Source organism: Camellia sinensis, chromosome 12 (genome assembly GCF_055761805.1).
Source record: "Camellia sinensis isolate YWXY chromosome 12, ASM5576180v1, whole genome shotgun sequence".
NCBI classification, from domain to species: Eukaryota; Viridiplantae; Streptophyta; class Magnoliopsida; order Ericales; family Theaceae; genus Camellia; species Camellia sinensis.
In genome coordinates, this window is record NC_138972.1 from 48,897,806 (window position 1) to 48,969,894 (window position 72,089).

At 35.1% G+C, this 72,089-nt stretch overlaps 2 long non-coding RNA genes across 4 annotated transcripts; both read right to left on the reverse strand.

Moving 5' to 3' along the window:
* Positions 1-20,825: 20,825 nt before the first annotated feature.
* On the reverse strand, positions 20,826-25,636 carry LOC114271825 (uncharacterized). 3 transcript variants are annotated; one of them, XR_014346287.1, is made up of 3 exons: positions 25,459-25,636; positions 25,063-25,347; positions 20,826-21,216 (listed from the first exon to the last, which is right to left on the reverse strand). It is a non-coding gene; the product is annotated as an uncharacterized LOC114271825 (long non-coding RNA). The 3 variants fall into 3 exon arrangements; XR_003632459.2 differs by having other exon boundaries at positions 20,826-21,186; positions 25,459-25,625; XR_014346288.1 differs by lacking the exon at positions 20,826-21,216 and adding an exon at positions 24,211-24,665 and having other exon boundaries at positions 25,459-25,610.
* Positions 25,637-54,887: 29,251 nt separating this feature from the next.
* Positions 54,888-58,799, reverse strand: LOC114271826 (uncharacterized). Its single transcript, XR_014346289.1, has 2 exons — positions 58,581-58,799; positions 54,888-55,373 (listed from the first exon to the last, which is right to left on the reverse strand). It is a non-coding gene; the product is annotated as an uncharacterized LOC114271826 (long non-coding RNA).
* Positions 58,800-72,089: the final 13,290 nt, after the last annotated feature.

Here is a 72,089-nt window from a genome sequence, read left to right on the forward strand (position 1 = left end):
GCAAGAAACTAGAATTGAGAGTGTATGTAGGTGTGGGTGTGCTGAGAAATTCTGTGGGTGTACTGAGCAATTCTATGTGTGTTGACAAGTGTGTGTGTGTGTGTGTGTGTGCACGTGTCCTTGTGTGGGTCAAGAGATGAGGTGTGTATATGTGTAATTTTTTGAGGGATGGTTTCAACTCTTTTGCTGGAAGGAACAAAAAAAAAAAAAGGAAAGGAGAGGGAAGAAAACCGAGAGAGAGAGAGTTCAATCAAACATTCCGAGACAAAGAAGTGAAAGGGAGAAGAACTCAAGATAAACAACTAAGAAAGCAAAGGAAATTACTTAATGTAACGCCCTCAAAAAAAAAAAAAAACATAAAACCCATCATTCTTGACATGCAACAATATAAGAGAAATAAACATCTTTCTATTTATCAGAGTAGTTCTTACAAAAGTATTACATGTTGACAACAAAAGTAAAGGCCCTATAGGCTTACAACTTTCCAAGCCAACACTGGGTTACAAGAAATGAGTACTAACTCATATACATATTAAGCCCTTGGCTTGAATTTACATGTAATACATCAAAGGAAAACAAAACAACCAAAAAGTCTGACTGCCTCTAGCCTCCCAAGCTAAGTCCTTGGAGGTGGCATGCTACCTGTACCTGAAAATGATGCCCCATATAGGGTGAGCCACAGCCTAGTAGAAATATACTAAACCAACTATAAACAATGACTAAAATAACAACATTCGATAGATGGTCCACACTTATATTCCCACTTATAACACATTACAGTTTCATGACATTCAAGTCCATGTTACATTTCATTTCCCACTTCTTTTTCAACTTTGAGTTTGAAAACAAGGCTTAAAACCTAGCCAAATAACTTAATGAGATTATGACTCATCTTTAAAACACTTTTGAAATTCAAAATGGATACACATTTTGGTGCTGTATCAATAACACGTAAACCACTTTCATACTTCACGAAGGATACACATTTTGGTGTTGTATCAATATAACATAAAAATACTTCTATACTTCACAATTGATAACGATATACATTTTAGTGCTATATCAAATCAATTCAAACACTTCCATAATCCACACTTGATACACGTTGTAGTGCTGTATCAATGTCAAACAAAATCCGGTTTAGAGGTCCATCCCCTATCTTCCCCTAAACCGTGGAGTACATCCCCTATCTCCTCCCACACACACAATGTATATAAACGTAGATCATATACATAATCAACCAATACATAAAGTTAATGTATTATTCCAACCGCTATATTTGTTAACATACTCAATCGATTAGTTTTAGTTTGCCTAATCATCATGTATTGTCTACAACAATCAAGACTATCCTCCACCGATAGCCCAAAGCAGTTATTTCTAAACAGAAAATAAATGCACGAAATGGATAAATATCAATATTTCAACTAGGTGAGTGATAAATGATCCAACTACACCCTTTAATCCCTTACATTCTCAATTTCAACATTCTCAATTCAATTTCTCATTTCTCAAAATTAATTTTTACAAATTAATTTATCAATGTAATTAGGGCATTTCTCATAATTAACAAAACAACCCTAAGGTTCCATTTCTATCAATAACCCAACATTTACCTCATTTCTCCATGTTAAACATGCATATAGGTTTATATAAGTAAAACCCCTTCTTTTGTAAAATTACATAAAGGCCCAAACTTTCTCAAAATTACCCAATAACCCCCAACTTATCAAAATGCTAAAACTTAAAGACAAAGCTCATAAGGAGGAGTAGGATATCCCTACCTCGAAGTTTGAGCTCAAACGGAGATGAAGATCAAAAACCAACGTGCTCCAAATCCCAAGTTTTTCAGATTAAAACGAAGCCCTCAACCCACTCTATCTTTTTAACAAAGGACTAAGGGTAGAAACTCACTCTAGATAGATCAAACCTTAGAGAGAAGACAAGTATAGAGAGAGAGAGAGTCGGATCTAGGGTTTGCAAAATGAAAGAAGATGAAAAAGTGATGTTTTTCCTGCTGCTGCATGCTGATATACAACAGGCTCGCTCGAGCGAAGAATTGGTCGCTCGAGCGACCAGACACAAGAAACCTAACTCGTTCTAGCGAAGGACGCCTCGCTCGAGCCAACAATTCAAACCCTCAGGTCTGTAACCAGACGCACGCTCGAGCGACAGAACGCTCGCTCGAGCGAAGAATAACCAGCTCGCTCGAGCGAAGAAAAGCTCGCTCGAGCCAAGAAATGCAACTCTCAGGTCCAGAACCAGATGCAGTTTCACGCTCGAGCGAAGAAACTCTGGCTCGAGCCACCAGACACAAAACTCAACACTCGCTCGAGCGAAGAAACCCTGGCTCGAGCGAAGTACCAAAAGCAAAGAGCTCGCTCGAGCGACAAATTTCTCGCTCGAGCGAAGGACCAAAATTCTGGGCAGCAACCATTTGCTCCCAAACACAACCAACCTGTAACAAACCTGCCCAACACATCCTATAACTCAAATACAAAGTATGAAAGGATGTAGACAAGATATAAACAACTGCTAACATCCACGGAACCAAGTCCGGATCACTGTACAACAAGGGGTAAAACCCGGGATCGCTATACTTAACAACTAAAAATTTTGGAGAGAGACTATGGAAATTTTGAAGGGCTTCACCAAATTCAAGAGTTTAGGTAAGAAATTCAAGCTTAATCCTTATAGATTAATTACTTAACAGCTAAAATCAAAATGTAAATGGGTTTAATTTCATGGAAATAGAAAGAATTAGGAAAAAAATGACGAAAATTTGAGTTAGGTTTGATAATTAAGAAGTTGATGTTGTAATTTAATATTTGAGTTTGATCTTTGTCATCCTTCATAAATTTGAAGGTTATCCTTACATGCATTGTGGATTTTCAAGATTTTAAAATTTAATTCATATTTTAAAGTTTATGAGTTTGGGATTGCGTTGTGAAATAAATTAAGAAGTCAAATTATAGTTTGAGCTTGATAATGTAGAATTGGTGGGATTTTGATAAGTGTTTTATACATGCATCATGGATTTTGAAGAATTTAAGACAATCAATTTCATGTTTTGAAGAGAAGAATGAAGAAATTTTATAAAAATCAAGTTTATGAAAATTTGGAGTTAATCCTAAAGTTAGAAAAGGTTTTGATTTTATTATGAAAGATAGGAATTGGTTTAATTTTAATTTTGAATGCATGCATGTAATTCAATTTAAAAGTTTTATTCAAATTGAACATAGTTTGAAACATCTGTAATTAAGTTTGGGTTAAAAAGTATGAGTTTTAATTTTATATTAAAGGAGTTTTGATATCAATGGTTTAAAATTGATCAAGTTTTCTTAATTATTTAAGAGTTTGTATATTTTTAAACAAGCCATGTTTAAACCTAAGTTTTGGAATTATATTTTGAAAGCCTAATTCATATTTTAGAACTTATGACTTTGAAGTTGGGTTTGATATGGATGAAATGATTCATTCAAATTTGGACAAATTAAGAAGGTTTTTGTATTGAGATTTGGAAATTAGTCATGTGTTCATTTTTATTAATGACATTACATGTTTAAATTGAGTCATGCATGAATCTAAATTTGAAATGAAATTTGGAAGCTAAATCTTCAGTTTTGGAACTTAGAAAATTTAGAGACCGCTCGAACGACCAATTGGTGGCTCGAGCGAACATTACGAGAAATCATGCATGACTCAAGCGACCAAGTGGTGGCTCGAGCTGTCAGGCTATTTTCAGTATGTTTTGAAAAATCATACTTTGTTTATATTTTCATGTCATCTCCTCCCAAACATTTCTAAGCAAGAATTATAACTCATTGAGGATTAATAAGCTAGCAATCAACATAATTAGTTGGTTAAAGAATAAGTCATTGACTTAGTAGTAATTAATTAAGAAGCCAAGTAAGAAATTGGTTTATTTAGAAAGGAATGATTTAGTAATGAAAGAATATGTGAAATGAGAACCTGATTCATTTGAATAAAGAAAGAATAAGCGTAGTAGAACTTCGGATTACTTAACCAGAAAAAGAAAAGAGAAGTCAAGTTTGATCAAGGAAATGATATTGTGTTTCAATGTGTATATGTTATGTGTTTGTGTAGGTCACACGCCACTGTCTGTCTGATCTGTTTCTGGAGCTATCTGCGAGTAACAACTCTGTAAAGCTATGTTTGACTATAAGTATTTTTGACTGAAATGATATGATCTATTTTCTAAAATGTATTTGTAGCATCCTTAGTTCACGTGGCCCTCGCCCGGGGGAAACAATACCATGGCCAATATGCACATGGCCTTCGCTTGGGGGAAACAATAACATGGCTTATGATCATATGGCCCTTGCTCGGAGGAAACAATACCGTTGCCTATGTTCACATGGCCCTCACCTGGGGAATACAATACCATGGCTCCTTGTGCATAAGATATTGACCTTTATGGTCGTCGGTACCGACTATGCATGTGGGTGTCATGACTAATTTGATTTGATAGCTAATGGATATACCACATATAACTGCTTATGACTTCTGGATAAGTATATGAATCTGAATCTGAATCTGAATTTGTTTCTAATTTGAAATCTGAATATGTATAAGAATTTGTTTCTGATATAATCTCTGATTTATGAATCTGTGATGGACATCATTCATAAACCCTTTACCTCATTGTTATTCTCTAGGCTCCAGCTCACTGTTTATATTTATGTATATAAGTGATCAAGCGCGTGATCAGGCCTAGAGCTTCAGCTTGGAATTTATCTTTGTCAGCCAACCTATGTGCCTCCCATGGAGGTTCCGAAAACGTCAAGTGGTCAAGGATATGCGATTGAAGTTTATAAGTTTTTGTTTATTCTATAATTAGGGTTAAGTTCTTTTTTGTCTAATATGTATATATATATATATATGATGATGTAAGGATGATGTGTATATAGATGTATATAAAGTTTAAAATTTTTCTATCTCATATATGTCTATGCAGCTTAATAGACATTGTATATTTGTTATTTGCTTCTACTAGGCCCTAATAATTTAATTGTTGTTTAAGAGGCCTTTGGTAATCTACGGATTACTGGTCGGTTACGATGCTAAACCTATAGGGGCGGGTTTGGGTCGTGACACTTGGCCAGTTCACAATGGCTTCAACTTTCTGCAGGTCAACTGATATGCCATCCTTGTTGATTATATGTCCCAGAAATGTCACACTATTTAGCCAGAACTCACATTTGGACAATTTGGCATGCAATTTCTTTTCTCTTAGAATTTGTAGCACAATTCTTAAATGATCGTCATGTCTTCCCTGCTTTGAGAATAGATCAAAATATCGTCAATAAACACAACAACAAACACATCAAGGAATTGTTTGAACACCCTGTTCATTAGGTCTATGAATGCTGCAGGTGCATTAGTTACCCTAAATGGCATCACTAGAAACTCATAGTGCCCATATCTTGTTCGAAAGGTTGTTTTCTCAATGTCTTCTGTCTTAACTTTCAATTGATGATAACCGAATCTAAGGTCAATCTTAGAAAAGACTTAGGCTCCCTGAAGTTGGTCAAACAAATCATTTATTCGGGGCAGTGGATATTTGTTTTTAACAATCACTTTGTTTAATTTTCGGTAATCTATGCACAATTTCAAGGTTCTATATTTCTTCTTAACAAACAAAACTAGAGCACCCCAAGGTAAAGTGCTCGGTCAGATAAACTTTTTATCTAACAGTTCTTGAAGTTGGACTTTCAATTCTTTCAGTTCAGAAGTTGACATTCTATATGAGGTTTTAGAAATAGGTTGTGTTTCAGGTAATACCTCAATGGTAAATTCAATTTCTCTATCAATCAAATCACCGAGTAGTTCATTCGGAAACACATCAGGAAATTCATTAACTACAAGGATGTTTTCTACATTAGTGCTATCTATTGAAACAGTCAATACACAACACAAATAACCCCGATACCCCTTTCTCAACAGTTTATTAGCTTTCATTGCAGAGATCAAATATGAAGGAGGAACTACTCCATTCCCAATAAACACAAACTCAGGTAACCCAAGTGGCCGGAACACAATTTATTCACACAATCTATAGTGGCATGATACTTGGTCAACCAATCCATTCCCAATATACAGTCGAAATGATCAAGACTCACAGGCAGTAGGTCAACATACAAGCACCAGTTAACCAATCACAATATCACATGCTAGATAAATATAAGCACATACCATAGAACCTCCAGATGGTGTAAAAACAGATAATAAATAATCCATAGCTTCTAAAGGTCTAGTCAACTTCTGTGAGAAAGCATGTGATACAAAGGAATGCGTAGAACCAAAATCTATCAACACATAGGCATTCTGAGCACAGATAGGAAATATAGCTGACACCACTGAGTCAGTGTTCTGCACATCACCAGGCACAAGTGCAAATACTCGACCTTGCCTTAAAGTTTCTCTCCCAATATTGGTTCTCACATTTGACCTTGGTGTAGAAGCGGATCCAGCTGAACTTGCTGGAGGACGGTTGGCATTGTTGGACCTGAACAGACAATCTTTTACTATATGGCCAGTATTACCACACCAGAAACAAGCACCAGTTACATGATAACAGACACCCTTATGTTTTCTTCCACATTCAGACCAAACAGGTGTAGATCCACTACTTTGGCTTGAGCTACTAGTAGACCTCGTGTTTTGCTTCTTATTCATTGCAAATGAGTGGCCCTTTTTGAAATTGTACCCAGATCTTTTGCTTCTCCATTCAGTTGCCGGAGCTTTAGTTTGTTTCATAGCAGCCAAGTTATCTTCTATCATCAAAGCTCGGTCAAGTACATCCACATATTTAGGCAATTTCAATACACCGACCTAATCAAACACATCCAGATTCAACCCTCCTTCGAATTTTTTAGTTTTCTTATAATCTATGTCAACCATGTGTAGGGAAAACTAGGCTAACTCAATAAATTTGGCTTCATATTCAACCACAAACATGCTGCCTTGCTTTAATTGTTCAAACTTGGACACCTTTCGGTCTTGGAAACGCTGAGCGACGTATTTTTCATAGAAGATTTTTTTGAATTGATTCCAATTTAAAGCCCCATTATTATCTCAGAAAAACATCCACCAATGTCGGGCTTCGTCTTTCAGAGTGTATGTGGCCAATAGAACTTTTTGAGTTTCAGAACATGGAAACTTCAAACAATTTCTCAATTTCAAACATACAAGTCTCAGCCTTTAGCGGTTCAATTCCCCCCAAAAACGTTGGCGGTTTCATTTTGTTGAACTTTTGAGTCAAACTGATGATGTCATTGTTCATCAGTTTGAATTGTACCGGGGAAGGCGGAGGAGGTAACGGTTGTTGTCTTTGTTATTGTCGCATGGATTCGGTTAAGGCCTTGAGCATTCTTTCCCTTCGAGTCATTCGGGTCTCAAAGGATTTAGTTACGTCGTCACTTTTTGTATTTTCCATTTCCTATAGGTAAATAGGACAATAATAAACGTGGGCAAATAATCTTCACAGTTTCACAATGGTCATATTCAATTAAGATATGTTCATATCATTTCACTTTAGTTCAGATATGTTCAAATAATTCACACACACACTCACACATGCAAATGTTATGTCCCTAATTCTTTTCTAAGACATCCTACAGCTCATATGGACTTGTGTGTACGGTATAACTCGTGCTCTGATACCACTCTGTCACGACCCAAACCTGCCTCTATTGGTTTAGCACTGTAACCGGCCAATAACCCTGGGATTACCGAAGGCCTCTGAACAGATTAAACAAAATTAAGGGGCTAGTGAAAGCAAATATCAGAATATAATGTTCATAGAGCTGTGTAGACATACATGGGACAGAAAATTTAAAACTTAATTTACATCATTATGATGTTATTCTCGCATCACCACACATACATAGATAAACAAAAAGACATGTTCGAACTTAAACAAAAGAAAACATAGTTCACAAAACTTGACCACTTCTCAAAACGAGAACCTCCTTAGGAGGCACAGTGGTTAGCTAACAGGATAGATCTCCAAGCAATCATCACTGAACCTGGTCACACGTCTGATCACCTACATACATAATAATATGATGAGCTGAAACCCAGCAAATAATAACAGAGTAAAGGTTTTAATAAATAATGTTTGTAACAGATTCAGAAATCAGAGTTCAAAGTCAGAAACATTTGTTTGGTTTTGGATTTCAGAAAAAAGTTTTCAGAAAATTCTACTTTTTTTATTTTTCGTATTTTAATGTTTTCAATTAATTGTTTTAATATTTTAAGCAATTTTGTTTTTAATTTTTAGACACACCTAACATAAATACACTTAAAAAGTATAATATTTGTGAAAAAAAAATATTTAAAAAATACACTAAATACCAAAAAAATACAATAAAAAAACGAAAACGAAAACTCAGTACATTTTTCATATTTTTGTGTATTTATTAATTTTTTAAAATATTTTTTCACAAATATTTTACTATTTAGATACATCTAAGTAAGGTGCATCTAAAAAAGCAAAAAAAAATTGCTTAAAATTTTAAAAATATTCACTAAAAACAAAAAAATACGAAAAACAAAATACTTAATTTTCAAAAAACTGAATTTAGAAAACTGAAACCAAACACAGATATTCATATTCATATTCAAAATTCACAAATAGTCATACACGGTACATCCATTAGTGCTAACAGAATAGATGACCCATAATTATATGGGACGCACAGATGACCCATGATCACATGAGACGGTCAGATACAGAGCAGATAATGGTTATGCTTAACCAGTTCCATGATAGAACCTCTAGTACCAGGTAACAGATAACAGATATCACATGATGCTAAGGATGCCACGATTATATTTCAGAAATTCAGACAATTATTCATTCATACAGAATATACCATATCAGAAAACTGATCATATCATATCATTCAAAAAATATTTAAAGATGAACATAACTTTACAAAGTTATTACTCACAGATAGCTCCAATAGCAAAATAGATAGACCAGATAGTCTATAGCGCGTGACCTACACAAACATATAATGGATACACATTGAAACCCACGATCGAAAAATACATAACTTATTTCTTTTCTATCTTGGTGTGTCTCTAATCCTTATCATCATTATTATGTCTTAATTAAGGCTTAGGAATGCCTAAGATGCAATGAGGATGTCAAAAATGCAATTTGAAACACTTAGTCAAAGTTTCCAAAACAAGGCAGTTCGCTTAAGCGCAACTTTCTTTGCTTAAACGGACCCCTTGGTCTGCAAAACTTCTGAGAGCTCTCATTTTATGCTTGAGCACAACTTCTGGTTGCTCGAGCCAAGGTTCAAAAATAAAGGTGGCCGCTTGAGCACAAATTATGTCGCTCGAGCCAAGGCTCATGTCTGCAAAAGTACTGAGAGCTTGAATTTTACACTCAAGCCAGCTTTTAGTCGCTCAAGCCAAGATTCAAAATAAATGGTGGTCGCTCGAGCGCAACTTTTTCCTCATGAGCCAACCCCCAAACTCTGTAAAACTTCTGGGAGTTTGCATTCTTCGCTCGAGTGCAACTTTCACTGCTCGAGCAAAGAATATGACTTCTGGAATTTCCAGATTGCTCTCTAAGCTCCAAAACTCAATTCCAATGCATCAAAAGGCCAAAACTTGACAAAACACTTGTAAACTTATAAAACATCCTGAATTAAAGACCATTTCACAAAATCAAGGCCCATAAGCAAGCTATTTGTTCAAAAGCAAACTTGAATTGTATGTATATATAACATGCATGTAATGTTATAAACTCAAACCATCCAAAGCATGATCAATTGAGGTCAAATCGTATGAAATGTGATGAATTCTTAAAACCAAACTAGAATTACTACATACATGTGAAAATCCTTGGTGATTAAGCTCAAAATGTAAGGAAATATGCATGCATGAATGATATGATCTTATTTTCTACTTCCTTAGCTTAATTCTTGCATTCATTATCTTAATTCTTGCATTCATTATCTTAATTCTCTTGAATTCTCATGGAAAATAACTTGATGTCTCAAATTCAAGGTTAAATTCTTACCTTAGATGCTCAATTGTGTTCTAGATGTTCAATTGATGGAGTTTCCAAGTCAAATCCTTCAATTCTCAACAATCTTCAAGCTTGAACTCAATTTTCCTAAGCTTCTCTCTGTCTCTCTCTCTCTCTCTCTCTCTCTCTCTCGTTTTCCTTACTCAAGAATGAAGATGAAGTGTTTGAATGACATAATCTAGGATCAATTAACCTTATATAGGCTTGTTAGTGGAGTTTCATTAAGCCTTGATTAAGCTAATCAACTACACTTATTTTATTCTAATTATTTGGTTCTGAATCGAATTCTAATTAAACCTACCATAATATTCCAAAAATTCTAAACAACACAAAAACGTAGTCAATTTCATGTTCAAATGCCGATAAGGTCTTCAATTCGCATACCGAAACAGAAACACAGACAGATATTCCTACTATGGACAAATATAAACACAATTAACACATAACACATGCAATTAACTCAGAATTTCATCTTAATTATTGATTAAGCATTCTTAAGTAAGGTTTATTAGTTAATCACAGGTCGGGATTGTTACAATATCGTATGACAAAAAATAAAAAATATTATATACCAAACCGTCGTTTAAGAAGATGAAGTTTTAGTCAAAACAATCAAAAGTTATTTTTAAAAATTAAATAATTGAAAAGTCAAAAAAAAATTCTCTTTAATTTTTGTATGCTTTTTTCATAAAAAAATAAAAAAATACTTTCAGACACTTTATATTTTAGCTAAAAAAATACTTTAAAAGTCACTTTCCAAACCAATCATGTGATTATTATTTTGATTATGATCAAAGAGTTTTTGGGTTATATGTCAATTGATGTTTAGTTATGACATTTTTATGTTGCATATGATTTGTTATAACTCAATGTGATTTTCGTTATGACCTATTGTGGTTATTATTTTAATTATACCTCAAGTGATATTTAGTTATGAATAAAAGTAATTTAGCTATGAAATTTATGGTATTTACACCACAAATTCTCATAACTTGCATATGATTTACATTCCAAAAAAAGAGTGTGTATTGTAGAAGAATCATTTTATATTTCACATATTTATAAGCTCTAATAAAAATATCATTTACTTATTAACTAACATTAAAAATCTCTAAAGTACTAATATTAAGAGCTCATTTGAAATGACTATTTTAGTTATTTTTTGACTTTTTACGAAAAGAGGTGCAAAAAAATAGAGAGAGTGATATGATTGGGTGTTTTGACTTTTTGTGTAACACCCCGAAATAATTACAAGAAGATCATATCACGACGGATATTAAATAACAATAGATGCCCGAATATAATGTTCTCCTATTTATAAGGTTTCATCTCTTTACAAAAGTGTAACACATGTAATAATACATTCACAAATCCTAACCCTGAATCTATAGCATGCGTCGTAGCAAAAGATATGAAATAAGAATTAAACAAATATAGTAATGCCCTATTGGTTACAACTTTCCAAGACGGTACTTGGTTACCACAAAAGTAAGTTTAAACTCAATACAAATAAAACCCTAGGCTTATACAAAAACAAATACAACATTAATTCACAATAGAAGCTCTTGCTCCAAATCCTCCCAAGATATTGCCTTGGTAAAAGCATATCATCAACATCTGAAAATGATTTTTCACATAGGGTGAGCCAAACCCCAGTAAAGATATTCTAACACAGTGTATGAATCTTAACAAAGTTATAAGGTGAATGCATATGCAATGCTTGTGTCAAAACATTTTATATCTCTTTCCAAAACCACACTAGGCCAAGTTTATATCACAGTTCATGTAATCAATTCCTTTTTGATAGAAAACAGGGCAGTGGATACGACAATAGGAATCTTTAGGATGTGTTTGCAAGTAGGCTACAAGCACTACTAATTTGTCATTTTTACAAGTATTAACCGAAAGGCTCAACACCTAACCACACGGATTTCTAAACTTTCACCAAGGACACTCAAGTCAACATAATACCACAATTACACTCCTACCCAGATTCACCAAGGTATTCACCCCTTTTTCTCAAAACAACATTTTCAATGTATTATACATGTTACAATGCTCAATGCACATGGATGGGAAAATAATTTCAATCCACCTAATTCTCATGTAATTTCTACAACAATCATAGCTATCCCCCACTAATAGCCCAAAACAGATATCTCCAAACAGATAATTAATTTTCAACACAGATATACTTTCCAATATTTCCAAATAGGAGTGATAATTCATATCCAACTCCACCATCAGCATCATCATTATTCCAATTCCGTAAAACCAACATCAATTCCATATTCTCTTTACAAAATCAAATTCTCACTATTTAGGGCAAAAACCCCTTCTCTTTAAATATCAATCTCCATGGATAAAAGCCACCATCCATCACAACCCAACCATTTTTACAAAGCCACAATCATATACAAGAACCCATTTTGAAACCCCTCTTTTGATTTCAAAACCAAAACCTTAGATTTTATCCAAAAAGTCCTAAATCACAATCTTGTTTAGAAAGACAAATGACTAAGTTAAAAATCATAAAAAGAGTCAAAGTAATCCCTACCTCAAAGAAGAAGACGCAAATAAAAGATGGGTAGATCTCGACAGAGCCGAAAACACGAATTTCTCCGATTAGAACGAAGCCCTCAACGAGCTCTACCTTTTTATCAAAGAGACTAAGGTATAGAAATGGATGGATGGATGAATGTGTATTTGGGCCAAATATTCAAGAACTAGAGAGAGAGTGAGAGAAGATCTAAGATTTAGAAAGAGAGAGAGAGAGAGAGGAGTGAAAAAATGATCTTTAAAACCTGATATACGCGCACACCGCTCGAGCGCAGGAATGGTTGCTCAAGCGACCAAACACAACAAGAAGGATCGCTCGAGTGAACAAAGTAACCGCTCGAGTGAAGAATACCACCTCCTAGTACTTTTGCAGGCCTGCAAAAGTACTAAGAGTTCACAAAGACCGTTGGAGTGAAAAGGCCAAAATCTAGGCAGACTTTCCTTTGAAAAACAAGCTACCAACCTGTTCCAAACCCGATAATGACACTCCAATAGCCAAACTCAATGAAGTACAAGATAAATAATGACATGAACAGACATTCAAGACAAGATATCCCAAATCTAAAGCAATAAATGGGTCGGGTCTAAACCGGAATCGTTATATTTTGGCTATTTTAGCCAAAAAGTCAACACCCCAAACAGGGCCTAAAGGGGTATTTAAGAATTATTTTTAGGTTAAATTACCAATAGGTCCTACTTTTGCGACTTATTACTCATTAAATCCTATTGATAAATTTATCAAGTGATAAATGTATCAGTCTCTTTTTTTTTATTACTAAATTTACAGTGATAAATTTATCAGTAAAGATCTATAGGTAAATAAGTGTAATTAATAGGACTGATCGATAAGTGCTCTTTATTTTTAGGACATTTAGTCCAACAGTCTAAATTCGAATTTCTTTTGCCCAAAGGCCTAGGCACAAAATTATTATGTCCATTAGGACATACTTTTGCACAATGACTTAGCTACCCCCATGTATTTAAAACCATGCATGTCCGTTCTACCTCAAACCCCTCTCTATCTCTCTCTCTCTAAATCACATCTATCTCTCTCTCTCTCTCTATCTGTTCGAAGCCTACTACTAAAAACCCTTAGATTTCACCATTAGAAATCCACCAAACTCATTCCTTCTCTACTTTACCATACTCTTCATTGTCCCAACAACAAACCCAAAACCAGTTTACTCTGGCACCTCCACTGAAGCCACCGCCATATCCTTTCTTCAAATTCTCATTGTCTCCAAACCCTAGCTCTCTTCTCTCTTCTCCTTTTTCCTCTCTAGACCCTAACCCTAGCCGCAACATCATCATTCCTAACCATGTCCACCATCGTCATAGACTAGTCGCCAACGATCTCAGATATGAGACATGAAAAAAAGAAGAGTAAAAACCTCATATTTCTAGAAATCAATTGGAATTTCATCTCTGGTGAGATTTTGGAAAGTCTTAGTCAAATTTAAGATTAGGGTTTGGCTCTCTCTCTCTCTCTCTCTCCCCCTCCCTCCCTTGCTCTCTAATTTGAGGAAATTTCCATTACTCAAACCCTAGCCCCAACTTCACATTCTCAACCATGTCCATCGCTGCTGTCAGCTTCCATCCGTGGCTGTGAGAAGAAAGTCAGCCATCATTGTCTCAATTTCTCCCTCTGATCTCCGATCTTTAAATCTATTCAAATCGACAGAGTTTTTTTGTTTTGGTCATGAAGAATGTGAAGATAAATCCAACCTTCAACATGCAAACACACGTACATACAAAAGAGAGAATGTGAGAAAATGAGGGTTGTTGATTTTGAAGGTGAAATCATTGGCTATAATGATCTTTGATCTGTGAGAGAGATAGAGATAGATTATCTTTTGTTGTAGAGAGGGGCAACCAATCTTAGAAACTTCCCAATATCTCTGCTAAAAAGCCTTATTTATCCTTAGAGCCTGAGTTTTTTTGTTCAGATCGATCATTGATAAAGAGGGAGAAAGGGAGTTTGGGTATAGAGGGGTCCAAGAGAGCTCCGGTGAATCTCTAGACCACAAATATGTTCAAACTTCTTCGTTTTCGTCATCACCATTTTCTTCTTTTTTGATTTCAGATAGGACCTCTATACATATATATATATATATATATATATATATATCTTTATATATATATATATAGAAATTGAACAGATATTGACTTGTTCTTCTTTCTTTTTTCTTTTTCTTTTTTTGTAGTTGTTGATCGATGTTGTTGTTGTTCTTTTTTTTTTCTTTTCTTTTTTTAAACGAATTGTTGTTGTTGTTGTTTATAATGATGATGATGAAGCAAAAAATGTAACTAATTAAAAAAAAAATTGACACATTGAATAGATATGTTCAGAATTTGAATAGATAATAAAAGTTGGACAAATCTAGAAAAAAATTGATCAGATAATAAAATTTGGACATATAGATTTAAATAGATAAGCGAAAAAATTAACAAGATAATAAATTTTGGGTAGATATTTGAACAGATATGGGGAACAACGAACAGATAGTCAAAAAATTTGAATAGATAGATATAAATTTGAACATATAGAAAATAATTTGAACAGATAAATAAAAATTTGAACAGATAGTCAAAAAATTCAACCAATAAAAAGTCAATAAATAAATTAAGGGATAAAATTGAAAACAAAATATCCTTCAAAACAGCAAAAGAACTTCTCACCAAACTATTTCACAAATGGCGAACCTCTCACTAACAAAAAATATTCACTGGATCTAATGTCTTATACCCTCCTTAGGCCTCGTTTGGGAACAGGCTAATTTAGTAACTTTTTGACTATTTGGCTAAAATATGAGCTAAAAAAAACTAGTATGTTTGGGATGACTTTTTGACTTTTTACGAAAAGATGTACAAAAAGTAGAGAGAAGAGAATCTTTGAATTTTCGGTGTGAGTTGTTGGTTTTTTGACTTTTTTAGTAACTTTTTGACTTTTTGGCTAAACCGGTCGCTTCCCAAATGAGGCCTTAGATTGGATTTTTCAACAATTTTCTCTTATATTTATCGTATTTTATATATTTTCAAGAAAAGACGTGTAAAGGAGTAAAGAGAATGAGTTGACTTTTTATAGTGATTTTTGATTTATTTATTTATTTTGTGTTCCGAAAACCACCTAAATTTATCTATTTTGATGTGGTAAGGAGATTTTTTTTTTATTTTTCTGTTCACCAAATTAACAACTGACATGCAATAATACACGTTAATAAGAATCAATTAAGAGTTATATTTTAAGGCACCAAACCGTAAGTCCAATTTCAAATCTAAGCTCTATTCTTTTACAGTCAAAAGAAAAAAAAAATAATTGAAAAGATCATATTACCCCTATTTATCTCTCTATGTATCTATTATCCATCTATTTATTCACATGTCATCTATTTATCTACCTAATTTATCTATATGTCCATATCACCACCACAATCAATAACCACTGCCAGTTGTCGCCAGTGAGTTTTTGGTGTCAATATTGGGCAGACAATGATCTAGTGGCAATAGGAAGAAGAAAAAAAAAATGATACAAAATAATAATTTATTTTTCTTACTAAACAATTTTATTAATCATGTACTTATGTCCATAAAATACCAATCCTTAGACTTAATGTCACCAATAAACCATATATTTTAGAGGTTAAAATTACAATGCCACATTAACATCTAAACCTTCACATCTCTAAATTTAAAGAAATAGTTGGAAATGCACTTATATCAATTTCTAAAAGAAGATTAAAAAAAAAAAAAAAATTATTTTTCTAACACCACTTGCATAAATGGAAAATGTTTGAGATTTTTAAAAAAATTATACTTTGATCCACAATAATGTAATATAATAAGTTTTAACTTTTGATTTTTTACACGTTTATTTATATAGGATCCAACGTGACAATTTGTAGGTGGACAATGCCACTAACAGTATTAAAACAAATTTCAAAATTTCCTTACAGCATAGAAAATAAGGGTGGTAATATACTTCATGTTTTAGTTTACGAGAATAATTTTGAAAAACAATTATTCCTTATATATTTATTTAGAATGAATAATGCCATAATAATTGATAATTATTTTTTTATTTTATAAAATGGACTGGATTGTTTAGTCCAAAGAGAAGCCAAACCATTTGATACTATGCGCTATAATAGTAGGTTTCATTACTTTGAAATGTCTAGGCTCAAAAAGGCTGCATCCTTTGTATGAAATTCATTTTATACAAATTTGTTTGCTTGGATTAGGAAATTCAGTATAAAATGAATAAATTGAAAAAAAAAAAAATGATTTTTGCACTCGTTTGTTTTAGTCCTTCACATTCCTCCTAACTATTGCCACCAATTTCGCCCCTTATATCAAAACAAGTGTTATAAATTAAGCTTAATGCGACATTGGCAGAAATACTATCTAAATGTTGGATCTTATATTTGGGACTTTGATTGAAAATTTAGAGTTTCACCCCAAATATAGGGTTTGGGTGTAGGCGATTTGATTCAAAAATCATACTCCAAATAAAACAATTCTTGTTCTCAAAAAGTCATTTTCTATGGAAAACAAATATAAAAAATCAAGACATACTAATATGGTTTTGGTATGCATATCAGCTTAAAAGAATACTAGCTTTAAACTTCTTGCTTTTGAAAATATATGAGTTTTAAACTTCATGTTGCAATGACTTTTATTTGGTCTATAATTAGATTTGAAGTTTCACTATCATGAGTAGGGAATATGTCCGATTTGTCGAGCCGAATTTCAAATTTTAACTCAACCATCGTTCCTTTCTTCCAAATACCATCCTTCAACTATCATTTTTTTCAGCCACTATTCTTTAAACTATCATTTGGTCATCTCCCGACCATTATTTTAACTACTATTCTTTGATAACAAATTATAAATAATTGAATCTTGAATGATACACAACCAAGTAATGTAAATTGTCACATTTTCATCATGAGTGTATGATTTTCTCTTCTTTGTTTTTTGGTGAGAAACTTCAATATTTTCTATGTAAATGAAAGTGTCAGAATAGATAAATCATGTTTGCAATTTGCCAATAAAATAATACTAGGTGTATAGAATTAAAACACAAAAAATGTACAAAAATACATCGAGTAATTAAAATTGATATTAACTATAACTCCCTTCACATTCATAATGAATTTGAGATACACAATATATAAACTCGCACTTTTTATATATACACAAGTAAATATTGAATATAACGATGATACCACGTGATGGTATCATAGTCTAATGAACAATTTCAATTTATAGTAGAAATCACAACATTGTTGGGTCAGTGATAGACGAAACTTTCCACTTAATCTCATTTACAATTTTTTATTGGCCTGTAACACGATGTAAGATGGTATAATCATTACACAATATCTTCTCCATGTACATATAGCATTATTGATCTCCCAAACTATGTTTTTAAATGCTAGCCATTGGTCTATGTGGTAAGATTTATGTTTTAGTAGCTCTATCAGTGTTGTTCCAATGAAATGCAAAAAGACCTACCAAATGACAAAAACCCTTCTATCTCTCTCCTTGTAAAACTTCCAAATATCATGTTGAGACTGAACATTTTCCCAAAACTCACTTTGATTATTCAATTTGACAAATTAGCATTGAAGATGTTGGAATACATTTATTTTGAAATGATCTTAATGTGATAGGTAAATCATTTTTTTAAAACACTCAACAGAGGAGGAATAGAGGGAAAAAAGGTTGCATAGCACAGAATACTCAAACGACACATTTGATAAGGAAACCTCTCATCTCCTAAGCCAACCACTTGGTCTTATCCAGTAGGCAAACTGAGGGCTTGTTTGCGGTGTCCTAAATAAGTGTAATTTATGTCTTTTTAAACTAAAAAGTTGAAAAAAAAAATATAAATGTTTGAGTTAATTTTGTCTTTTTACGAAAAAATGTATAGTAAAAAATTATATAAATAAAGTGTATAGAGAAAAAAAGTTGAGTAGGTTGTACAGCTGTCCTATTGGGTAGTGTGTCTTACACAGCAAATTATTGTCTCCTTCGGGGCAAAGTGTTTGGACAGTGATTGTCAGTCCGTGGGGGTCACCACGGGTCCCATTTTAATAATCTGAACCGTTCAATATGTACAACTTTTTGAGTATTATATTCCTGTAAAAAATTACGTTGATCGGATATTGATAGTTATATGATCGGATTACTTTTTGTTCAACAGTTAACTATCACACCATATGTTTTGTTTATACAAAACTGATTTGATCATATAGTTAACACTATCCGATCAACGTGATTTTTTACAGGCATATAGCACTCGACGAGTTCTACATATTAACGGTTCGGATTATCAAAACGGAACCCTTAGTGGGCCCCCAAGGATCCAACATTACCATCAAACTTTGTGACTTTACATATATAATTTTTGTTTTTTTGCCCAAAAAGTGTATGGCCTGCCTTCCTGCTGGGGCAGTACAATTGACAGTGTAATTCAAACTTTTGTATCACAAAAATATATTAAATATTTTTTAATATTTTTTATTTGTGAACAATAATAACTTTTTTACTTTTTGTGTAACTTTTTGACTTTTTGAATTTTTTGAGTCTTGCCAAACCAGGCCTCATTCTGGATAAAATTAAAGTTTTCAGGATTTTGAAGGGTTTGGGTGTTGCATATGAAAACAATGGACAAATAAACTTTAAAAAGAAATGATATGTACCTAATTTTTTACCTAATATTTTACACACACACTCAAGGGAACCCACAACCAGATGACTGTGTGTAAATTATTAAATAGAAAATTAAGTACTTCTAGCATTGCTTGCTAAGGGTGATGAATATTTAGACCTTTAAACAAAAGAGACAAGTCAATCAACAAGGAAATGCTGCAATGTGCACCTCAAAAGGGTGCATATAGTATGCACTTCATAACTCTTTTTATAAATTTTTATAACATAAACCATAAAATGTCACAACTTTTCTCATTACAAAATATCATAACAAAAACTACAAAGTGTTATAACAAAAATTATAAGTGTCATAAGTTCACCATTCATAATTTTTGGATGCACACCGTAAGTTCACTATCCGTAACTTCATCACAAAGTATGATAGCACACATCACAAACATTTGTAACTTTCATTATAGAAAATCATAACTTCTATATTATGTACATTTTTTTTGGGTGCACATTATAGATTTCTCCCAATCAGTGAGATCTAAATTTTGGAACAAACAAAACCACTTTGGTATTTTCCTTCAAAAAAAAAAAAAAAAAAAAAAACCCAAGATCTTATTTGGTACAGATAATCGTAAGTTAGGGTTGATAATCAAAACAGAAAAGGTAAAAACATCCCTTCCCCTACTAATAATCAGTTTTTTCTCAACTTACTGAAATTACAAACACTCTAACACAAACCCCAAAATTAATTTAAAAAAATAAAATAAAATAAAAAAGAAGGTCAAGACCTGAAAGTGAGTACTCTCTTATTTATCCCAAGCTCAAACTTAAATAAACAAAAACTGAAGAAAAAGACATCTAGAAATAATAAAAACAGTGACCCCATAATCAAAACACAACAAAGAGTGGAGAGTTTTAGAAAAGAACCAATCATACATGACAATACTTCTTCACTTTCTTAAAATTGGAAAATAATACAGAAACTGTGAGTTAGCTAACAACTTATTTCTAGGTAATTATGATGGGCAAAAGATCAACTTTTACTGATTATCTGACTTTTCTGTACAAAATCTATTTAAATTATGCAGAAATCACATTTACATGATAATAATTTAAGAAAGAGAGCAACTCTATATATAGAAATAATGAAATTGAATACCTACAAAATACACAAGCTCTGTAATGGGTAATAAATCATACAATCTAGAATTTTCAAGCAATACAAAAAGATCAATCTGCATCTCAATATGAGAGGAATGATAAAGTAGACACCTCACTAGTATGTTCCAATCAAAATTATGAGAATAAACAAGAGAAACTTAAAGACTTGAAAACTACATCAATTTATGAAGTCAATTATGAAGTTTGAATTTAATTTTCTAAAGCCATGAACATACAACCCAGAATTTGACCTAGTTTGTACATAAAATTGCCATCACCACATAAACAGGATACTAACTAAGGAAACAGATATATGGGTTCAACAGATTGTTAGGAAATACTATAGTAGCCAGATCATCCCCATTGATTGGATCTAAAACAACCATATGGAATATATTTATATATATATATATATATGGGTTTAACATATTTTTACAGGATTTTAGTTCAGTGAAAAAATCAAAACATCGTCCAGCAGCTATTCCAGCCACTAAAAATGAAAATCACAAAGGCACAAAAAAAGGTCAAGCCATTGAATCACAATATTACCAGAAAATCGTTACACAATGCTGAGAAATATGATAGCAGAACAGTATATCCCAACATGTAAAAGTATTGGCCAATTCACTGTTTGAAACCATTGAAAAGGAAAATTTGGGATGCTCTCTTGGACAGTGCTTGCCACCTTTGTCAATCAACCTATATTGTGAGGAAAACCTGGACTTGAACTGCATGCGATGAACAAATTTCACCATATTCTTTTCCGCAAATAAGTATGCAAAAAAATAAAAAATAAAAAATAGAAAAACACACAAAGAGCCACAATATGTTGTCTTCTTATATCCTGACGCAAGACAAATGAAATCAAAAAGACAAAAATGATTGCATATATCAACAATTAAAAAAGTCATTTTTTTCCCGAACTTTTTTGTCTTTTACTTTCTTTCCTTTTTTTTTTTTTATTAATTTGTGTAAAAAGTTTTTACTTTTCATGTCTGGCTAGTCTAAAAGAATTTTTTTTTAAAAAAAATTCAAAAAATGGTTCACTATAGACACACCAAATAAATTTTTATTAAAAAGTCAACCTTTTTAGCTTTTCTTGTCTTCAATGTACTTTTTAAAATATATACATATTTATATTTTTAAGGTCCGTCTAGTCTAGTAGAAATTAAAGTTCAATTACTTGAAAGAAAAGGATGAAAAGGAAATCTATACCACGAATTCAGAAGAATGAGAGTTATGTTAAATTATGTTGCTAAACGTACAGAAAGAATTGGTTTCCCACTATTTCAGCATGCCTTTGGAAGCTGATTGTAGGGAAAAAACCTAAGCAATTTCATAGACAACACAAAGCCGAGTAAAGAATTACAATCTCTCTATCTTTCTGTTTTTCCTCTTTGATGTGCATGTTCAACACTTCATCAATGGCATCACAGGACAGAGACACATTTGAGTAGATCTATTGCATAATCAATAGCTTAAACATGCAATTAACAAATGATCTTCCTTGAAGAAAATTAACCTCATCAAATTTCTTTTCCCCTCACCTCTTAAAGTTTGAATGGTATCTTACTACAATACAAAAGAGCTACCAGGAACCATATATACATACATCTCTTTGTTTGTTTCTCCAATATCTGCTTACTTGTGTTGCATCACTCTCTTTTTCATCTAATTCGTCCTTTGTTGTTCTCATCATCTAATAAAATGCATGATAACTCTTTTCTCCTCACCAGGCAGACAGGTCGGATTTCAATATTTGATCTTTCACAACAATTAGACAAATATTTAATTTCAAAGAAACCAATTGAATGTGCTTAGGAGTTAGGACATCTAACATGTATACCAATTGAAGTTTCTACAATCAACAACAAAACTTTTCCAAAAAGAACACAAAAACAAGTTCCATCCTTGTTAACTTTTCCCACATAATAATATTTCATAAGGTCAGGAGCGTTTGCAAAGTTTGATAAGTTCAAAAACTCTTTGGCCAGCCTTACCAAGAGAGGCTTGTGAATATCTGAACATTTTTGGTCCATACAAATATCTAGAACTGAGTTTGCTTATGGCCATACAAACATTAATTTGCAAGGAATGCTAAAACTCGGAAATTTGAAAAGACCTGTACTAGAACCATACGTGACAGTTTCAGCAGATCTATCAAATTCAATCTGTTGATTACTGAAGAGATGAATTCCCTTAGCTCTTTCATATGCAAGCAACAAATTACTTACAAGATGATGAGTTAGGATGAATAAACGATTAGCCATTCATGGAAAAGGATTGAGCTTTAAATGATGGGGACATGGAAGAGGGAATGTATTTGTTTATAGAATTAACAATGATGAGAAGGAGGAGACAGTGATTGTGGTAGTGGTGGTGGTGGTGTGATATCATGATCCAATGAACTAAGCCATCAAAGGTAATGATTCAACAAAAATATCACCCTTCTCAAAAAGTGGATGGATGTTAAGTAACTAACATTCACTAGAAATGTCATCTTTGTTCTATTAATTTAAAAGCCAATCTAATTGGCCAATAGACAATTCCTCAGTAATTCATAGAATGTCTAGAATAATTTGAAGAACCAAAAAAGTGGACCAATTTATTTTATCAAAAGCAGCTCATATTCTATGGGCTTTCTATTCTATGAAACTCATGACGAAAGAATCGTAATAACTTTAAGTTACAACGATTGAGTTTGTTGTGTGTACTCTAAATCAAGTATATTTGGGTTTCAAATTGCTCAAGTTGCCACCTTGGCAAAAGGAAAGAACGATGAAGAACATGTGGTAGAGGAAGTTGGATCAACAAAAGTCAAAGAAAATGCCATTTTGATGACCAGGAGCAGAAAAATAATTTTGGCTGATGAGCCTGGAGTTGCTTCAAATTTGGTAGACTGGTTGGAAATGGACCACAGAGCAAAACTCGGCTGCACCATGACCAAAGCCACTGACTGCGCCATGAGTCATGACCAAAGCTGCATTTCAGCAGGTTCCAACATTTTGAGTCTCAGAATTCGTATTCTACTATTTTAAAAAGGTCTTGTTTTGCTAATAACTTTGTATAAAAATGTCTGTTTTCATGCTGCTTGTGTTTCTAATACTTTATAGTATCCAAATTTGGCCTTAACTCCAATTTGTTGGTTTTAGTAACTTTATGTTTCCTTTTATCATTTCATGTTTTGCAAGGAATTAGCCTAGTTGGTTATTTCCTAGTCAAATAGGATTATTTTTGGTTAGAAATAAGGATGTAAGCCTTAGGGCAATAGAGCTTTGATCAATAATATTCAGTCTTTCACTTGGAGAGTTTTTCCCCTTCTGGATTCAAGGTTCTCTCTTGGATTGAGACTCTTCATCGAGTGGAACGATATCTAGTTTCTGCGTATATTCCTCTGCATCAAGGAGTTACTTAAGTCCTCTTCAATAAGGTTCATGAACAAAAACTATACTTGACTTCATTGTAAGCAATATACATAAACTGGAATTAATATCAACTTTTACAAAGATTGACCGAAGAGTTAACTCCCATGTACCTTAAAACTGGAAGAGAAAGAGAGATTTTGAATAAGAAGCCAAGAAGAACTAACACATTTTAGTAATAATACACATATATAGTTCCTGCATAACATTGTCAACATTGAATCACATTTATAAGTTCAAGCTAATTTATAGGGTTCTGGCAAGATTTGATGTCAATGTGAACACTTAAATACTCGAACAGCAGTATTATTTTTTCATTGTACTAAAATATATAATCCGGTATGAACATCAACTGAGTTGCAAACACCAGACATGAACCAAGGCACTCCAAATCAAGGTTTACAGGAACCTTGGCTTAAGGTTAAAATTCAATTACTTATAAATATGAGTCATACGAACATTGCTGATTAGATTTAGGCTCATCAAAAGGTTCAGTGATTATCACAAATTTGTCATAATTCACCAGTAGAGTCTGTGTTCAGGTTCATATAAAATCTGTTCTTCCAAATGAAATAGAAGCATGCGCAATAAAGCAATAGGTCATGGGAACTTAACAGTGCAAAACCTCAAGGGGTTAGCCTAGTGAGCAAAACTTGGGGCTTGGGGTGCTCCCTCCAAGTCTCAGGTTCCCATTAGTAGCAATAAGCTCATTGGGGCCATGTCGATACTGGTGTTTGCCCTAACTTTAAATGGGGCCCCCTCAAGTAGGCGGTGGGATTGGTCTCCTGAGATTATTCGAGGTGGGCGTGAGCCGACCCGGACATCCGATTATAAAAAATAAAAAACTTAACAGTGCAACTAGAAAATTAGTCTGCATCAATTATTCTTCCTAATAGTAATTCAATCAACCATGCAAGTACATGACAACATCAAACAAACATCAAACAGAAAATGAACAATTGTAATAAAATAAATAAATAAACTGCACTAAATGTTTACACCAAACATCAAACTATACCCAGTTGAAAAATCCTCAAGTCAACAGAAGGAATCATTTATGCATCAACACTCAGCATATCGCCAATATTCATCCGGATAATTGAAATTCAAATCATTAAGCACACAACTATTTAGATGAGATAAATACATTAAAGGGGGAAAAAAAAAAGATCAAACACTAACCAGCAAATTCACAAGGACAAACCAGAGAATTGGCTTAATTTCACTGTACAATTCTTGAATCACCCAATATGAGAAGGACCCATATCACCAGTTCGAAGAGATCCAGCGATCTCATCAGCAACAGTCAAGCATGATGTGATCCAACCACTCAGGGCCAACCACACCATCCTTGCCATCCAAAGGGTCATCCCCCATGGCACTGCCATGGTCTCTACCTTTTCTTCACCAAATCTTGAAATTTCTTGCTCAGACTGAACAAGTAATCAAGACCCAGTACCCCTTTTCCTGATTCAAACAAAACCCATTTCAGGAATTTTTAAAATATATGGGAATACAGACGCATACATATGTATATTTTCTTGAAGAAATCGGATGTGATTGGGGATTTTGAGATACCTTGTTTTAGTGAATCTTCTAGGAAGATGATCGAGCAGAAGGGATAGATAAGTTTTTTCTCTCCGTAGTTTTCAAGGTATTAGCTCTGAAGTCGGACGTGATGTAACTGCAAAGTACAACCATCAAGTATCAAATGTGTAATTTCCTTTCGTATCGAAAAATCAAAAAGACAAAAAGAAAGAAGAATATTTTTTCTTTGCATACAAATAAGGGGTAAGAATAATGTTTGAGACCCCTTTTGGGGGTCACCCCTCATCCCCTTTTGTCATGTGGCAGGTGGTGATTGGAGGAGCAGGAAAAAAAAGAAAAAAAAAAAAATGTAACCAATGAGAGAGAGAGAGGGGGTCAAAGGGGGTGGGAGGAAAAGGGGGGATGAATCATTGTTGTAAGGGGTAATTGCAGCGGAAAATGTTTGAGAATCATAATTTTTGTAGTTATAATGGCTCAAAATTATTAAAATGATGTCGTTTTAACATGTTTTATAATGTCGTTTTGATAGTTTTGAACCATTGTGGTCACAAAAATTATGACCCTCTAGCATTGTTGAACTCCAGCCCACTGTAATGATGAAAAAAAAATAATTATATTCATGAATAGATTTATAATTTTAATTATTAATATTTATAAAAAAAAATATTTCTTTGTAATTATTTTTTTAAATTCCACTGATTTGACATTTCTCTTAGAAATAATAACGCAAATTATAAACATACTCTCTAAAATTTAATTAAAATATATATTATTCTGTATAATTTTGAAAATTATAAATACCCTTTTGTTAAAAAAATTCATTTAACATAATTAATATAAAAATTAAAATTTCTAATTACCCTCATGTACAATCATAAAATTATCAGAATTATTAATTAAAATATATTTTTGCCATCGTTAAAAACTATTAATTGACTTAATAATTGATTAATCAAATGGGTCATTTGTTATGAAATTAGAAATTTGAAAAAGTAAGTTGTAATTTCGAAAATGACAGGAGCAATTTGTATTTTTGAAAAATCTCAAGGGATGCATTTATAATTTAACCAAAACAATACGAGTAATAAGACTAAAAACAAGTCGAGTCAAATTGAGTAATAGGTCGTTCAAGTTTTTTTTGATAACTTAACAACTTTAAAATTATGTTAAACAATAAGACGATCTCGAATGAGCTCTTAATGAGCTGAACACGAGTCGAATTCAAATAGTTTGATTTTTCTTATAGTGTATATAAGCTTTATCGAGCTGAATAATAAGTTGTTCAAGTTTGAATTAAAAACTTAACATGTTGAAAATTGTATTTAAATTTAATTTATTTACATAACAAGTCAATCTCGAATAAATTTTTAACGAGCAGAAAATGAATCGAACGTGAGTAGCTTGATTTGTTTGATAGACCAATAATCAATTCAGTCTTTATTACAGCCATCTAATTTGTGTAATAGTTACTAATTTATAATTTTTTACAATACTAATTTGTATAATAGTTACAATGGTATATTTGGTAATGTCTATTTTTATGATACATTTATAATTTTTATTTATATTTATAAAACTTATAAATAAAAAATTGTTTGATATTTATTTTTATTTACAAAAATTTGTAAACAATTTATTAAATTATTATAATTACAAAAAATTAATTTCGAAAAAAAATCATTTCTTCATTACCACTACTTGCGGCCACATCTAACGACCCGCAACTCTAACCACTATCGCTAATGACATCCTCAGACAATTAGTTTCGGCCATCATCTCTCACTAATGATAAACCACTTTTGGTTTCCAACAAACACCTCCCACCGACAACAACACCATTCCCCACCATTTCTTACTAGAAATTACTTGTTTTCAAAATAAGTACATATATACCAAACATATTTTTTATTTTTTTTTATTAAAAATAAAAATGAGTATGGTTAATATTTTGTGTAAATTAAAAATGATAAGATATAAGCATTACTGAATAATACCTAACCTTCCAAAGCACTAAATCCAAGAAGTGAAGTTACTTGGGGAATTAAAAACTAGATTGTTGACTAATAAAAATAAGCTTATAAAATATTACAAAAATGCTATATTTACCATATTTTATTATATAAAATGTACACTTCATTTAGTATGAATGTTGTCACATTTTTTTTTTCAAAAATGAACTTCACATCCATTAATTATTATGGGGACGTATTTTTAAGGTCACGCCATGTGGCTAAGGTGTTGGTCGAGGTGCCATGTGGGCAAGCCATGGTACCGAGGTTGCTGTGATATTGCCGAGATATGATGCGGTAATATCGGAACCGGACATATTTGGATAGAGGACAAGAGTCCTAAATAAGTTGAGGCGCTTAGTACGGATAGAGACGAGACTCTTGATTGGGATCATTCTTATCTAACTGAGAGTCTGAGATAAATGTTATACTTGAGTCCTGTGAAGTAAGACTTCTAGGGGACGAGGGCACTAATCATTATAAAAGTAAGGCACCCCCTTATGTCTAAGGTATGCATTTTACTTGTGCAATATTACTTGAGTTGATATCTTGTGAGATAAGTTACTGACTTGATCATCGGAGTGCCCCCGGGTGCACAAGCTACTGGGGTATTTCTTATCTTCTTGTGCGTAGTTGCTGGCTTAATCTATTTTCCATGTGCTCTCCAGCTGAGTTCCTTAGATCTCAACAAGGAGATCTGTTTGGTTGTGAGGTCAAAAATTAACACCCATAATTTGACGCCGTCTGTGGGAACTTAGTAAGAATAGATGGCCAACGCCAGACAAAAGAGGAGAGTCAGGGATGACATGCATGGTGAGGATGAGGAATACATCGATCTAAACGTCGAAGGAGAAAAAAATGAAGAAGAAGTACAAAAAGTGAATCCAGAAGCGAACCATGTCGCCAAGGGCTGAAATGGCCCAAGGAAAGGGAACCGAGAAGAGTACTACAATGAGAGCAATCTCCAGGTCTGGAAGGACCAATGCATATGGAGGGATGACGAGATGAAGGACTTAGCAACCCAGTTCACAGACTTGCAAACCGTGGTGAAATTCATGATGCAGAACAAGGTAATGCATCCAACGTTGCCATTACCAGCAACACCGACACCAGTTGCAAACCCCAACGCCTAGAAGGGAGAACAGACAATGGTGCTGACCATCCTGCAGCACAGAAAGAGACTTAAAACTTCAAATCGATGACCGCAGAACACTGGATGGACAGAATCATGGTGGGGAGATTCTCAGAGAACCAAAGGGACGCAGATCAGGGGATCTCAACAAATCAACGGACAAGGCCTTTGCCTTGACGAGATAGTGAACGTAGAGAAATACAAAAGGAAGCATCCTAACACGGGGAATAACGCGCCAAAAAGGTTAAAGTCGATCGACAGTCGAGCCTCGGGGTAGACGAAGGAGGACTTGCGGGATTACCTTTACAGAAAGAGAAACGGTGCTGAGGTAGTGTCCACAGCGCAACCAAGGTCGTCGTTGTAACATGCCTGCAGGGTACCCATGTGTGTTAAACAGTTCGGACCCTCGATTTCTTTGATCTAGTCTCACCAGTGCAATGTAAAACATAGATGAGAGTCCAGATTTGGCAATTTTTATAGAAAATCCATTTTATTACAAAATCTTTGCCAAAAATGGACTGCATCATCAGATTTTAAAGTCACCACCTAATATTTTGGAAAAATTAGGAAACCTGTGACTCGTGCCAAGGCCACTGTTCATCATAACCAAAGATGTTTGACTCGGAATCTTAGGAATGATAAGGGAATACCATTAATTGAGCACTCCCGCTCACCCCGATCGAAGATCAGCCTCTACTAAACCATGATATGAGTTTTATTAACGTTATATGTTCATATTCGGTTTATTTAATAAATCCTAAAATTTACTATGTGAAGCACATAAGTATATACTATGTCATTCATTTTGGAGTAATTTGATTTCATGTGTTTTGAAAGAGTTTTGAACATGTAAAACCCAAAGAAATTGAGTTGACAAACATAAAAATCAACATCATTTCAAATTAAGCGACATAACCTTCATCTACCAGCATTCATACAGTTATATCAAATAAGCACATAACCTTATGGTAAAATGCTAAACATAGTGTAACATCGCTCAGGGGTGACCTGCATACGTTGAACAGTTCGGACCCTTGATTTCTATGATCTAGTCTCACGGGTGTAATGTGAAATGTAGATAAGAGTCTAAATCTGTCAATTTTTATAGAAAATTTATTTTATTGCAAAACCTTTGCTAGAAATGGATTACATCACTACATCTTAGAGCCGCCATCTAATATTTTGGAAAAATTAAGAAACCTATGACTCATGCCAAGGCCACTAATCGTTGTAACTAAAGATGCTTGGCTTGGAACCTTAGGTATGAGAGGAAAATGTCATTAATTGAGCAGTCTCACTCACCCAATTAAAGATCGGCCTCTACTAAATCATGACATGAATTTTTATTTACGTTATATGTTCATATTCTGATTTATTTAATAAATCCTACAATTTACTATGTGAAGCGTACAAGTATAGATCATGTCATTTATTTTAGAACAATTTGATTTCATGTATTTTGAAAGAGTTTTGAAGATGTGCAACTCAAAGAAATTGAGTTTACAAACATAGAAATCAATATCATTCCAAATTAAGAGACACAACCTCCATCCACAAGCATTCATAGAGTTATATCAAATAAGCAAATAGCCTCATAGTAGAATGCCAAACATAGTAAGGAAAACACACAAAAGCGGAATGGTAAAGTATAAAAACTTACATATTTACCGACGTCTCGCGAACAGTTACAAAACAAAGTTAAAAAAATATGCATGATCTTATATATAAAATCCTAATACAATTCACTCATCAAATGCAACTAAAGAGTTGGCTTCTAACATATGACATGTGAATCATTTCAAGAATATGAGGTCGCGTACATAATCACATAAGAATTAATTAAATTCATAGATGCAAATTTAGCCGAATCAATATGCATGAAACATGGATGCAAAGAATGAATATGATGCTTATTTACAGATATGAAAAATGAGTAAATGAAAGGGATAGAAAAAAAACGGGGGCACAGAATTATTACAACACTAAATAAAAGACGTAAGGTACGAATTATTATAACAAACGACTATATAATTCAAACATAAGCTAAATATAACAAATCAAATATAATAATAATAATAATAATAATAATAATAAATACATACATATATTTGAGAGAAGTGTATGTAGTGATTTCATCCACCACTGCACGGAAAACATATCTTATTATAGTAATATAATAATATATAACATAATATAATAAATATATTATTATATTATTTACATTATTATTAAAATAAAAAAATTACATATTTAAAACATTAAAAAAAATGCAAAAAAGAAAAAAAATTACATCAGGTAAATCAACTAATCATTTCTACCATGTTGTATTATATATTTAAAGACAAGAGAAATTAAAAAGAAAATAAATAAGAAAAGTGCAAAAACTCACCTTTGGAGGAAAAGATGAATTTTCTAATTATCAAGCTTTTTTCATAACACCCTTACGGTTATGAAGTATGCTTTGAGATCTCAGCAAGAAATTGCAAGTTTAAGCTTTAATGGAATTTTTGGGTGGTATATATCAATGGATAGAAAGCTTTAAGATTTGTTGAAACAAAGATTATTTTTTCTATTATTTCTTCTCCCAAGACTGTGAAATAAAAAATTTCCAAATTTTTCTCTTTTTTTTTTTTCCAAAACACATGGCTAGCCATATGGTATTTTCAAAAACACATGGCTTGCCATGTGGTATGAGAGCTGATTTTTTAAAATTGCTAAATTTTTTGGAAAATAAACAATTTAGAAAAATATTTTTGAATAGGTCTAAAATAATTTGGCCAAAACGGGTATAAGGTTGGAATTCAAATTAAAATTTAATTTTTCTATTGAGAAATTCATAAAATAACGTATTCTAATTTTCATCATCGAGTGTTCGGAAGAAGGAAGAAGGCGCCTAAATCTTAGGGCCAGTCAAAATGGGGTGTCTACACATAGTAAGAAAAACACACACAAATAGGATGCTAAAGTATAAGAACTTACATGTTAATCGATGTCCCACGAACAACTACAAAATAAAATTAGCAAAATATGCATGATCTTATATACAAAATCCTAATGCAATTCACTCATGAAATGCAACTAAAGATTCGGCTTCTAAGATATGATACATGAATCATCTCAAAGAATATGAGGTAGCGCACATAATCACATAAGAATTGGTTAAATCCATAAATGCAAACTTAGCCGAATCATGATGCATGAAACATAGATGCAAAGCATGGATAGAATGAAAAACAAAACATGATGCATGTTCACAAAGGAAAGCAAATAAAAGAAGCAGGGTAAGGAATTATTACAACACATTGAATAAATAATTACAAACCAAATGAGAGAAGAATGAGGAAAATAATACAATAAAATAAAAAAATAAAAAACCTCACAAAATACTCAAATGAAAACAAAATAGAAACTTCATGCGCCTTGGAGACCATTGGAAATTAGTATGCTCAACACCGGAAGACTACTTTATTTCGTACAAAAGAAGCTAACTGGTCTGCCAAATGAGTCAGCCGGCTAACTAGGCCTAGCAAAACCCGTCTTGTTGCAACACCAAGAAAAGAAACAAACAAGGAATATGTAGGTGGCTCAACTAACTACTTCTAGTTAGCTTACAACAAAACTAATATGAAATTAAAGCAAGAAAATAAATATAAGATAGAAAATGCAAGAAAATGAAAGAGATTGAAAATTCACCTTCCAAAGAACTTCCTTTTAATCACCTTTAAGGTTATGAATTGTGTTCTCAATCCTCAATTCAAGAGCTTGAAATTTGAGCTAGAATGATAATTTTGGACAAATGTATTGATCACTTTTTGATCTTCTTAGACTTGGCAAGGATTACTCTCTTTGATCAAGGCTTTGGGACTTGGTTTTAAGGAGTTTCTTGAGTAGTTTTGGCAAGGGAAGATGAGATATGTGAAGTTAGACAACTTCTCTAGTTTGGCAAGACAACACTATTGTTTTCAAGGCTTTCTTTTCCCTCAAATTCTAACTCAAACTTAGTATTCTCTCTATACCTCTCCTCTCAAATTCATCTCCTCAAACTCAAGATTAGAGCTCTCATTATATAGGCAATGCAAGTGGGCAATGGTGGAGGACAAAGTGGAGCATTTAGGGAAGATAATGGAGCTAATAGAAGACAATGTATAATGGAGGTAGATGGTGAGTGGGGATAGTAGTGTGTGATTAGGAAAGTAAATGGTGAGTAGGGATGGTAGGGTATGGTTAGGAAAATGGATGATGAGTGGAGATCGTGGGGTGTGATTATGAAAGTGGATAGTGAGTGGAGATTGTGGGGTGTGATTATGAAAGTGAATGGTGAGTGGGGATGGTGAATTTTGGATGAAAAATAATTTGGCCAAAAATATGTGAAGGTTGGGATTAAACCTCAAATTTCATCTTTCTTACTAAAGATTTTGTGAGAAACACGTTTTGATTGTCATCATCAGGTAATCAAAAGAAAGCACCTAAGTCTTAGGGCCAGTCAAAATGGGGTGTCTACAGCTGCTCTTGATGGAGTTGGATGCATTCAAGGCACCCAAGAGATTCACCATGCCGAGGTTTCAAATCTACAATGGTAAGTTAGATCCGAACTTTCATATTGGTTTATATTTGAATGTAATATCTCTGTAGAGTAAGAATGAACAGTTATTATGCAAAGTGTTCCCGTCGACATTTGTGGAAATCGTATCAGATTGGTTCCTCAAATTACAAAAGGGATGTATCAAAAGTTGGGAAGGCTCGACCGAGATATTTGTGGCCAGATTTGTTACGAACAGATTGCAGTCATTGAGGGTCGATTCCTTATTGGCCTTGAAGATTAACGATGGCAAAAGCCTTAGGGCTTACACCAAGAGGTACTACGAGGTTTACAACCGGATTTCAATGTGTAACTAGGAACTTGTAGTCGTGTCTTCAAGAATGGCTTGGAGAATGATTACCCATTTCAGCAATCCCTTGCAAAGACCCTCCCGAAAAATATAAAGGATCTTATGGCAAGGATTGAGAAGTACACAAGGAAAAAAGAGGACAAGAAAGCAAAGAAATGAAGTACAGTGAACCAGGAGAAGCGAAACGGGTAACCAAAGTAGAGCCGAGGCAGTACCAACACTGACAAATCGGAACTAGGATTGAACGCCATACAAGCCATGAGTATAGTTTTCAAGATCTTGATCTACAGGATCCTGGAAAGAATCAGGAACCAGCCTTAATTTAGACCACCACAAAAGACTCTAAGGGAATACATGGGTAGGTATTCCAAGAAGAATTGTGCCTACCATGACGAGAATGGGCACATGACCCAAGGGTGTTAGGCTTTGAAGCAACCTTTACAGGATTTTGTTAGACAGGGACACCTGAGAGACTTGATAAACGTAGAGAAGACGATGGATGAACAGGCGAAGCTGGCCCAAGCGCCAGCAGTAGTGGCACCATCCCCAGTGCTATAGATAGACGGACCATATGTTATCAATAAGATCCACTCTAAGGTCAACGTAAATGAAATCTGGGGAGAAAAAAAAATAGTGAGACATTTGCAGCATGTCTACTGGGTTCAACAGAAGAAACCCTAGACAGAGGGACATTGGGGGCCGATCATTTCCTTCACATACAAAGACTTGAAGATGGTCCAGCATCCACACAACGATGCTCTGCTAGTGACCCTAAAGGTCAGAGAGTGCCAGGTAAGGCAAATACTTATTAACCAAGGTAGCTCTTGTGACATCAAGTAAGTCCGATGTTACAAAAGAGCTCGACCTTCACAAGAATGACTTGGAACAACCTCGACAGCCCCATGGTCGGATTCAATGAGACGCCGACGTGGCCTCTGGGAACCACATGTTTGGAGATTTAGGCAGAAACAAAGATTACGACCACGGAGTTTATCGTGGTTGATACGCCTTCCCCATACGACATTATCTTGGGAAGACCTTGGCTGCACACCATGAGGACTGTTCCCTCAACCTTGCACCAGTTGTTGTAGTTCCTAACTGAGTTTAGGATTGAAGAAGTGAGAGAAGACCAAGTGAAGGTGAAAAATTACTCTATGGAAGCAACGAAGTACACCTATAACGTCGGACAAGTAAAGATGACCGAAGTAGAAGATGAAAACCCAGAGTTCTTGGATGATGTTGGTAAAATGCTTACCAACAAGAGCCATAAGTCTTTGAAAAAGATCCTGGTACAAGAAGAAGACGAAGAGCAATTCTTTCTCCTCGGCTCAGGTTTAGCCAAAGAGGAAGAAAGAAAATTAGAAGCATTCTTAAGAGAAAATATAGAGGTGTTCGCCTGGACACCATACGAGATGTTGGGGATCAGTCCCAAAATTACCCGCCACAAGCTCAACATGGATAGGTCGGCCAAACCGATGATCTAGAGAGCAAGGCGACCGACCTTGGTCTATGTGGAAGCTATTGAAGAGGAAGTAAAGAGATTACTAGAGGCACATGCAATCAGAGAAGTGAATTACCCAACTTGGTTGTCCAACATGGTGGTAGTTAAGAAGAAGAATGGCAAATGGAGGGTTTGCGTTGAATTCACGAGTCTGAACAAAGTTTTCCCAAAGGATTCTTTCCTTTGCCCAAAATAGACTAGCTCGTGGACGCCAATCGGGACATGAAAGGATAAACTTCCTCGATGCATATAGAGGTTATCAACAAATAACCATGTACACACTAGATGAAGAGAATATGGCATTCATTACTCCAAAGGGACTCTACTGCTATAGAGTCATACCTTTCGGATTAAAGAATGTAGGGGCAACATACTAGAGGCTCGTAACCAAGACGTTCAAACATCTAATTGGGAATACTGTGGAAGTCTATATCAACGACGTAGTCGTGAAAATTAAGAAACTTTCCGATCATCTAGCTAATCTAAAAGAGGTTTTTGACATCTTAAAGTCACATTGACTTTGGTTGAATGCCTTCAAGTGTGTTTTCGAAGTAGTAGGATTTGGTAAGTTTCTAGGGTATTTAGTGACTAGAAGGAGGATAGAAGCAAGTCTTGATCAGATCAAGGACATCCTTGATTTGAAGAGCCCGACTACAACAAAGAAGGTCCAAATTTTGACTGGTAAAATAGCGGCATTGAACAAGTTCCTAAGCCAGAGTTCAGATAAGTGTAGGTCATTCTTTTAGCTGCTAAAAAAGACCACAGATTTCTTATGGATAAAAGCATCTGAAGTCGCTCTGGCTGACTTAAGGAGGTATTTGACAACCCACTTGTATTATCAAACTCAGTTCCAAGAGATGAGCCATTTTTGTATCTGGTAGTCTCAGACTACGCAGTCAATGCCATGGTTGTCTGAGAAGAAGAAGGAGAACAAAGAGTAGTATATTATGTAAGCAAAACCTTGGCAAACGTGAAGACAAGGTATCTTCCCCTAGAGAAATTGGCACTCGCTCTAGTAATGGCTTCAAAGAAACTAAACCATTACTTTCAAGCTCACAAGATAGTGGTGTTGAAGGTGCACCCGCTGAAGTCTTTGTTGTAACATGGAGACTTATTGGGAAGAATAGCACGATGGACTGCAGTTCTAGGTCAGTATGACATAGAGTACTGGCCAAGGACATCAATCAAAGGTTAGGTTTTGGCAGACTTTGTTGTTGAGTTTACATCGAGCGCAAGTCCAAGGCCAAGACCTATGAACCTTGGCCTAGGATGTATAAAAGAACTGGAGGAAAGTACAGAACCCCAAGCTAGCAAGAAAGAAGAAGAAACAAGAGAAGCTGAAGCCTTGTAACATTTACATTAACGAGTCCTTCCACTTCTTTGTTGACGATAGTTCAAACCGACAGGAAGTAGGGGCAGGAGTGGTACTAGGCTCACCAGATGGACAAATGTTAGAACAGTCCGCTAAACTAGGGTTCAAGGCCTCAAACAACAAAGCAGAGTACGAAGCACTGATTGCCAGATTAAAACTAGCAGCAAGAGTCGAAGCCGAGGAGGTGGTAATTTATTGTGACTCCCAACTCATCGTGAACCAAGCGACAGTGGAATATGTCGCCCGAGATAAAAGGATGGTTGCCTATGTCAAAGAGATCATCAAGTTGCTAGCACAGTTCAAGAGTTTTCGGCTTCAGCAAGTTTGCCGAGATGACAATAGTCACACGGATGCACTGGCAAACCTTACCTCAGCCATAAAGTCAGTGTGACGACCTTACCACGTATAGTAATTAGTGTTTAATTAATTAAGGAGGTTTGAATTTTAATCATTCATTATTCTAATTTAATTTGGGGTTTATAAGAATTATTCAGTCTGATTCGTATATAATTCTATTTGAGGATTTATTTTGGAAGTAGAAATTGAAAGCCTAAATGGCACAAGAGAGTATAATTAGTGAATTGAATTGTTTTAATTTCGAGTATCGAACCGTATGGAAGTTTAATTAAATATTTGATTTGATTTGATTTGTAAAATTGAGATTTGATTAATTGGGTCCAAATTGGAGTTAATTAAGTTATGAGAATTGGGAATTAAGATTATTACGAATTAAATTTATTTATGAGGTATTCAATTAAGGTATTCAATTGAGTATGTAACGTATTGAGTTTGATATGAAATTGAAGACCTTAATGATGTGAGAAACCAAAATTGAGGATAGTGATAAGTTCAATTTGATATTTGGAGCCTTTTGAGAGTTTGATTAAAAATCTGATTCAGACTGATAAATTTAAATATAATTAATTGGGCCTTCATGGAAGTCAAATTAGACTAATTAAATTATGTGGGACTTGCGATTAGTTATGATTAATTAAGCTAATGTGTAATTAGTGTGCTAAACTAATCTAATTCTACTCAATTAATTAATTGGGCCTTAACATGTTGGTGTATATATTTGGAAAGAATCGAGTACATTCTAGAGAATTTGAGAAAACTCTTTACACCTCACGTCTTGTGTATATAAGTGTGTACATAAGGAGAGAGAGTAGGCAACTTCATTTCCTTTCTTGTGCTGGAGCATAAACCATGAGAGAGAGAGAGAGAAAGAGAGAAGCAAAATTCAATCCAAGAAGAAGAAGAACTAAGGAAAGAAAAGCTAGGAAGAACAAGAGAATTAGAAGAGAATCAACTAAACTTCTTGAGATTAAAGTTCAAGGTGTGAAGCCATGCTTTATTTTTGTAGAATCTTTATATTACACTTGAAATTAAAGATGAAATTGGATTCAATATCATGTAATTAAAAAGAATTAGCAAGAAGATGAAGAAAAATTGAGTTAAGTGTAAGATAATGGAAATAAATTTGGAAATTAATTAGTTTGAGTGTGATTTTTGTTATTCTTCATAAATTTGAAACTCATCCTTACATGCATGTTGGAATTTCAAGATTTTAGACTTTAGTTCATGTGTAAAAGACTTATAAGTTTAAATTTGGGATAGATATGAAGAAAATTAATAGAAATATAAAATTAGTTCATTTTAATGTCAAATTCATACATGCAAATGATTTTCTAAGGAGTTTAAAACTTTGGTTTCATGATTGAAGCAAAATGGAAAAAAAAAGGGTTTGAAATTAATTTTAAGTGATTAAAAAGAAATTGACAAGAAAACGATGAATTGGAGCTAAGATCAATTTTATGAGAGTTAATTTAGAAATTGATTGTTTTTGGTTTGATTTTGTAGAATCATCTTATAATATTTGAGATTGAGAAGGATTTGAGATTATATTCATGGAATTAGAAAGAAATTAGGATTTGAACATAAAATTGGTTACATGCATGTTCATGGTTATCGAAGCTAATTATTTTGGATTTGATTTTGAATATCTTACATGAGTTTAAGTCTAGTTCCTACATGTATGAACAAATTCTACAAATTTTGATATTCTAATTGTACATTTGATTTTGAAAAAGAATTTTAGAAAACCATGAGTTCATAGGTTTTGATTTTGAAATTAAGTAAAATTTTGATTTAAATAAATTAATTATTATGTTTCAAGATTTTGAGCAAATAATTTCTAAATAATTAAGTGCTTATGTTTTCTAAGGTATTTTCATGGTTTTGATCAAGATATGTATGGATTTAAAGATTGAAAATGCGTTTGGAAGCCATTTTTTGAGAAATTTGGAACTCTGAAATTTTACAGATCGCTCGAGCGGTATAATTACTGCTCGAGCGCACATTGAAGGCTTCCAATACTTTTGCAATCTTTACAAACCGCTCGAACGGCAAGAAGTTCACTCGAGTAAACAGCTCGTTTTCAATATATTTTGAAAAATGGCATTTAGTTCATATTTTCATCTCATCTCTTTCCAAGCATTCTTAGGCAAGAATTATGCCTCAACAAGATTAATAAACTAACAATCAACATAAATTAATTGGTTAAGGAATAAATCACTGATTTAGTAATAATTGATTAATAAGCCAAGTAAGAAATCGGTCTATTTGGAAAAGATGGATTTGGTAATGAAAGAATATATGAAATAATAACCCGTTTAATAAGAAAGAATAAGCATAGTAGAACTTCGGACTACTTAAACAGAAAAAAACAAGAAAAGTCAAGTTTGATCAAGGAAGTGATATTGTGTTTCAATGTGTATATGTTATGTGTTTGTGTAGGTCATAAGTTATTGTCTGCTTGATCTGTCTAATGTCTAATCTGTCTGATCTGCTTCTGCAACTATCTGTGAGTAATAACTCTGTAAAGTTATATTTAACTTCAATTATTTTCTGATGATATGAAATGATCAGTTTTTTTAAATGCTATGCTTTGTATGAATGAATGATTGTCCAAATTTCTAAAATGTATTAGTGGCATCCTTAGTTTCAAATGACATATGTTATCTGTTCTGTTATGTCCCAATTATGGGCCAACGGTACATCTCATGAGCCAACTGTTATGGATCCTTACGTCCCATTTATGGGCCAACTGTACGTCTCATGAGCCAACTGTACCGTTTCTGTGCACGTGAGTCAACTGTATGCCTTCATGGCCATCCATTTATAGGTCAACTGTTTCTGTTAGTGCTAATGGATGTACCACGTACGATTAACTGTAAATTCTGATTATGAATATGATTCTGATTCCATTTTTTATATGAACTGAATTCAGTTTTCTGTATCTGTTATGGACAACATTCATTAAACCCTTTATTTTGTTATTATTCACTGGGCTCCAACTCACTGTATTATTTATATATATAGGTGATCAGGCGCTTGACCAGGCTTAGAGGCGTCTTCGTGGAATCTATTTTTGTCAGTCAACCTATGTGCCTCTCATGGAGGTTTCGGATATGTCAAGTGGTTATATCTATGTGATTAAAGTTTAAATTTTGTTTTCTTGTTTGGTTAAACAAGTCTTTGTTTATTTTGTAAATAGGGCTAAGTCCCTTTTTGTCTAATCTGTATATATATGATGACTTAAGGATGATGTGTAAATACGTATATAAAAAGTTTTAAATTTTTCTATCTCATATAAGTTTGCACAGCTCAATAAACGTTGTATATTTGTTATTTGTTTTCTCCAGCCCCTAATATTATGTTAATCTATCTCAGAGGGCTTCAGTAATCCCAAGATTACTGGCCGGTCACGATGTTAAACCTATAGGGGCGGGTTTGGGTCATGACAGCCAGACTCCCCGAAAACCATCATGGTGGACTACTTGTCGAGCTGAAACATCAAGCCCTTGATAACAGAATATGAGGCAATGTGTATAAAGCCAGGCCCAAGCTAGATGGATGCCTTGATCAAATTCATCAAAGATGACAGGTTGCCGGAAGACAAGAATGAGGCACACAAGATTAGATTCAGGTCGGCAAGATTCTGCTTGTCTGCAGAAGGCCATCTCTACAGAAAATCCTTTGCTAGACCATTATTGCAATGTGTGCACCCTTCTCGGGTAAAAGACTTCCTATATGAGATCTACAAAGGAGTTTGTGGAAGCCATGCAGGGGGCAGATCTCTTACCCACAGAGCCATATCACAAGGGTACTAGTGGCCCTGTATGCAAAAGAATGCAGAAGCCTATGTCAAGAAGTGCGACACCTTTGATACATCAACATGCTGGGGACTTGAATCTAGTATCCAGTCCTTGGCCATTTGCCCAGTAGGGCATGGATCTGATTGGGCAATTGCCCAAGGCAACTAGACAGATGAAGTACTTGCTAATAGCAACGGACTACTTCACGAAATTGGTGGAGGCTGAACCTTTAGCCAAAATCTAAGATGTGGATGTAAGAACTTTTATCTGTAAGAATATTATTACTAGATTTGGGATTCCAAGAGCCATTGTGGCAAACAATGGTACCCAATTTGGTAGTAAGCTAATCAAGAATTTCTGCGCAAAATACATGATCAAGAACTACTATTCAACTCCAAGATTCCCATAAAGCAATGGCCAAGTCAAGGCCTCTGACAAAACCATGTTGAATGGAATAAAGAAGAGACTGGAAGCTGCCATGGGCAAGTACATGAAGGAGTTGTCTAATGTTCTATGGGCATATTATACCATGCCAAAAAGATCAACAAGAGAGTCACCTTTTGCCATGGCTTATGGCACCAAGGCTGTTATACCATTAGAAATCGACATTCGTGGAGTCAAAACTTAGGCTGTAGAGAATGGGACAAACGAAGCATTTTTCGCCCAAGATCTGGATTTGATTGAAAAAGTGAGGGAGAGAGTAGCAATTCGGCTAAGGGCATACCAATAGTGACTTGCCAGGTCATATAACAAAAAAGTGATTCCTAGGGATTTCTAAATTGGGGATCTCGTCCTAAGAAAGGTTGTCGGCAACAAAAAAGATCCCAAAAAAGTAAAAGTTGGCCCAAACTAGGAAGGTCCATATAGAATTATATCAGTTGTCGACAATGAGGCATAAGGCCTAGAAGATTGTGATGGCAAAGAGCTGCCAAGGCCTTGGAACACTAGTAATCTGAAGTTTTTCTATCATTAGTTTAATTTCTTTCCTTCTTTTTATAGTTAATGTAATCTATAGGATGTCTAGCCAAAGTATTGATTAATAAAATACTAGTTCGATTTTGCAAAATGTTGTTATTAGTTATAGACGCCCCATTTTTTACCAACCTTAAGACTTAGACGTCATTGGTTGTGCACTCGATGATTGCGCATGTTTGTGCTTGTTTTGAGCGCCCAAAGGTCTCAGCTGAGCGCCTTGTCTTTGAGCCTCTAAACTCTCTATGTTTTGGCCTTGTTATTGGGCCACACCTTGATGCCTCTTGCTTAGGGGGGGAGAAGGCCTTGCCAGCCACTTGTGGCACTTGTCGGCCACTTTTCTCCCTTGTAGGCCACTTCAAGTGGTCGGCTGACTAGGGGAGGTGGCCGGCGGCCAATTTTCTCTTTTCTTAGATATTTTCAGATCTTTTAAACCAGCTGTGGCTCACTAAGGCTCATCCTCCATACACGTGTATGGAGGGATGAAGCAAGCTTTTTGCTTGCTTGTTCTATATAAGGGGAGCTCCCTCTCCCCTATTTAAGGGTTACAAAATTTCAGAGCTGAAATTTCCCTCTCTCTTTAGAATTCTCTATCTCTCTCTCTATATTATGCTTGAAAGTGAGTTTCCTTCACATATTTGCACTAAAACACCTAGTCAAACACCTTCACTTTGGAGCTGAGGTCCATTGAAGCTTGGTTTGAGGTCTTAGGCTTGGTTTTGGTTCAGAATTGTTGCTGAATTGTTGCCGTGCTTCAAGGGTAAGAGCTTGTCCCTTTTAAGCTTTGCTTTGATTAAGTGCTTGACCACCTTTGCATGCTATTTTAATGCTGGTTTTAACCTCTTAAAAACTCTGATTTTAAGGCTTTAAAATGTTGGTTTGAGTCATGTTTGGTTAGGGGGTGGTTTCCTCCCTTGGCTCTTTGGCTTGTAAAGCCTTTTGAGCCACCTTTCTTAGCTTTTGGAACCCCCTTTGTTTGGCCTTTCTACCACTGAAACTCAGAGCAATTTCAGTGGTAGAAAGTTGGTTTTGAGGCTCAAAATAGGAAGGGGGTGGTCCCCTCTCCTTGTGTCTTGTTTGTATGCATAGATGGCTTAATAGTTGAGCATGTTTTTCTACCACCTAATGACTTGATCTCAGCATGTTTTTGTAACTTTTTTGATATGCTATAACTCTGTTTTTGGCTGGTTAGAGTGCCTCTTGTTTGCTTCTTACACTTGTAGTGTAATCATGCTCACTAACTTAGTGTACTTGATGTTGTAGCCTATCATTCTAGCATGTGCTGGCTCCATTCCAGCATGTTTTTGGCCTTGCTTTGACATGTTTAAGCTCTATTTTGAGTGGTCTTGGTCCCTTGAGACTTGCTTTGTATAGTTGTAGTGTAGATAGCCTCGACTAGCTTTAAGTTTTGAGGTCATTAACATGTTGTGTATGTGACGATTGCATGTTTTGGCATCATTCAGCATGCAATTTTAGTGCATATAGTGTAGACACACTCTCACATATTCCACTCTTTCATCGCTTTTGAGAGTTATGCTCTATGCCTTGCTTGTGAGCCTACATGCGAACATGTTTTTCTTGCTATTCGAGCTTCAATTTCAGTATGTTGTAGTCTTTGAATTGGCACGACTGTCCAGAGCTGGTTTGGTTGTTTATGCTTGATATTACATGCTTCTAGAGTGATGCTCTTTACTAGCTTAATGTATTTGGCTTTTAAGCATGTCTTTCATGGATTGTTTGCATGATTTAGTGTCTTGAGCATGCCATTTCAGCTTTGAAAATCTGTCAACTCCCTTATTTCTTCTTCTTTTTTATTTGCTTTGAGAGTTGGTTGGCCTTGAGATTGTGTTTAAGCTTGGGATTGAGGCTTGTGCTTAAAAATTGCTTTAACCCTCTTTTGAGGGTTCCTCCTAGTCAAAGGCATGGTCTCTCCTATGCCTTAAACCATTCTTTTGTTTAACCTCATCTCCTTAGAGGACTTGCACATTGGACTTAATTGATTAAAGAATGGTTTGGGTAATGTAAATGAGTAAACAAGAAATCGAACCAAGTAAAACATGAGCAAGACAACATATGTGTGTTGCATTGCATGTGTTTGGATCGGACGTTAATCCAAACACAAGAAATGTGAGACGTTTCATACTCAATGTGATGAAACGTGTCACATTTCTAGGTCATCAACACCCTTGATCATGCATGATAGGGTGGAGGCACTTTGTGTCTTATATGCGCATTCACTAAGCTTGTACAAGCTTGGTTCTTCGGCCATCATGCATTGAGATGCTTGATTGGTGGCTTGAGAGCCAAGTACCACACTCCTTTGAGCTTGAGACACGATGAGGAGGGTGGTAGTACACATATTTCTTGCCAAATACATTGTCTTGGCTCTGTTGCTCTCTGTTGTAGCAAAGGCAGAATTCTGGAAAGAGAAGTGGCCTGCCGGCCACTTGCACTAGCCTACCGACCACTTGCACTGGCCGGCCGGCTAGTTGAGGTGGCCGGCCGGCCACCTGCAGGAGAAATTGTCCAAAGTGTTCCTGTGTTGGGGCAGATGCAATCTGGAAGTTCATGTGATGTTCTGAGATCACCATGAGTGCAAACAGAGGCAACTCATGGCAAGGCAATGTATTTTCGGGCGAAGCGAACCGAGCATGCATGTCTCCCTCCCCTCGAGGCCATTTTACTACTATACTTAGCTAGTTAATTTACTAGTTTTGTAATTAATTAGTTAATGTGCTTAGCTAATTTAATTCATCTTTGTAATATTTTAATTAGCTTAGCATAGCTAGTTTCAATTCGGTTTGTAATAATTAATTAGCTAGCATAGTTAATTAGTTGGTTTGTAATAATTAGCTTAGCTTAGCGTAGCTAGTTAGCTTATTTATTCGGACCCTCCTTCGAGAGGGCGCAATGTTGTAATAAGGGTGCGTGTGTGTGTGCATGTCTTCCAACCCCACTTCTTTCTCCCTTTTACTTAACCACTTTCGATGGTTAGTTTCAGGGCATTTTTCAATTAGCATACATTATGCTTTGCATGCGTGCATCATTCATTTGTCTTGCATACACCGGACTCGGCGCATCATTCAAACTGCATTGTATTTCAATACCTATTTGAATACGTGTATCAATTGTTACATTCATATGCCATCTTAGATAGCCGAGCCTATTCATTGCATATTGCATGTGTTGCATTAGGCATCTAGCATAGTTAGGATCATGCATTGTTTCTAACTAGCTTTTGTTTTGGCTCGGAGTACACTGTAAGTGTTACGTTTTAGCATACTTGCATGAGTGTGAGTGTTGCCATGATAGCATGCTTGCCATGAGGCTATTTGCTTAAGTGATTAACTGCATGAATGCCTGTGGGTGGAGGCTTGATTGCCTGAATTGGAACAACTCGATGATTGTGAGTTTTAAGCCCACTTTACGAAGTGGCAAAATCATGTTTCCAAGCCCACTTGAGGGTGGCAAATCCACGCTTTAGCCTACTTGCGAGTAGCATTTTCAAACCATTTTCAAAAACAAACATGAGTTATTTTGTTCCAATTCTCGTGATTGAGTCTATACTTGTATGCTCTGCGCATCACATAGTAAGTTAGTTAATAACCAGATAAGAACACGTGAGGTTTATAAAACAACATATCATGCTTAGTAGAGGCCGATCCTTTGATCGGGTGAGCGGGGGTACTCATTCCAGGACCTTCTCCTCTCGTACCTAAGTTCCCGAGTCGAGGCAACTTTGGTGATGACGGACACGTGGCCTTTGGCACGAGTCAGGGTTTTGCTAAATTTTCTAAAAATAAAATATTTAGGTGGCGACTCTGTAATCTGGCCAAGCAGTCCATGCTTGGCGCTTTTTATTCAAAATCGATTTTCCAAAATGATTTGCCGAATTTGGACTCTTTGGTGTTTATCAGTCTCACATTGCACTTTGTAAGATTAGATTCAGAACCGTGACAGGAGTCCAAACTGTAGTGAGACCAAATTCGCGCCTCTCCGAGAAGGGGGCGCATAAAGAAAGTCGGGTCTACATTAGTATATTTCTAATGTTAGATCAGATAGAAAGTAAAGCCGATATGATGTTCCAAAGAGGGTACAAGACGTTTAACTTAGGCTTGTCAAAACGACATAGCTGAACTAACTTAAAGAAATGTTTTAGAAAAAAACAAGACGAAGCCAATAATGATCTGGCTAGTTTGTACAAAAAGCCAAGGTAGGTAGTACTCTCAGTGCACTAAGGTTAAGTCTTAAGTGCTTTGTTTAGATGAGCTAAACACGATGACTCTAGTCATGTATGTCTAAGTCAGACTTAGACAAGATTCGGATGATGTATCCTTAATGTGAACATAAGTTGTACTTACATTCATATTAAGGGGCAGAGAGCATGTATGAGTTTGAATGTGATACTTGTTACAATTTTTAGGAAAAAATTTGTGAGTTGAAGTTATTCGAGGTGAATAACAGTTCTATCTGAGATGTTGTAATCCAAGGTGGTAATGTTACCCGAGATGAGGTGTTATCCAAGATGTAATAGTTAGAAGAATTCATGAGATACAAAGCATTAAGATAGCAAAAGTATACAAGGCATGAGAAGATAGAAGAAAGAAGCAAAAGCTCAACACTTAGTGATAATAAACTTGCATTCATCAAAGGAAAGGCTACTTTACTACATTAGAAGGCACTTTGCTTGGAAAAAATAGAAAATTGTTCAAAACAGAAAGGAAAAAGTACAACTGAAAGAAGAAAAAATTCCTATGTGTTAGATGTTGGAGCAGCTTTCTCGATCTGATCCACATTGGCAGTTAACGGCATATTGGCCTTGTTGGACAGTGTAGCAACGTTATCGGCCTCAACATCAGCTGCAACTTCTTGGTCTATCTTTTTCAGAGTATCCTTGAGGCTCTTGTCAACTTCAAAGGTGTCGGCCTTCTTTATGGAGGTACTCTTGGAAACCTCATCCTCATCATCTTCAGTCAAGTCTAAGACCTGATCGTTCAGAGTAGGGGACGTAGTCCCAATAACAACAGCACTGTTGCCTTCGTCTTTCTCTTCCTTTTCTTCCTACCGGAGAAAGAAGGAATGTCACCTCAAGTTGGTTAAGATCCCGAAGAGGTGAGTCCTCGGGAACTGACAGCTTCTTCAGAGCAGCAACCCAACCAAGGTAGTAACCCTTGTAGGCTAGGTAAACTTGCTTTTTGTATTGTTTCCAACATCAGCCTGCCCCTCTTCATAGGCCTTCTCGTTGGCGGCCTTGATCTCGGCATCTTTTGTAGCCAGTACCTTGACTAGATCTTTCTCGGCTTTAGCAACCTTCTCCTCAGATACCTTGGCCACGACCTTGGCTTCTCATTCAGCTTTTCTCACTGCATTGAGTTTGTCCAGCAGCCTCATCCTTGTCGTTTCGACCTGATTGAGCTAGTGAAGGAGGTCAACAACCTTTGTGAGGTCCTTCTTCATCAACTCGACCTTGTAAGCAAAGACATGAGCATGATGTATAGTCTGCAAAGGAAAGAAAACGAGTTAATATAATATACAATTAATGCTAAGTGAGAGACAAATTGGGCCGAGCAAAAGAAATTGTCATGGAGAGTTGAGCCGAATAGTGGACCGAGGTAAGGGCTTGGATAGCCCGGTTTTGGGCCATATAGTCTCTAGGTCGACCAGGGATGGATTGTTTAGGCTTGGACTTGGCTATTTAGGTATAGATCTCGGCGGACCGAGTTGGCTTCAATGAAGAATGTCGAGCTAGGTTCAGCTCGACACCTCATAAATTGGTTGTTTGGGCTATTCAGTCAGAAAAAGATCAAAGCGAAGTAGTTTGGTTGGGAAAGCAGTGGCCGAACAGAGTGTTGCCATTTCACTTGGCTTGCAGTGAGGAGGGTGTTCTAAGGATAAGTATAATCATTTGGGAATGTGATTCCTAGGAGAACTCTACTAAGGAGAGATAGAGTCCTACTAAGATTGTGTGCCTGGCCAACCTAGTCAAGTCTGCAAGGTGGAAAATAAATTGTGTTATGCCCAAGTGTTGGCCAAGCTAAGGTGATAGTTTAAATTAATTAGGTTTGTTTGCTTGGCCACATAACCCTGCCCGTCATTTTTATCTCGGCCAAGGAAAGGGACAAGGTTTTAGCCTGGTCCTGGCTAGGGGCGAGGTGTTAGCCTGGTTAGAATTAGCCGTAATATTCTTAGCTTTGTCGTGACTCCTAAAACCGTGCAAATTGGTTTTTATTTCGATTTCAGCGTGATTTCGGATCAAATTTGCTGCACATGACTGGTTTTAGTTCTAACCATGGGTGGTTCATCTTAGAGCTTGAGAATTTAAGGGCTTACATGGTGCCAAGACCATTTCAAGTTTGTATTATGCTCGTTTGGTGGTTTAGTATACAGATATGTTATTTTTAAGCCTATGTGGAAGAACTATTAGCATTAGAGCACCCAAAAATAAAGAACAACTTGAATAACAGTGGAATAGCAAAACAGAGTAAAGGAACTTACAAATTTGAGGGCAGAATCGAGTCCCAGATAGCAAAAATGATTCTCCGAGCGATTACGAGTTCAGTGGTGGAGGAGTTCAGGGCAATGATGGAAGAATCGAGATGCAAAAAAGATGCACATGTTTTAGGGTTTGGTTGAAGATGATGAACAGTGAGTGGTATTGTTCGTATGTATAGGCATTATATACATACGACTTGAAAGGGCGGGATTATTCGAATATTTGGGTAGTGTATAACGGTTGTCGCAGGGATACGAGCACAATGGGGGCTTGCCATGTGTCTCAGACGTGTCAGATATGTCAGACATGCTAGAAGTGCCAGACTGGTGGATGGACGTGTTGTGTAGTTGAAGAGACTTGGGTAAACTGAGCAACTGTTCTAACTCGCCTAACGTGAGCATTCTTAGTTCAGCTAGAGGAATGTAATCCTAATCATCTCTACAAATGAAATTAAGGGGCAATTAAGAGGGTAATTTGTGTAGACAAATTGGGCCAAGCTAAGGAAATTGTCTTTGAGAGTTGAGTCGAATAGTGGACCGAGGTAAGGGCTTGGATAGCCCGGTTTCGGGCCACATGGGCTCTAGGTCAGCCAGTGATGGGTTATTTGGGCTTGGAATTGGCTATTTAGGTATAGATCTCAACAGACTGACTTGGCTTCAATAAAGAAGTTCGAGCTAGGTTCAACTCAGCACCTCATCAATTGGTTGCTTGGGCTGTTCAGTCAGAGAAAGATTAAAGTGAAGTAGTTCGGTTGGGAAAGCAGTGGCCAAACAGAGTGTTGCCATTTCACTAGGCTTCTAGTGAGGAGTGTGTTCTAAAGATAAGCATAATCATTTGGAAATATGATTCCTAGGAGGACTCTACTAAAAAGAGATAGAGTCCTACTAGGATTATGCTACGAGGAATCTATAAAAGCTCAAACCGAACCCTAATCTCAGGTATTGCAATTCATACTCCTGAATCCACAAAGCTTTTGTGTCTATTATCTATTTGCTGACTTAGACATTGGAGGGGTTTCTGGTACACACTCGCCGGCTAGCTCACGTGTGTTTTTAGGAAGCAAAGTGACGATGTTTGGAGGAGTGCAGACTTGGTCAACAGGATTATACGAGAAGATTATTTCATGCTCGTACACTAAGTATACAGAATTGGACTACAAGCAAAATGGAAACTTACCACTATTGTGTTCCTCATCATGAATGCGAAGTGTTTGTATTCATTGTAGTCATTGATGGCTTACATGTCAGCGGGGAGGAGCATAACAGCTGACAAGGCTGTAGCGATCTTGAGTTGGTAGGAAGCACTTTTGCACAACCTGATGAGACGACCATCAATCAAGATGTTGGGTATGAAGGTGTCTGAGGTGTCGCCAGCAACAGAGGACTTTAAACACTTTAGTGGAGAGGCGTCAACCGAATTAGTGGTGGCCTGCCTCTTGATGGCTTGCATGTCGGCGGGAAGGAGCACAACAGCTGACAAGGCTATAGCGATCTTGAGTTGGTAGGAAGCACTTTTGCACAACCTGATGAGACGACCATCAATCAAAATGTTGGGTATGAAGGTGTCCGAGGTGTCGCCAGCAGCAGAGGACTTTAAACGCTTTGGTGGAGAGGCGTTAGCCGAATTAATGGTGGCTTGCCTCTTCTCGGCCTCACCCATCTTTGATATCGACACCGCGTCTTTAGGATCCTTCTCTTCATCAGAAAGGGTGATTGTGACCTTGGTTTTTGCCTTGGCCTTTTTTACCTTCTTGGGTTTCTGGATAGATTATGGGAAATGAGTGGAATGAACGGTCACTACTTTAGGGAGACCAACTAAGAGATCATCGGCGATAACTGGTTTGCGACCCGTCTCTTCTAAGGTGGCGGCGATGGTAACTCCGGTTCCAAGTCTGAAGGCTGGAAGAGCAAGTGGTGATTTTTCAAGATTGTACGCCTGCATGTAAGAACCTTGACGTTTTTTGCTTCTAGTTCTGCCTGCAAGAGCGTTAGAGGGATGTTGGCGGCATCGGCGCTCGAAAGGCAGAACATGCTAAGACGGAACCAAAGTTGACGGCTGGTGGGCTGGATACGAAGTAGATCCCTGATCAGCCTTTGATGAAGCAGTTGGTATGGAGGCGGATGGCAGAGTTTTGCTTCTCGACGAGACATCGAGAAGTGGGGACTTGTATATAGTCCAAGAGAAATGGGGCTTTTCAAATGTAAATTGGCAGGTCCAGGAGCCTTTGCAGGTCGGCTCTTGGTACGTAGTACTTTTGGAAGTTCTTGTCGAGTTGAAGGAGTACTGGAAAAATGAAAGGAGGTTAAGTGATTAGCAATATGATGAAGTGAAGAACGTAAACAAATAATGGACAACAGGTGTGTGTTCTAATGGTGACTTACTTTTATGGTCTCCTAGGACGCTTTTGGGGAGTGGAAAGAGGTGGATGTCGTCGTCTTGAGAAAACTCCTAGTTGCCTGAGACGATAAGGTAGTCATCTCTCACACCCTTATTAGAATCAGGGAGGTTGGTGATCATCTTGTAAGCTATGGACCTCGGTTTCAGATAGTAGGTTATGCCATTTTTGGATTGAAGAGCGCATATTATTTAGTAGTATTGGACATCCTGAACGTTTAGATGGGCTCTATGTCGGCGATTAAGCTCGGCTATACCATTGATTATACAGAATGTATTGACAGTCAGTTGCATGGGGTTCAGTTTGTAGAAGTGGAGCATTTCCCTAAATAAGATGTTAAAAGGGAATCTAACTCCGCCCTCAAGGATTGACACTACCAGAAAAGACATGTAATTGTCTCCCGGCATAATGGAATCATTTTCACCAATGAGTCTGATATAGACGCCAGCTGGGATATTGTATTCTCGAAGAAAGTTCTCTATCTTAGTGGGGTTGTCTACTCTCCACCTATGCATATCCATGACCACGGCTAGGTGGTTTTTGTATTCTTCTCTTCAAAGTAATATTTGGGGTAAAGATTTGTGAACCTAGGGTTCTTGGCTTGCACTAGAGGTTACAGGCTCTATGTTCCAATTTACCTAAATAATCTAACAAAACCCAAATCCTAATCTAAGAGGTACGAGAACAATGACAAGAATATGAGGCAATAATCTGAAAAAAGATCAACTCGAATAAGATGTTGGTTATTCGTTCTTGATGAGTGGACACTTGAGTCTTGTTTCTTGAAGCCGATAAGTAATGATCTCAATCGGAGATCATCTTCCATCATATTTAATCGACATGTTGGGAGGTCAAACGATATAAGTTCCATCGTCTCAGATTGTTGAGGTAATAGAACCTATGGGGCAATTGTGGAGACGTATTTTTAGGGTTGCACAACGTGGTCGAGGTGTTGGCCGAGGTACCACGTGGGCGAGCCATGGTGTCGAGGTTGTTTTGATATTGTCGACATATGGTGCGGTAATATCGAAATTCGAGATATTCAGATAGAGGGCAAGAGTCATAAATAAGTTATGACACTTAGTTCAGATAGAGATGAGGCTCTTGATTGGGATCATTCTTATCTAACTAAGAGTCTGAGATAAGCGTTATGCTTGAGTCCTGTAAAGTAAGACTTCTAGGGGACGAGGGCACTAACCATTATAAAAATAAGGCACCCTCGTGGTCTAAGGTATGCTTTTTACTTGTGCATTGTTACTTGAGTTGATATCTTGTGAGATAAGTTACTGACTTGATCATTGGAGTGCCCCCAAGTGGACGAGTCACCGCGGTATTTCTTGTCTTCTAGTGTGCAGTTGCTAGTTTAATTTATTCTTCCGTGTGCTCTCCAGCTGAGTTCCTTAGATCTCAGCAAGGAGATCTGTTTGATTATGAGGTCAAAAACCAACACCCACGACTATACATCCATATAACTATTAAAATAATTTTTTTTCATTCATCAAATCACCCAAAATGAGATTGTAACAATAGATGGTCATTGTAACCATTGGAAAAAAATGGTTTTTAACCATAGCCATAAGGTTTGGCAATCTTTGAGGCCAAATTAGTGTGCAACGCACTTATTAGTGTGAAATTTACTCATAAGTCTATCCTAGGAAAGTATATACTAAAAAAATTTGTTAATTTTCTTGTAGATTATTAAGTCCCATTGAATTTGAAAAGGTACACCGTGAGGTTCTTTTACTATATTTTTTAGAGATTTCAAATGTGAACAGACTTCATTTGTGCACTATTGTCTCATTAAATTTTTGTCAAATGTGTTATTCTTAAAATATAACAATGTGACATTATTCTAATGTGTATACTATTGTGTTATTAAGCTTTTGTCAAATGTGTCATTTTTCTTAAAATGTGACAATGAGACATTTGTGTACTTGTCTTATTAAACTTATGCCAAATGTATCATTCGTAAAATGTGAAAATGTGACATTATTTTGTGTACACTATTGTGTTATTAAACATTTGTCAAATGTGTTATTTTTCTTCAAATGTGGCACTGGGACATTTATGCATTATTGTCTTATTAAATTTTTGCCAAATATATCATTTTTAAAATGTGACAATTAGACATCATTCTAATGTGTCTATTATTGTCTTATTAAACTTTTTCTAAATGTGACATTATTTTCAAAATGTAACAATGGGACATTTGTGCACTAGTGTCTTATTAAACTTTTGTCAAAAGTATCATTCTTAAAATATGACAATGGGACATCATTCTAATGTGTCTATCTACTATTGTCCTATTTCAAAATGTGACAATGAGATATTTATGCACTATTGTTTTATTAAACTTTAATCAGATGTATCATTCTTAAAATGTGATAATGAGACATCATTCTAATATGTACATTATTGTCTTACTGTGTTTTCAAATGTTAGTACACTTCATTTGAAAGATTTTAATGTGAAATAGGATTTATGAATTCATTAGAATATTTATGGAACTAAATAGTTCATAAATTATGAAAATAAGATTTACTAATAAATGCCCCTTATTATTATTTTTGGCTGCTCTAAGAGGCAACTTGTTCATTTTCGTGTGGAGATTAAAATATATATTTAACTAATTAAAATTATTTGTAGGTGGATGAGAAATTAACTGCAAAATAAGCTGTTTAGCAGGGGAGTCATGGGCCCAATGGGCCACCAACCAACCTTCTATTTTTAAGGGTTTAAAAAAAAAACTTAGGCCATAAAATTGAGTTGGACTCAAATTTTGAGCCCATTTAATTTTTGGGCTTGGTTTGGGATATAAAATTTTAACCTGGCCTAGCTTAATCCGTCCATTTTTAAAGTTTTAATTTTAATTTTTATATTATTTAGTTACTTTTTTTGGATAATTTATATTATTTAGTTACAAAATACTTTAGGAAAACAATAAAAAAATAAATAAAAGTACATATATATATATATATTTCTAGAGTTTAAATTAAAATATTTCTTAAAATATCATGTTTATTTTACAATTAAATTTTGTTAATGTTCCATATTCAAATAATTATTAAAATGGTTAAAATAATTTAATAGTCTTTTAAGATGAAAAAATATATAAAATTAATAGTTCATACCTATTAAGTTAAGTGGGTGGACTTGGAATTTAGACATTTTTTTAAGCTTAGAATTGGAATGGTTAGGTTAGGCCTGATGTCGAGTTAAGCTAAATTTAAAATGACACATAGGCCTCGTTTGGGAAGTGGCTATTTTAGTAGCCTATTTGACTTTTTGGCTATTTTAGTAGGCTATTTTAGTTTTTGTGTTTGGGAAGTTGAGATGAATTTTATTTGAGTTGTTGTATTAAAAAATGTGTTGAAATGATGTTTGAAATTAGAATGACAAATTTGCCCCCTAAAAATATATTTTTTTAAATTGTTGTCAAAGGATAAAACCGTAATTTACCATTGATGGAACAAATTTTGTAGCTGACAGTGTAGGCACAGCCTACACTGCCGCTGTGCAGTCCCATTTTTTTTTTTTTTTTTTTTTTTTTTTTTTTTTTTTTTTTTTTAATAAGCTTGCAAAAGTGACTTTTTGGCTAAAAATTTTTTTTAGACTATAATAGCCGCCCAAACCACTTCCCAAACAGCCCCATACACTCTTACTATATAGTGTCAATCTAGCCTGAACCCAATCTAACCTAATATTTGTCTAACCCTGCTATTTAGAAAAGGTCCATGTTAGTGGGTTTCCTTTCAAATTGGTGTGTTTATCTTGTCCCATAAAGGAAAGAAGAAGAAAGTTAGAATGGCATATATATAGAACTGCAAATGATAGAATCGTTTGTGAACCGTATTGCATTCGGTCCTGTACGAGTCCGTTTGAATTCAGTTCGATAAATTTTTTTTGTGTTCGAGCTCAAACTCGTTAAATTTTTAATAAATAAGTCCAAACATATTAAAACTCAGCTCGTTAACTAGTTTGTTTAATATTTATTATTTATATATTAAATAATGTCAAAATATGTATAAAAATAAGATAAATATGTTTTATATATTTTAAAAATATAAATATAAATAATAATTAGGAGTACTTACGTGTAGGTCCTAATAAGTGAACCTATTGTCTAATAGGTCCTACAGAAAAATTTGTCATAAAAAAAAATCATTAATTGTCAATTTTTAACGACGCATGTAAAAAATTGTCACAAAAAAATTATTTTTAGCAACAATTTTATCAAGACTTATTTTCAATAGAACTTGTTGGGAATTTAGTTTAACTATTAAGACCTATTGGTAGTTTACGCTAATAGGTTAACTATAGATAGTATATTTGTATAATAGATAATAGTGATGGTAGATATTATTATTTTGATAAAATATTAACTTTTTTTAGTATGTTTATATATATTATATATATAATTGTATAATCAAAATTTTAATTGTAACTTTAATCTCATATGCAAATATAAATTTATAATTTTTTTGATTCGTTAAGACTCATGAACAAGCTCGAGCTTGAGTCAAGTCTGAGTCAACTCAATTCAAATTTGATTCGCTAAATTTTTATTGAGCTCAGACTCATTAAAATCTTAATAAATAAAGCCAAATACAAAACTCGACTCAACTCCGGCCGACTTGTAGCCCTACATATATATGACAACTTGCCATGTTTAGAGGAAGGCTTGTCCTAAATGGCATCCAAGTTTTGTGGAGAAGGGAGAACCTAGCCAAATATGATTAACCGCACCCACGTACTTATTTTATTATAGTTTTGATTAAATATAAATATTTTTTTGGAAAAAAAAAAAAGAAGCCCTCTAGAATTTATTTTCATTTCTGAAGAGAGGTGACTATTCTGTTCAAACTGGAAGTCACCATTTGCAAACTTTCACCATAGTTGAAGAGTTTCAACCTCTTCTGAACAGACTTTTCATTACCTACATAAAGGTAATCATCCTCCATTTCAATTCATTCGATTTTTGATAGACGATGATCTATTCACCTCAAGCTCTTCTATAGGACTGTCCTGAAATCACATTCAAAAGCAAAATATGTTTAGTTTTTAGTTTTCAAAAATATTTTTTATGAGAATACTGATCTTTACTTACAATAACAAGAAACATAAAAATGTATGCATTCAATCGAGAAACTTCCATTTCTTGCCTAAGCTTGAAACTTTTGACAAAAGCATGAATTATACAAAAGATAACTTACCGAAACAGAATAAAAGGAAAAACAAAATAACAAAAAGATAAAGTATTGAACTAAACTAATGCTATATATACCAATTAGTGCACTAACTAGTGTACTAATTGATGATGTGACATAATTTAAGATATTTTTTATATTTGTAATTTGTATAATGAGTGAAATCAATAGTTATCGGTACACTAATTGGTGCACCACTCATTGAACTATAATTGACAACACTACCGAACCTGATAAAAATCATCCCCACCAAAAATATCATTCCCACTAAGCATGCACTCCATCAAACATAAAACCCTAATGTTGTGTTTGGTGGGGATTTAAGGAGATATTTGGAAAGGAAAATGGAAAAGGTAAGTGAAATATGAATAAAACATACATATATTTCACATAGTTTCACACATATTTTCCCTTTCCTTTTTCAAATTTCTCTCCAAATCCTCCAATCAAACACAGCGTAAGGCAGCAAACAAAACCAACAGTGGCAAATGAACAAAAAAAAAAAATCAGAAACAATATTCATATCAACAATGAAACATCAAGTCTTGATAAAATCCGTAGTGAAGAGAAACTCCCATTCTAATTTAAATTTAAAAACCTTTAAAACAAACAATAGCTCGATTGGTAACCAAGACAAAACTTTTATACATTTATTTCAAAAGTCTCACCAGTCAACACTTTTTCTCTGGATAAAAAGTTGAGTTGGGCAATTTAGTTAGGAAAAAAATGAAACACAAAATCCATAGAACCTATACCCAAATTGAATCTCAATCATTCATCATTAATTAAACCACAAAAAGTCCACCAAAATAAAACAATTTAATTTAACTGTAAAAAATTACATGAGTTCAACCATTCATATATATGTATAAACACATATATACCAGTCTATAGATACATATATAACAGAGAAGAAGAAGTTACCTTAAGATGTGAAGAAGGATAAAGTCAAAACCTTTACCAATGATAGATTTGGGGAGAATCAGAGTTGTTCGTCATCGACACAAATGTTTAAAATGAAATAACTAAAAATCTCTATATCACCCAAACATCCATAAATTCCAAAATTGAAATCATAAGCACAAGTGCCAGTCGATCAAACAAACTAATCGCATACATATCCAAACAGTTTCAGAATCAAAAGTAAAAACAAATGAGATCGAATGCAAATCAAAATGTCTACTGTGTAGCCATGGAAACCTCCTTATCTAAAGCCATTACAAAAAGTTTAAATCGAAAACCCCGTGAGAGCAATTTATAACCATAACTCGATGAATAACAAAGACCCAAATCCATGAAGATCCAAACAAGATCGAACAAATAAGGTCAAAAGACAAACGATTAAGATCAGAATCAACGACAACCACTGAAATTGAAGGAAATCTGTTTCATAGCACCTTAGGTGTGATATGGCGTTCGAGAAATGCTTTGGAAAGTGGACCTACAACTGCGTCTTTCAGAACACCTCAAACACCATAATAAGCAGTTTTTCTTGTAGTGAAACTCTAGTTAAATTTTATGACAAACTCTTGTTTTTTGATTAATCTGCGACTATATAATATTTCCTGAACTAACATGACAAAATTATTTAAGCATATTATTGATAATGGATTAGAAGAATATTGCCTAACTGAATTTGAAAATCAACAAGAATCAACCAATAATTAACTGTTGAATCCATATTATGGTAATTATACAATGTTATCAAATTATCAACTTAGTATATTGATGTAATGTTTTCAAACCGATAAAAGCTTTAGTAATAAGATAGTGGAAGCAATCTGATCCATTTTGATTCGTTAATGGGTAGGACCAAGATCAATCCTACTCATTATTTATTTATTTTTAAGTAGTTTTATTAATCAAGAGTACCACGTTATCACAAATGCTCTGAAATTATTGAAATTTTTTCCATATGACTCTACTGATTTGTTAAGATGCACTTCATGCATTAACAGTGAATAGCATGAAATGGCCATCAATAAAACCCAATCATGTGAAAATAAGTAACAACCATTCACATGAACAAGTAGGTCTAAACATCCAACACATTCAATGACAAAAAATATATATATTTCTTAGGAAATGTGTCTGTGTATTAGATACATATAATCTCCAAACAAGAACTACAGTACTCGGGCCACTCTCCAGCCCAAAAACAAATCGAAGATCAAAACAATAAAACAATGTGTTATACATGTAAACTAACATATAGTAATAACATAATGAGAGGATCACTTGGGGGCTTGAGAAAGGAAAATGAAGATGACAGCGGCCACCACAGGGAAGAGGAGGAGCACGTACAATGGCGGGGGGCCCAACGGCCCCGGACCCATCCCCAAAGGAAGAAAAATGAGGCAAACCGCCACCACCAATATCAACGTCACTTGTTCGACTCCGCATCCATGCTGCTCTCCCCTCCTACTCATTTTCCCACCCCCTATTCTTCTTTCTATCTAGTTTGGATCTCGAAAACAAACGTGCGGTTGTCTGACAACGGTTTTGTTATGTGGATTGGTCGGACAAGTCGTACTACGTTGTACCAGATATGATGGGCCAATGATTGTGGACATGTATATATAGTGGTGATGAGGTGTTTGTCCCCTTGGCAAAACGACACAACGGTTCGATTTTTAGGGACGCCATTTTCAAAACGCGGGAGTTTTCGAAAAGCATCCGGATCCTCTACAGTCCTCCCTCTATAGTTCTTCATAGAGTTCTAAAAAATTGTGAGAGATGAGTTAAAAAGCTGGTTTTTGATTTAACTAGTTTCAAAGGAGGCCAGAAAATTTGATAACTCAAAAAAAAAATGAAAAACAGAGCAGAAAAACGTGAAACAAAGCAATAGGAGAAACGAAGAGAAAGAGAGGGGGAGACCGAGCACCGGCGAGCAGAATCAAAACCTTAGTTTTTCAAAGCCCCAAATCAAAGCCGTGAATTTTTAATTTCAAATCTAGTTTCTCAATCAAAACCCCAACTTTTCAATCCAGATTTCAAATTAGATTTGAGAGTTTGGAGGACGAACCTGGTTCAATCTATGGCGTGGGGAGTTTCGGTGGACAACAATGGGTGAGGACGGACGTTCTTCTCAAGAGATTTCTTCTTCTCTCTTGGTTTTGTTCCGGCGAACAACAATGGCCGATGACGGTGGAGGACGATGAACAACAGAGGACGGTGCTCGACGGTGCTGCTGCGTCTCCCCTCTCTCCCCGCTTTTTACTCTCCAGCTTTGTTTCACGCTTCTGCTCTCTTTTTCATTTTTTTTAAGGGTAATTTACAAATAACTTTGCTTAAAATACGAATTGATTCTATAATTTGAAAAATTATAAATATTTTTTTATTAAAATTTTTTATTTAATAAAATTAATTAAAAAAATAAAATTTTTAACTATTCACCTATATAATAATAAAATTATCTAAATTATTAATTAAAATAAAATTTTAATATTATTAAAAACTGTTAATTAACTTGATAATTTATTAATAAAAAAAATATATTTGTTATGAAATTAAATCTTACGAAATATAATATAATTTTTAAAATCACATAGAGTAATTTATAATTTAAATAAATTTTAGAAGGTATATTTATAATTTATTTTTTTTAAAAAATAATCAAAAGATGCCCTTTTTTAAGTAACTGTAGAACTGGGGAAGGATAGCGGATAGGGTACGATTCACCCAAAACCGGAGAGGGTATGCGTCAAAAATTAGGGTAAATTATTTGAAGTTTATTTAAATTATAAATTTTTTCTTGTAGTTTTAGAAATTATATTATGTTTTCTGAGGTTTTTAATTTTATAATAAATAAGTCATTTTAGTAATAAATCATCAAGTTAATTAATAATTTTTAATAATATTAAAATTTTATTTCAATTAATAATTCAAATAATTTTATTATTGTATAAGTAAATAGTTAGAAATTTCACTTTTTCAATTAATTTTATTAAATAAAAAATTCTGAAATGGAGGTTTGTAATTTTCTAAACCACAAGAGACAATTCGTATTTTAAACAAAACTTAAAAAATATATTTATAATTTATCTCTCAAAATTATTATGGATTCTCGAACGTGCATGACCATAGCTTTTACCAATTAGAATTCATCATCTTCTTTATATTTTTTAATCACTCATAAATTTGTAAATTTCATTCTGTCTGCCAATAAAAATACCATTGAAATATCACGTGGTGGCATCATTAGCTCAACCAATAACTTTTCTCTTATACTATCTTTATTCAAAAATGCTAAAAATTTCAATATTCTATCAAATATCTAATATGAACGTAAAATTCATATAAAACCACATTTATGTAATACATTTGATAAAAACTTTTAATAACATCACTTGTCTTTATCTATGTCACTTGTCTCTACACCTAATACCACTCTCATAAAACACTCCCCTACCTCCACTTAAACCCATAAATTCAATATTAAAATTAAAAATTATATTATATATTGCATATATATTAAAATTATATTATATATATAAAACAAAACAGTAACTCGATAATACTATGGATATTACATATGTTATATAAAAATTTAATAATATATTATATGCATATTATATATATATTAGGGACTTTTTTTTTATAAGTCGCCTTTCTAAAAGTTTTTTTTCCATCCAACTAATATTCTTTTTAACTATTCTATTAAGTCCTATTTGAGGTAAGAAGACCAAAACACCATCAATCTCTCATAACCCCATTAATGTTTTCACTCCAAAAAAATACATTAACTACACACCACTATTTAATGTTGATATATATTACACACAAAAAATTAAATATGATTCTTTATTGCTTGCCATTATGTTTTGGTAGTTCTCATGCATCTAAATATTGACTGTACGTGATGACGTAAATGTTCACATTAGATAACATGAATGTGAATGCTTACATCAGATGACACGAATATGAATGTAAATGTTCACATCAATTGACGTGAATGTGAATGTGAATGTTCACATCAGATGACGTGTGATAAAGGTAATGTTAAGGTTCACATCAGCATTGCATTAAATTATACAACCACAAGCCTCAATTTTCATTTGAATATAAATATGACTATACATGATGGTTTGAATATTCACATTAGATGACGTGAATGTGAATGTTCATATCAGATGACATTGTGATAAATGCGATGTTAAGGTTCACATCAGATGAGAGAGAATGTTTACATTATTTTAATGTGTTGTTAATAAAAAATATATTCTCATTATATAATAATATAAAATAATAGCATCAATGTAATTTAATTTGTGTATGAAATTTCTTACGCCTTGGTCTTTTCCTTTCGCTCTCCTCTCTCAACATTAAATATCAATATTAAGTATAAGGACATAAGAACATAAGAAAATAGTGTAAATCAAGAAAAATGACTTTATGAAATAAAACTATAAATACACAGGACTAAGTGGATTAAAAAATTCTTTCATAGATTTCTTGGGTTAGAACACTTCTAAATGAGATTTATCAACAAAAAACCCTATATATTATTATTTATTATTATATTTACTAGTCGGGTAGGGTTGAGATAAAAAGAGAAAAATGGTTAAAAGTATTAAAAGTGATGTTCTAATAGCACTGCTAAGATACTGCTTATGTTTTTTTTTTTTTTAAACATTCTTAATGTGTTAATGTTATTAATAATTTTTTTTTAATAGTATGAATCATGGTTGAATAAAAAAAAAATACTCTTTCCCGTTCCTACCGAGCACGTTTGGGTTGTTCAAAGGTTTCTCAAATATAATCATACACTATTCATTATCCTCGAACCCACCTCATTGACAGTCATATAAATATATACTAATTTGAATTGATGGCATCGTTGTAATTATAATAATAATAAATTATAAATATATCAATCCTCTTTTCACTATATTTTTTTACATAATTTAATAAAAGAATTTAAAAATTATTCCAAACATACTTTATATTTAACAAAAAAAATTTAAAAAAATAGAAATTGATCAATAAGTCCTATATTTTGAACTTGTAATCTATATAATTTTTTTTTTTTTTTGTGATCCGTTTAATCATTTTGGATGTGTAATGACTCATTTGCCCGCTACATTATAGTGTCACATTTGAAAAAAATATATTAAAGAGTTTTTTAGTGTCACATCATACCCGTCACCTTAGAGTGTCACATTTGAAAAAAGTACACAAAATAGTTTCTAATTTTTTTATAGTGTCATATCATACTCGCCACGTTGAAGTATCACATGTCACGTTTGGAAAAAGTACACTAAGAAGTTCTTTATATTTTTTTAGAGTGTCTTGTCATACCCGTCATGTTGTCACGTTTAAAAAAAAAATACACTAAGGAATTTTTATTTTTTTTGAAGTGTCACATCATACCCGCTACGTTGTCACATTTAAGAAAAATTACACTAAGGAGTTTTTATTTTTTTTTAAATGTCATATCATACCTACCACGTTAGTGTGTCAGATATCACGTTTGGGAAAAGTTTATTAAGGAGTTTTTAATTTTTTTTAGAGTGTCACATCATACCCGCCACGTTGTCATATTTGAGAAAAGTACTCTAAAGAGTTTGTATTTTTTTTGAAGTGTCACATTATACCCACCACGTTGTACTAAGAATTTTTTTATTTTTTTGGAGTGTCACATCGTTGAAATGTCACATTAATACTACATTGGAGTATCACATCATACATGTTAGTGTATCATCATCATTGTGTTTTGTAGTGTTAGCATCATTGTGTTCGTTAGTGTAGTATATGTTAGTGTATCATTAGCATTGTGTTAATATTTAATTGTTAGTGTTAGCTTTAGTCTTGTATCTTTAATTGTTAGTGTTAGCACCTTTCGGTGGGTCTTGTATATTTAATTGTTAGTGTTAGCACCTTTCGGTGGGTAATCATCCAAGGCATCCTCTATAAATAGAGTGCCTTCTCTATGTAATAAATGTACAATTAACAGAAACATTTGTGCCTCTCTCTCTCTCTCTATCCTCTCATCTCTATCTTCTCACACTTTCTTCAATTATTATTTCATGGTATCAGAGCGCAGTATTACATTTCTGGCAATTTGCGATTTTGGTGTTTAGTCCCATCCACAGCGGCACTACATCAAACCACTCGGAATTTCCTCACGATTCCAACGGCACCAAGCCCGGCCCCAGAAAACCTTTCACGCGCCCACACGCGCCACCAGTGTCCACTGCGCGTCACCATTTCCGCCACCACTCTCACACGCGCCCGCACGCGCCATTCGTTGTTTCTCCCTTCCGACACGCGCCTACACGCGCCCACACGACTCGCGGCTGACGTCAGCTCTGCCTTTCCCGTACGCCGCGCCCACTACTGTGCGCCTCTCGTGCGCCGTTTCAGCTACCGTGCGCCGCGTCTGCGCCTGACTGCTACCGTGCACCGTCGCTTCCTGCTAACGTGTTCCTTCCTGCACTCTGCTAACGTGCGCCGCTGACCTATTTGCTGACATCATCTCTGTCCAGCATACCTTTCCTGGCTATTTTCGACCTTCCGGACTCACTGGTACACTCTGTTTTACCTAATTTTGCTCCTACAGGTCTATCCTATTACTTTAAATCCTATTCAACTAATATTATGGATCGTCATGATGCCTCCCATCCTATTTCCGTTATTTTGAATGGTTCCAACTATGTTCTGTGGGCCCAAGCCATGTCCTCTTTCCTCAAAGGAAAGAAGCTCTGGCGAATTGTCACCGGGGATGTGACTAAACCGGTGAAAGACAGTGACACTAATGAAACTACTGTTTCTACTGCTACATTTGACGACCGACTTGAGGACTGGGACAGTAAGAATTACCAAATCATTACCTGGTTTCGTAATACCTCTGTTACATCTATCAGTCTTCAGTTTGGTCGCTTTCAGCTTGACTCTGTAACTACTCCTGCAAAAGACATCTGGGATTTCTTGAAAGAACGATACCAGACTACTGGTCTTGCCCACCAATATCAACTTCAGAACCAACTTCACCGCATGCGCCAAGAATCCACTCAGTCCATTAATGACTTCCTTTCTCAAATGTACTCTGTTTGGGATCAGCTTGCTCTTTCAGAACCAACTTGGCATACCCCCGAAGATGCTGTTTTATTTACTATCTATCGCAACCAGCAAAGGTTGGTGCATTTTCTTATGGCTCTGACTTCCTCCTTTGAGCCCGTACGTGCCTCTCTGCTTCATCGCCATCCATTGCCCACTCTTGAACAAGCAATCTCTGAGTTGCTATCAGAGGAGACGCATCTCGGTACTCTTCAAACTCATCATGTGGACTCTGTTCTTGCCACTCCTCCGTATCGGCCATCATTTACCCAACGGACCACTGCTTGCCTCTATTGTCAGAATAGGGGTCTTCCTTCAACCCATCTCCTGGTCAATTGCCCCGTCAGATCTTGCCGCTACTGCAACAAACTTGGTCCTGGTCATCTACAACAGGATTGTTTTCGCAATCCATCCCGATCATCGTCCAATAGCCACTCCTCTCGCGGTGGCTCTTCCCGGGGAAGCTTTCATCGTTCCGGGAATCAGTCTCATCACACTGCTACTACTGCTTCTAGGCATCAGCCTCATCCCACTGCTGCTGCTGCTTCCGGGAATCAGTCTCCTCACACTGATGCTGTCACCTCTGCGGGGTTTTCTGAGTCTTCTGCTCCGTCTACCCCTCGCTTTTCTCCAACGGATGTAGAGGCCATGCTCAAACAACTTCTCTCCCCATCTGGTACACCTCCTCCTACTGCTTTGTCTGTAATCCCAGGTAACTCTTCTTGGTATTTTGACTCTGCTTGTTGTAATCATATGACCTCCAGTTCTACTATCTTTTCTTCATTCTCTTCATCTCCTCATATTCCCTCAATACATACTGCTGATGGTTCCCTCATGTCTGTCCGTCATGTTGGTACTGTTTCCACCTCTTCTTTATCTATCCCTCAAGTTTATCATATCCCTGCTCTTACCTTAAACCTTATTTCCATTGGTCAATTATGTGAACTTGGTCTAACTGTCACATTTTCTGCTACTGATTGTTTGGTACAGGACCCTCAGACGGGGCAGACTATTGGGATCGGCCGTAAGCATGGACGTCTCTATGAACTCATTCACCTTCATGTTCCTGCCTCTCCTCAGATTGCTGCTCCTACATCTACTTCCTCATTATCTCCCTTTCATCTTTGGCATTGTCGTTTAGGGCATATTTCTGCTAGTCGCTTAAGGTCTTTGGTTTCTAGTGGACAGTTGGGTCATGTAATTCCCGATAATTTCGATTGTATCCCCTGTCAACTTGCCAAACAACCTGCTTTATCATTTAATAAAAGTACTTCAGTTTCCCTTGCACCTTTTGATCTTATACATTCCGATATTTGGGGGCCCTCTCCTACTACCACTATGGGGGGATCCCGCTATTTTGTTGTCTTTATTGATGATTTTTCCCGGTTTACTTGGCTTTTTCTCATGAAAACTAGGTCTGAACTTAAACACATTTATTATAGATTTGCCCAAATGGTCCACACCCAATTCTCCAAAACCATCAAAATTTTTCGCTCTGACAATGCTATGGAATATCGGGATTCTGATTTCCTTTCCTTTCTTCAGCATCATGGTACACTGCCTCATCGTTCTTGTGCTGGCACGTCCCAGCAAAATGGCCGCGCTGAACGGAAACATAGGCATATTCTTGACACTACTCGCGCCCTTATTCTCTCTTCTTCCTGCCCTGAAAACTTTTGGGGGGAGGCTGCCCTCACTGCTGTTTACACTATCAACTGTGCTCCTTCTCCTGTCATCCATAATCAAACTCCCTTTGAACGTCTGCATGGCACTCCCCCTCCTTACGCCAATCTCCGGGTTTTTGGCTCTGCCTGTTTTGTTCTACTTCAATCCCATGAACACACCAAGCTTGAACCTCGTTCTCGTCTTTGTTGCTTTCTTGGGTATGGAATTGAACATAAAGGCTTTCGCTGTTGGGATCCTCTCTCTAAACGTCTTCGTATCTCCCGCCATGTCGTTTTCTGGGAGCACCAAATGTTTTCCTCGCTATCCTCTTTTCACTTACCCGCACTCTCCACTACTGTACTGTTTACTAATCCTTCTTTAGATCTTTTCTCTGCTGATTTTGATACAGGTTCCTCCCTCATCGAGACGCCCTTGCTCACTCCTGATCTCGTCCAGCCTGCTCTCTCTGAAGGTCTACCTCTTATTGCCACACCTCCTTCTCCACCGGTTCTTCCTCCCACCGATCCTCCTACGGGTCGCCCTCGCCGGGTAACTCAACCTCCTATCCATCTTCGTGATTATATTGTTGGATCTGCTGCCTTCTCTACTTATGAACCTACATCCTATCGTGAGGCTTGTACTAATCCTCTTTGGCAGCAAGCTATGACCGATGAACTACAGGCCTTGGACAAAGCTCATACTTGGGATCTTGTTGATCTTCCTCCTGGCAAGACTGCCATTGGCTGCAAATGGGTTTACAAAATCAAAACACATTTTGATGGCTCTATTGAACGCTACAAAGCTCGTCTTGTTGCCAAGGGTTTCAACCAGGAATATGGTATTGATTATGAGGAGACATTCTCTCCTGTTGCTCGGCTAACCTCTGTTCGCAGTTTACTTGCTGTTGCTGCTGCTCGCCACTGGGAGCTCTTTCAGATGGATGTCAAAAATGCTTTCCTCAATGGTCATCTTCTTGAGGAGGTCTACATGCAACCTCCACCTGGGTCCACTTTTCCCCCTCATCAGGTTTGCAAACTACAGCGTGCTCTCTATGGCCTCAAGCAAGCACCTCGTGCTTGGTTTGCTACGTTCAGTTCTGCCATTCATGACTTCGGGTTCATCTCTAGCTCCTATGACTCTGCTCTTTTTATCCGGACTACTTCTCATGGTACCACTCTTCTTCTTCTGTATGTGGATGATATGATTATCACTGGTAATGATGAAGCTGGTATTCTCCACCTCAAACAGTTTCTCCACCGCCAGTTTGAGATGAAGGACCTTGGTACTCTTAACTACTTCTTAGGCCTTGAAGTCTCTCATGATTCTACTGGTTCCTATTTGTCCCAGGCCAAATATGCATCCGATCTTCTAGCTCGTGCTGGTCTTACTGATTGCAAAACTACCTCTACTCCAGTTGATCCTCAGATTCGTCTCACTCCTCTTGATGGGACTCTTCTCTCTGATGCTACTCTTTATCGCCAACTCGTCGGTAGCCTTGTCTATCTCACAGTAACTCGTCCTGACATTGCCTATGCTGTTCACATTGTCAGTCAGTACATGTCGGCTCCTCGCACTCCCCACTATACTGCTCTACTCCGCATCCTTCGCTACCTCAAAGGCACTCTGTTCCATGGCCTTCACTTCTCTGCTTCCTCCTCTCTTGAACTGCGTGCCTTTTCCGATGCTGATTGGGCTGGGGATCCTACGGATCGACGCTCCACCACGGGATTCTGCTTCTTCTTAGGGGATTCTCTTCTTGCTTGGCGTAGCAAAAAACAATCCCTCACTGCCCGTTCTAGCACCGAAGCTGAATACCGAGCTCTTGCTGATACTACTCAGGAACTTCTCTAGCTTCGCTGGCTCCTTGCTGATATGGGTGTTTCTTCTTCTGATCCTACCCCTCTCTATTGTGACAATCAGAGTGCCATTCAGATTGCTCACAATGATGTTTTTCATGATCGCACCAAACATATTGAGATTGATTGTCATTTCATTCGCCAACATGTTACCGGTGGTACTGTTCGTCTTCTCCCTATTGCTTCCGTCGATCAACCCGCTGATATCTTCACTAAGGCTCATCCTCCTGGCCGCTTCAATGCTCTTGTTTCCAAACTCAACTTGGTTGATGCTTTCCCTCCTTGAGTTTGCGGGGGGATGTTAGTGTATCATCATCATTGTGTTTTGTAGTGTTAGCATCATTGTGTTCGTTAGTGTAGTATATGTTAGTGTATCATTAGCATTGTGTTAATATTTAATTGTTAGTGTTAGCTTTAGTCTTGTATATTTAATTGTTAGTGTTAGCACCTTTCGGTGGGTCTTGTATATTTAATTGTTAGTGTTAGCACCTTTCGGTGGGTAATCATCCAAGGCATCCTCTATAAATAGAGTGCCTTCTCTATGTAATAAATGTACAATTAACAGAAACATTTGTGCCTCTCTCTCTCTCTCTCTATCCTCTCATCTCTATCTTCTCACACTTTCTTCAATTATTATTTCAATACATGTTACATTAATAAAAGCGTATAGCTATCCACCAAAACACTATCAAAATTAAAAATATAACCACATGAAAAAAAACTCTTCACTAATAAGACTTAATAGATCAATAGAAAAAAAATTTAGGACTAATTGAAGTACTTATTTATGAGATGGAATTTATTGGTAAATATCCCAAAAAAATATTAAAAATAACTTATTCCCAAGAGAGAATTGATAATAAACATATGCATATGCATTAGTCATTAAACTTCTATTTACTGTGATGCACTTCCTATTATTGAATCAAATTACATATATCATAAAAGGCTATTGTTAACACTACTAATAAGATAAAAATGGCTTTTGCTGCTTAGTAAATATTACTTTTCATTTCGATAGGAGTAAAATATTCATTTTTTAAAAATGCTTCTGTGTTTTGTTTTAGGTCTCTCTTAATAGTTAAATATAGTGAAAGATTCCAAAACATAAGAACACAAACATTTATAACCAGAGCAACCGAACACAGTCAATCCTAACAAAATAGTGTTAACTTTCGTGGTACGAGCCATACAACTATAGAATCACTTACAAGGGAGATGATTTTGAAACATCCGACATTTTTAGTGACATACACAAAAAAGTGTCACAAAATTTTTTTTAGCGACAATTTTATTTGGATTAATTTTCAATAAGAATTAAATCCAACTATTACAACCGACGTTTATCTTTTTATTTATTTATTTATTTTCGATGTATTTTATAGTTTCATATTCATATTTAATGACAGTCATTGTAGCAGAGGCAGATGATTGAACTGAAAAAGGAGGAGATGCAATTCTCCAAAGATTTAGAGGTTCAGAGGATCAGCTGTTAATGGACAGTTCAGCTTGAAAAGATCAAGCAAGACAAGCTGTTGGGTTCAAATGGTGAGAGATCTATTGCTCTCAAATTAAACAATTTTTATGTATTCAATTTCAATGTTAATTGTTGATTGTAGTAGCATTTTGCCTAGAAAAAACAAGCTACAAAAAAAAGGGGTATTGTTGAATCTATAGCATAATTTAATGATACTAATGCATAAAGTTATCTTGATGGACAAGAACCTTTTCTTTTGGGTGATGTTCACTTGATTTAGGAATTTAAAAGGTTTTGGATGTGTGGAGTTGTGAATTTGGGTGTTTAATTGGTGGCTTAGGAAGTGTTACATTGCTAAGTAAATATTTAAATATGTATATATTATTGTTTAGATGTAATAATGATGACTAAGAAAATGCCTTTTCTACTGATAGAGAGAAGCTTTTCATAGTTTGGTACTGTCTTATTGTAGTTTATTTTAGGGGATTTGGTGATAGGTCATTTAGTGTCTAACTTGTCTTTAAAAAAGACAAGAATTATATAGATCATTTCAAAACTCTTTAATATTTTAAAACTTATTTCTTTTACTATAATACCCTTATATGTGTGTGTATATCAGATTGTAATCACTCTCTCTCATCTCAGTCTCTCTTCTCTCTGTCTTACTCTTATCACTGTTGCTCTTCATTGGCATCATTGCCGCTCTTTACTGTGCGTCATTGCCGTTCACCATGGAACTCTTTCTCTACCCTCTTCATCACCACCATAACTTGTGCATCCATAACTTCAGATCTGAGATCATTCACAGTCGTTGTCGCCGGAAAATGACGACTTGCGACGGTTCACAAATCTGCCAACAAATTAGATTTTGTTTTGTTTGTCGGGAGAGCAACCAAGTTGTTGATGTTCTTGTTAACCTTGTAAAGAGAATAATGTTAAGAACACTAATTAATATACTAAATAATGTACCAATTAGGTACAATAAAAAATAAAAAAGAATTCTTTTAGATTTATCACCACCCCCTTTGTTTTTGCATTTTTTTAAGTGGGACTGGTGTGGTCCTCCCCTTTCTCATTTTGTAACTTTCCTACTTTTACTTTTCTTTTTATTTAAAAAAAATGATATATAAATCTATTTTTTTAATTTATTTTTTAGATTTAATGGTGTGTAAATGAGATGATTGATTGATAATTAAAAAAGATAAAAAATAGAGAAATAGCACGTGCGAGTGATTGGTTATTAATTTATTGGACCTAAAAAATAGATTTAATTTTTAAATTAAAATAACACTACTTTTTATTTATTATATTTAAATCCATCATGGATATTTACCAATAAATCTTATCTCACAAACAAGTACTCCAATTAGTCTCTAATTTTTTCTATTGATCTGTTAAGTCCTATTAGTGGAGAGTTTCTTCCATGTGATCCTATTTTTTATTTTGGTAGTGTTTTAATGTGGCAGATATTAATGTAGCAGGTATGATGTGACACTCCAAAACTTTTACTCAAAAAAAATAAAAACTCTTTAGTGTATTTTTTTCCTAATGTGACAACATGACAGGTATGATGTAATACTTAAAAAAAATATAAAAAAAACTCTTTAGTGTATTTTTTTCCTAATGTGACAAAACTTTTTAGTTTACTTTTCTCAAATATGACAACGTGATGGGTATGAAATGTGACAACATAGCGGGTATGATGTGACACTCTAAAAGAAATTAAAAATTGCTTAGTGTACTTTTTCTAAATGTGACATGTGACACTCCAACGTGGCGAGTATAATGTGAGACTCTAAAAAAATTAAAAACTCTTTAATGTATTTTTTCCAAATATGACACTCTAACGTGACAAGTATGATGTGATATTAAAAAACTATTTACTGTATTTTTTCTAAATGTGACACTCCAATGTGACGGACAAATAAGTCATTACACATTTAAAAGGATTAAATGAATTACAATAAAAAATATGAAACTATATAAATTACAAGTTCAAAATATGAGACTTATTGATCAACCCCCTTAAATCAAAAGCACTAAACATTTTGTAAGTTCTCACATGATTTTTGACAGCTAGATTTGTTTCATTTGACATGCATGTATTTTGGAAACAAAACTTCATTTCATAAGTTTAATTGGGTGAGCAGAACTTTCATCTCCCCTGAATTGTTTGAAAGTAGTGAACCCCATTTACAACTATAGATCCTGATAAAATGACCAATAAAGAATGTGGATATTATCCACCCACCTAAGTGAACAAAATCACACTCCTATTTTGATGATCAGACAAGGATTAGACAAAGATTTATTGATTGAAAATCACACACAACCAGTTGGTCTTAATTTTTAATAATACTATTATGTATTAAAAAGACTTTAAAAATATATATTTAAGGATCACAATCATTTTAGATATAACTTATATTTTATTAATTTTAAATTTATACTATCAGTCTCATTTTGGGATAATTTTCGGTACAAAAGTTTCATAGTCCCCAATATTTTCCAATTTTTAAAGGAAATAGTTTTTTTTTTTCTTTTTTCTTTTTTTTTTTTCATTTAGAAAGGCAAAAGAAACAAAAAGAAGAAAGTTTGGCTTTTTTCTTTAAATTTGTTAGTTAGCCGCGTGGGATAGCCTACTCCCTCATCTTCAAAGTTGTTAGAATTTTGACATGACCATTTTAGCCTTATACATGTATAACAACACGCATGCAATGTGCTAGGAGAACTTATAAAAGGTTTTCACATCTCTCCGCTAACAAAGTGTTTTCATTTGTAAAAAGATAAAAGAAAAAAAAAATTAATGGTGTTATATTTTGGTTTGATGTCTACTAATATCTATGAAAATTATTTTCCAAAATAAAAAGAGCCTTGGAAAAACAAAAACAAAACAAAAACATGTTATCTAATTATCTACGTTGATAAATAATTGCACTGTTAGTATTGAATGCTTGTGTCTATAAAAAAAATTATATATCCACATGCAAATACACATAAACTATATTAATTCTGGGAGTCCAAAATGAATTTGTCCCACATCGGTCTGAAAGGTATCCACAACCCACTTAATAAGTTGACTAACTCCTCCTAACTAGCATGAGGCCTTTTCTAAAGAAGAACAAAACCGTGAGGCTCCGGCCAAAGCGAACAATATTGTGCTAGTGGGGTTGGGTTGGCAGCATCATTTGGCGCTGTTTGTAGGAACTCCCTCCGATGTGAGTCCCCTGACGTTTAAAGTCAATCAATTGGGGACTTATGTAGGAGCCCGAAATGGGTTTGTCCTACATCGGTCTGAGAGGCATCTACAACTCACTTGATAAGTTGACTAACTCCTCATAACTAACATGAAGCCTTTTTCTAAAGAAGAACAAAACTGTAAGGCTGAGGCCAAAGCGGACAACATTGTGCTAATGGGGTTGAGTTGACAGCTTCATTTGGCACCATCTGTGGAAACTCTCTCCGATGTGAGTCCCTT